The sequence below is a fragment of the Electrophorus electricus genome, chromosome 6 (genome assembly GCF_013358815.1).
Source record: "Electrophorus electricus isolate fEleEle1 chromosome 6, fEleEle1.pri, whole genome shotgun sequence".
Lineage (NCBI taxonomy): Eukaryota > Metazoa > Chordata > Actinopteri > Gymnotiformes > Gymnotidae > Electrophorus > Electrophorus electricus.
In genome coordinates, this window is record NC_049540.1 from 16,544,534 (window position 1) to 16,614,533 (window position 70,000).

General features: G+C 41.6%; 5 protein-coding genes across 9 annotated transcripts in view; 3 read left to right on the forward strand and 2 right to left on the reverse strand.

Moving 5' to 3' along the window:
* Window positions 1-2,633, forward strand: part of LOC113585763 (prenylcysteine oxidase-like) — a 9,974-nt gene extending 7,341 nt beyond the window's left edge. The window contains exon 6 of the mRNA XM_027023468.2: window positions 1-2,633. This exon is cut by the window's left edge and continues 101 nt beyond it. Within this exon, the coding sequence (XP_026879269.2) occupies window positions 1-561 (561 nt within the window). The 3' untranslated portion in view covers window positions 562-2,633.
* A 2,276-nt stretch (window positions 2,634-4,909) lies between these two features.
* On the forward strand, window positions 4,910-17,138 carry crebrf (creb3 regulatory factor). Of its 2 annotated transcripts, none has more exons than XM_035526798.1 (9): window positions 4,910-5,045; window positions 10,017-10,218; window positions 10,315-10,440; window positions 10,592-11,837; window positions 12,315-12,509; window positions 14,363-14,552; window positions 14,645-14,718; window positions 16,246-16,368; window positions 16,860-17,138. In XM_035526798.1, the coding sequence occupies exons 2-9, from the start codon at window positions 10,210-10,212 to the stop codon at window positions 17,060-17,062; spliced, it is 2,166 nt and encodes a 721-aa protein (XP_035382691.1). In that variant the 5' UTR covers window positions 4,910-5,045; window positions 10,017-10,209; the 3' UTR covers window positions 17,063-17,138. The 2 variants fall into 2 exon arrangements, with proteins under 2 accessions (XP_035382691.1, XP_026879257.2); XM_027023456.2 differs by having other exon boundaries at window positions 16,855-17,049.
* A 9,134-nt stretch (window positions 17,139-26,272) lies between these two features.
* Window positions 26,273-36,890, forward strand: bnip1b (BCL2 interacting protein 1b). 2 transcript variants are annotated; one of them, XR_004776167.1, is made up of 7 exons: window positions 26,280-26,371; window positions 26,602-26,694; window positions 26,897-26,988; window positions 27,097-27,201; window positions 31,983-32,101; window positions 33,741-35,152; window positions 36,770-36,890. XR_004776167.1 is itself a non-coding variant. In XM_027023470.2 (6 exons), the coding sequence occupies exons 1-6, from the start codon at window positions 26,288-26,290 to the stop codon at window positions 33,935-33,937; spliced, it is 690 nt and encodes a 229-aa protein (XP_026879271.2). In that variant the 5' UTR covers window positions 26,273-26,287; the 3' UTR covers window positions 33,938-36,214. The 2 variants fall into 2 exon arrangements, 1 of the variants encoding a protein (XP_026879271.2); XM_027023470.2 differs by lacking the exon at window positions 36,770-36,890 and having other exon boundaries at window positions 26,273-26,371; window positions 33,741-36,214.
* An 11-nt stretch (window positions 36,891-36,901) lies between these two features.
* On the reverse strand, window positions 36,902-40,512 carry stc2b (stanniocalcin 2b). Its single transcript, XM_035527099.1, has 4 exons — window positions 40,223-40,512; window positions 39,455-39,597; window positions 39,047-39,258; window positions 36,902-37,191 (listed from the first exon to the last, which is right to left on the reverse strand). The coding sequence occupies exons 1-4, from the start codon at window positions 40,365-40,367 to the stop codon at window positions 36,927-36,929; spliced, it is 765 nt and encodes a 254-aa protein (XP_035382992.1). The 5' UTR covers window positions 40,368-40,512; the 3' UTR covers window positions 36,902-36,926.
* An 11,115-nt stretch (window positions 40,513-51,627) lies between these two features.
* On the reverse strand, window positions 51,628-54,552 carry bod1 (biorientation of chromosomes in cell division 1). Of its 3 annotated transcripts, none has more exons than XM_035527102.1 (5): window positions 54,159-54,552; window positions 53,769-53,893; window positions 53,449-53,654; window positions 53,304-53,329; window positions 51,628-52,646 (listed from the first exon to the last, which is right to left on the reverse strand). In XM_035527102.1, exons 1-3 carry the CDS (start codon window positions 54,294-54,296, stop codon window positions 53,450-53,452), a joined length of 468 nt encoding a protein of 155 aa, XP_035382995.1. In that variant the 5' UTR covers window positions 54,297-54,552; the 3' UTR covers window positions 51,628-52,646; window positions 53,304-53,329; window position 53,449. The 3 variants fall into 3 exon arrangements, with proteins under 3 accessions (XP_035382995.1, XP_035382993.1, XP_035382994.1); XM_035527100.1 differs by having other exon boundaries at window positions 53,304-53,340; XM_035527101.1 differs by lacking the exon at window positions 53,304-53,329.
* Between the last annotated feature and the right edge of the window lie 15,448 nt (window positions 54,553-70,000).

Below are 70,000 nucleotides of genomic sequence, written 5' to 3' on the forward strand. Positions count from 1 at the left end.
AACTCGGGCATCTCCTTCCAAGGCTTTGAACCCCAGTTACCAGAGATAGCTGGCTCCTACCATCAGACTGTGGCCTCCATTATCCATGGCTACCTCAACTGTAGCTACTTCAGCTTCCCTGACCCCAAGCTCTTCCCCTTTGCAAGCATACTGACTACGGACACACTAGGACTGTTCTTTAACAGCGCCGCCAGCGTATGTCCTGTCAACATCAGTGCTGGTTTCCGCCGCAAGCAGCCACAGGAGGCCGGAGTCTACAAGGTCTTCTCGCCCAAGCCCCTGGAGAAGCATGAGCTGAAGACCCTGTTCAAGTCGTACTATTCAGTGCAAGTTACAGAGTGGCAGGCATACCCGCACTATGGGAGCGCTCAGGACCTGCCACCAGTGGTGATGCACGACAACCTCTACCACCTCAACGGCATCGAGTGGGCTGGAAGCGCCATGGAGATGAGCTCCGTGGCAGCCAAGAACATTGCACTGCTGGCTTACCACCGCTGGAACAGGCAGCTGGAGATGATCGACCAGAAGGACCTTATGCACAAGATCAAGACTGAGCTGTGACGCAGCCTGGTGCTACAAAGGGAGATGAACAGTTGGCAGCAACAGGCTGGAAACATCTGAGTGTTGAGCTACAGCGGTTTTATGTCTCTAACTGAGCTGAGACCACAGATTTCAACTGTTTGTATGTAGCTTTTCTTTCCCTAGTAATAAAACAAAATCAATTGACTTCAAGAAACAAGTTGCAAAATCAAAGGCAAAATTAATTCTCATGGATAAAGGAACAAACTTCAGAGTACCAGAGCTTTTGGCCACAATGAAGAAGAAGTAAGGAATAGTGTGGTCAGGTGCTCTACTGTAGAACCATTTCAGCAGGCAGAAACTGGGAGGTACCATGATCGCTTGACCTGAGAAGCTCATCGCCTCTGAAGTGTAAAATGCAAAGTTGGATGGCACTTGAGTGAACTATGCAGAATTTTTTACTTTTGGGACATGGACAGGTATGTCTGATACAAAATTCCAGCCATTCCAAGGGTAATGCCAATTTTCATTTCATAAGATGCTCAATAGTCTGTTTAAAAATACTGGTGTATTTGAGTCATTGCTACTATGAATAAAGGTCGATACACATATGTCAGATTTTCATTTTCTGTAGATAGTTGCAGGTATTCTTTAGATAATTGTATTAATGTTTCACCATTTAGGTGACAATTTGAATTCCATTACTGAGAAGATAACAGGACTAATACATTACTATTCACAATCATGCCACAGGCCAGTTACAGTGTGTATCTGTACAGTAATTATATGAATCCATGTTATATTTTGGTAAAATTAGTCATGAAATTCTGCTCACACTTTAATACTGACTTATTTTATGGAGTGGAGCCACTTAAACTATGTGTAGATATTATATAAAATTAGTAGTATGATTATGCATATTTAATCTGGATTATTTAAAATACGTTCGTCATTAACCGTTATTACTTTGTAGTAACCAAAATTCGTATTAAACAAAACCCTTTTCAGGTAGACTCGCTAAAACAAAACTCGTTATATATGATGTCACTAAACTGTTAGAACACCTGGAAGTTAATTCTATTATACCGAATTTTGTTCGCGAATTAGCCTCATATTTTAATTAAATATCAGGTACAAATCATGAGAAAATGTCTGAGCGGTCTTTAGCCACATCAATGATTATAGTCGCTTTGTTTTGTTGATTGGTTGTGGAGTTGTCCCGTTGTTAATTTCCAAAGGGCTTGCGTGAACGATAACTTTTTTCGAGCTCAGTGTAGCGTATAAGTTTACCATAAGGAAAACATAACTGACGCAAAGGATGTCGATTTGTGCAAAAGTCGAACCCTGATTTTCACCACTGATTGATTACTAGGACTCACACTCTAGCTACTTGTTAACTATACAGAGTTTAGATCTACTGTTATCGTTTTCTTTTAAGTAAAAATGTACTTTTTAAAAGCCTATTTTCCCCTGTGTTATTATCGTGACTGTAGTCCTTTTTCGCACACGCAGGGCTAAAATTACGTTGAACGGAACAGGTGTAATAATTTCGTTATGTAAAACAGCAGTGGGGATATAACAGGATTCTGGTCATTGATGGGGATATAACAGGAAATTGCTTCCCACAAACAATATTTGGTATATTACCTTATTCACAAATATATTTTCTTTAAATGTTACAATACAATACAAAATGTTAATACAAACTGTAGAAAGTGAGAATTATTAACAAACTCTACCTGTCCTACTTCGGATGAGCGATAGAGGGCGAAACTTGCAGATGTGGATATTTCTTCCCCCTCATCCTGTTTTCTCTGCCAAAGCCTGTGGAGAAATATAAAAGGCTTTTGTATTACACTGCTGTGAGAATCCAGTGTGATTCTCAAGAGGATAAAGTTGGAGACCTTTGTCACAAGTAAAATATTTTTAAGATGAACACATTGTGAGCTAGACACCCAAATCTCCTGGGAATGTCGAAAGCTGTCTTTGTACATATAAAGCTAGCATGTTTAGCTTTTTTCCCCTTTGGATGTAAATTGAAACCTGCTTGTAGTAGTTCTTAGTTTTATTCTGTATAGAGCTAAATTATGCATAAACGTTATCTTATGCTGTTGTATGCTGTCTTCCTTAATGAAATAATTCCGTAATATGCTGTTATGTGTTCCGTTATCTTACAGCACGTTCTTTAATTACTAATTTATGGAAAAATGTCATCATATGATTTTAATATATATATTTATTTTGTATTAAGTTGTTTTACTGCCCTATCATATGCTGACATACTTTCCATCCTGAGCTGGACAGACCTTTGGATTCACACACAAATATTCCACCAGCTTTCTTAGAGAACAGTCAGTGTTGCACGGGAGGACTCCAGGAAACAGCAGAAACAAACAGTGCCTCCATCCCCTCTGATTGTTTGTGGAATCTATTTACATAGCAACCCATTCATAACTATCAAGCCTATTCGGAACCTTCATATCTTCATGTCACAGTTGCGTTCCTCGTACCATATGAGTGGAGCTGCAAGCCACACACTTTAATGTAAGCTGGGAGGACTTGGTGAAGATTCATAAAATGTTAGTTCAGAACTTGGCTTGCACTATGCCTGGAGAAACAGTCTCTTGTTCTTTGAAGCAGGCCTGTCAGTTGGTTATGGATACAAATCTATTTGAAATATCTTTTAGAGAATAGGGTTTATAATTAGAAGTAGACTAAATGGGGTGTCGCACTTGATGTTTGACTAATGACTCTTAACTTCCAGTCTATTTTACATGACCACCAAGGGGAGGGAGCCTAAATGGACTTTTCTGATGAGCATTTGTATTTTTAATAATGCCATATTTAGACACAGAGGCATATTTGGGTGAGATTGAGATTAAGCTATGCGATATGCATAACATTTGGTAGAATAGACTATAAAGAGCCTTTCACGTTAAATATTCATTCTTTCTCTATCTTGTTTATACTTTCCCTCTTAATTTCAGCAAAGTTTTATAATGACAAAATGCACTTTCTCTTTCTGAGCAACCAAAAGCCCCTAAAGGGATGCATTATTTGTGCTGTGGTGGGTAATACGAATCACGTTGTGTAGCTGGCCTTTTCATCTGTGTGTTTGCGTGAAATGGGTTACCATGACAAAAGTGGATCATTCATTCTCTGGAATCCCAAAGAATGCAGCATCTGGCAGAAATGTGAGTAAGAGCCTTAAGGCTTATTGTGCCTTTGACATCATTGTTCTTGTTTATTTACAGCCAGTTGATGGCTATCCTGGCTCAGCTGGTCCCCTTGTCCAGACTGGCACTGAGCAACAGTGCCATATGGTACCTTTGGTACCGCTGGCCCTAGCCGGTGGCTTATCTGTATGCTAGGATCCAGTCCAAACCGCTTACACTAGAAACAGCGGTTGTAATTAGGAGGACCTACAAGGATATTGAAACGACAGCACAGCTTGTGGCCTGCATCTGTTCGATCGGTTCAGATTGTGTAATTCGACTCAGCAAAGTGCCACATGAAGGCAAAATGAGCTATCCTGCTTCCAACCCCAATACAGTTGGTTACACAGTTTGCGGCACAAACTATAGCGAGACAAAGGGTGGTTTAGGCTGCTTTTAAGTTGAAGTTTTGTTTCCTCCTTGGGAGTAATAGTCACTATTATTTAGTGAAGGACTTGGCATGCGGCCCAGGGCCATGGGCAGGTCCAAGCACTCGGTGCATTGCAGAGCACTGCTGACTGGTCAGAACCTTGCACACGGCCCTGAGCTGCCAGCGAGGGCCCTGCCCACTGGTGGAATCCTGAGTTTGTTCCATTTTCAGCACCACAGGCCTATGTCCAACATGCATTTGAAATAGGATGGCAATGAGAGACTTCTGTGTTTCTCATTATGAACAGGTCAGTTGGTTATAAGCTGGAACGGTTTTTTATGTGACAAAACTAGTTATATATTGCAGTTTATATATATGTCTAATTTTCTTGCACCAATCATTAAACAGGTATTTACAGTATTGGCAAAAAAATATGACTTTAAGTCATTTTTCAAGGGTAAGATAAAATAAATGATGTGCTATAATTTTATTTTCGTATTTAGGCTACGTTCTATTAATATTTCAAACTGTTAGTCGTGCACTACGGCAAATACAGTACATACAGAAGTCTGATCATTAAAGCTGATCATTAAAACACGTTTTATGTAGATACTTCAAGTCTTCAGCAAAACAAAATTATGATCATTGTTTGAAGTGCCATTTTCATTTCTGAATTTGACAAGGGCGTAAAGGGGTTTTATATTATCGAAATTGAGACGTCTTGTTTTGGGTCAGTTTGTCATTCGCAAACTGATTGGTCAACGGAAAGCCACGTGAGACGGGAGTCACGCGCTTTCCAGGAACCCGTCAGGAAGAAGATAAACAAAACAAACCAGAGAGGAAGACAGCGTGGATTATGAAGATATGACATTAAGTTCTCATAAAGACGACTAAAATCGAATCACGGAACCTTTTTTGACAACTGTAAGGGCAAATTGAAGGTGGGTCAATCGTTCATCCGTAGCTAAGCTGTAGGCATCGTCGAAGTACTTGTTTAAAATTAATAAAAACATTGTCTCCTCCAGTTAGCTTGAAAGCTAAGTTGTGGTACCCTGCTAGTTGCTGCTGCTCAGAGAGAGGGGAGGGACGGAGGCCATAGTTATCAAGCAGCACAGCAAAGCAAGTTTTAGTTCCGCATGAAACGCTGCTCTATTTTCAGAAGTAATTTTGTAAAACGTGCGATATTTGCATATATTGAGCTCTTGATATGTCAGTTTGCTGCTCTAAAAAATATTGTGAGGTTTCTTTGGAGGTAGTACTAGTAGCTAGCAAACAGAGGGTAACGCCAGTGCAAGCTAGCTGGCTCTCAGTGTCACTTATCAGCTGAATTGTTCTAGAAGGTGCTTGCTGTGTTGTCAAGATTAATATTGTCTGCGGACCAAACATTTTGTCGTTTTGTGAATACTACCAATCTGTGTTTTTCATTATATATATCCTTGAGTAAAGTTGTAAAATTCCCATATGGAGGAAGGAAAAGGATTGTAGTCGGTTTGCTTTAACCAACCTTCCTCTTAACTGTTTAAAAACGGTTCAAAGTGATTAACAGCACGATCTTTTAAAATGCCACCTCGACTAACCACACTGTGTCGTTATAATGTGTAAAAGTTGATTAAAATAAAGAAATTGTAACAAATGTTGTTTATAAATATATTGGGCATAGCATTAGAAAAGATTGATTATAGAATAATCGATTGCCTAGAGGTTAGTTTTTATTATGTACAAAAGAAGAAACGATTAATGAATTGAGGGTCACCTAAGCAGACTAGCCAGGGTACACGCCCCCTTGAGCAGAATGCCCAGTGTTATAGTGACACTAGAAAGTTGCCATTCTGCGCGTCTTATGGTGCTACAATAATAAATGTTTGAAACAGACTGAGCTGTTTAGGTGTTTGTTAGGGCATTATTTGCATTATTAACAGTTTGATCTGATTTTCGTGTTTTCGCTACTCGGCTAACCAGCTATCCTTGCTCAGCCGCACAAAACGACGTTTCCACCGCGTATCATGTAAATAACTAGGGGTTCGTTATTATTGTGTTCATAAAAACTTTGAGATAATAATAATGTGTATTTCACTTATTTACGTAACGTGGGGAGGCCTTCAGTATTGTTTGTTGCTTGCTCTCTCAACCGAACATGAAGGGGCGGGACATATAGGCGAGATTTTCCTGTGATTGACATTCCGTCAGCCCACTTAAATGTATGCGGAAGCGGGTTAAACTCTTACGTTTATCCAATGAAAACATTTGGAAGCGTGGGCGTTGGCGCAGTGTACCAGGGTTTGGGTGATGTTTGTTTTCGAAAGGGGCCATGTTGAGTTCAGTGTTGTGGAATGTTAGTAGGTCAGAGTCAAACATGAACCTTTCTCTTGACTAAAAGTAGCTGTAATTGCTATTGTAATAATCCTGTGGTTGTATTGTACCAATCGTGATATTTTATTTCATCGAGGGCCTTACATAGAAATAGATATGATAGCGTTTGTAGGCCAAACTAGCCCCATGTAAACATAGCGTGGGTGGTTACATACTGTAGGAGACACATTAGTGGAAAACCCAGCGTTCAGTTGCATACAATATCTATAGATTGTGATGTGTCCTTGCCTGATTGTATTTATACAAAATTATATTGGATGAAAGCTCTTATCTGTCCACTTTTGGCACATACACATAGCTCATATTATGAAGCATCAATGTAAAATGTATTTTCTACTGTTTTTGTTTTCTTTACATATTGACAGTACAAATTTTATGAATAGTATAGATTAATGGGAGAGCTGCATACAGTGCAAAGTTACTGTGTTGTGAGACACCTAAAATATGGATTATTATAAATCTTATTCTCTGTTTCTGTTGTCAGCAACATAACATCATATCTTGGATGAAAAAAATTAAAACATTCAGATTCAACAACCTGTTGTGACTACCAGTATCAGGCTTCTTGGAACAAGCTCCACACATTGGGTGCGTGTTGTGATGTAATGAGGCCTTGATTGAATCACTCACCCATCCATTATGAGAAGTGAATTCAAAGGTTCAAAAGAGATTATTTGTTTCAAATGTCTGGGGAGTTGCATAGTGGGGATAACGCTTCAGGCAAGTCGCTTTAGAAATGCACCACATGATTAAACAAGCCCCCCTGTCATGTCATGCCAGCCAGACAGGGACGCTCGTCCACCCTCCGGAACGCGAGCACGAAGGCTGTTGGCACCAGCCACAGAGAGGCATCTGCAGTGCTGCATCAGCGAGAAGAGACCTCTGACATTTGCAGAGTGGCCTCGGCACATGAAGGCTCCTGTGCTGCAGACTCATGAAAGGTTGCTCAAAATTAGCCCCAATCCCACTCTGTAATGCTCACACCCCAGCAGGTAGGAGGTTGTAACGGACCTCCCCAGCGATAAGACAGAACCTGGCTGCACTGATGCATGGAAATAGCCAAGCTGCTGTCTCGTTTGTTACTTCCTGTATTAGCCACAGCGTGCCTGCAACAGCAGCACTAGAAGCACGAAGGGCACCGGTTCTGGTCTCAGCACGCCCACGACCAAGATCCTGCTCATGCATAACAAAGTGTTGGCCTCCGTGCATTCAGTGCAGTTGCATGCCCGTGTGGATGAGTGGAGGGCTGTTTGAACCCAAGCATCTTCACCCCGTACACATCAGTGAGGGCTTGGGCCTTAGACCAATGCTATGCATTGGTAGTTTTTGACTAACTTGGATATTTACTTTTGTATTTGACTGAAGAATGTGGTTGATGGAGATCACTAATGTATCACTGAAACATTTGTAATTTAGTTGTGATCATATTGCTTTTGGTAAGCCATAAGATTTTCCTACTAATTTTGTTGAATTTTGTCATTTTTACATGCTAATGTCTAGGCCTGGTTGTTCACTATTAACTCTTGAGGGATGGGTTGGTGAGAATTGAATTTGTTTATCATGGTATTAGTGAAAGGGAAGGGAGGAGTGAAACAGTAGAAACACATTTTCTGACTGGAATTAAAAGACTTATTAGTATGATATACAATACAGCATGAAATACTATAGCTCACCACGTATAATTATTTTGCCACACATTTCATGCATTTATTCAGACTTGTTGGTCATTAGAAGTAAGTAAAGCAACTGCTACCCCGAAGAGAATATTGGTGTGATGTTTCCACCAAAACTGTACAAAATATGATATGACTTCCTATGCAGTATTGGAGCACTACCAAGGTCTAGAGTACTGCAGCACTCGTGATTTTTCCAGTGTACGGCTAAAGTTCTAACCATATGCCACCTGGAAGGAGTCACACGTGGATGAAACAACCTTCCCTCTTTGTTCATCAGGTTTTTTTCTTCCAGCCAGGGCATTCTTTGCAACACAGTCATTTCAAAAGCTGGTTTCAGGTTGCCTGTGAGCTGTGATCGGTTGCTGTAGGATCAGTTGAGGCCTTTGAATTCTCACCAGGAGGAACGTAGAATTCACCAGAATGCCTCATGCTGCAGTAGACAACCGAGTAAATATCTTACGTTTTGATTGGCTGTGGCCTTGGCCTCTGAAGAGGCTAACAGCCTTGTCAGAGAGCAGGGAGTTTTTCAGAGTTGGAATCAAGACAGTGATTTTCTATAAAATAATACAATAAGCATTATATTGTACTCGTCTCTTGAAGCTTAACCTGAAAAACCTGATACTCCATGTGAGCATATAGCAAACGTTAGCTGCATGTTTGCTACAGTTTTAGAAGTGAACAGGGCTAGTTGCGAGATATCTCTTTCACACATCTGAACATCACACCTTCCTGGTTGCAATGTCCAGACATAAGCCACCATGACAGGTGTGTTTGTTCACTGCAGGCCAAAATAGAGAGAGCCCTGTCTCTTCCTCATTCCTATTGTGATACTTGACAACTCTCCTGGTCAGAGCAGTGAAGCGGGACACTTGAGGGAAGGTGAATTCCTTTGTCCATGGCGACCGTCGCAGCAGGAATGCCCCGGCAGCATTAGCCCCGATTAGAGCTGTGCCATTGCTGTGTTACAGAAAGTTTAGCGCGCAAATATTCTTGGTCTGGCAGCTGTTTAGCTGCGCAAGACTGAGCATTAGCGAAGGGAGCAGAGCGCTATGGGGAAATGCTGTTTGTCCTGTCTGTTCCCCCCCACCTTCTTCTTCTGTCTCCCTGTTTTCATGCAAGCCCTGCCATGCGCGAGATATCTGACGGGCGACAAGACGTTCCGTCCGCCACGCTCTCCACGCCGGGCGGAAATGATGTCATGCGGCACCAGAGGAGCAGGGATGTTTTGCCCCACACTGCCGGTGCTCAGCTCGGCTCAGTTCCCTCTCCAACATATTTCTGCTGATTTGTTATGCAAACGGCGTCCAGTGGTTTGTGCCCCTTTGCTCGCAACTGTCTGGTAGGCAGAAGGGAAAGGGTGCCGCCCAGGGTGGGTTAAAAATAGCCCCGGTGCTCAACGCTCTCGCTCACCTCCCACCCGACTGATTACTCTGACTCCGGTGCTGCTGTCTCTCCTTCCACGAATCCGAGTCGCCTTTTACAGGCGACCTCCGTAACTTTTTTTTCAACCATGGCTAGACTGCCTCGCAACTCCTCTCACGTCAACCCCAGCTCCCTCCCCAACCCCACCATCTTCGCCGTTTGTTTGTGTCACCATGCGCCCTGGAATAGAGGTCCGTTAGTTGAAGCCACTCATGCCCGTTCTAATTTCAGCCCACAGCAGTTTGTGACAGTCGCTGTTTGTTTGTACGGTGATTTGCGTTTTGTGTGACATTTTTGTTTATGGAACATTTGTTTACGGAACCCTGCGGGGCTAAGTCACTGTTCGTGGAGAAGTGTGTCACGTTGACATTCATGCGGGTAATGTGCTTTGTTGTGGTTTTTCCAGCTAACCCCTCGTTCCTGTCTCTGAACTTCTCTCTGCAGAGAACGGTCACCAGAGGAGGACACTGCGGCCATACTTGACTGCACGACTGGGGCCTCCACATTGCAGAAAGACTCTTTTGTTTTATTGGGATAATCAATTTTTTTGCCAGAGATAGACAAACGAACAAGGCAACTGGGGCAGGAGAGGTGGCTGAGAAGTTTCCGCCACAGAACTGGAGATCTGTGCTTGGCAATGCCTCAGGTAAGGCCTGAAGTGTGCTGTAGAACATTTTTAACTTCTTCTTTCATTTTGAGCCTTCTTTTGATAATTCACTATGTGTTTTGATCTGGTATGTAGCCCAGCATCAGTGGAATGGATCCTCCCTTTGGGGATGCCTTTCAAAACTACACTTTTGCTGACCAGGCGCTGACCAGTACGGACCTGTTGGCCAACAGCTCTGACCCAGACTTCATGTACGAACTGGTAAGATACCTTCCCTGCCAATTTCTGTAGTGTGAAAACAAAATGACAAATTATTGCTATATTTTTATGCAGTGGCTTTGAATCAATTTGAACTTCTGTTACTTCCTGTACTCTACACATAGCTGGGTTGATATTGTATCTTTTTTTGCAGGACAGAGATATGACCTGTCGCCAGAGCCCTAGAGGAGACGTGTTCACAGTCGGGGACTGCAAAGAGTTTGACAGCATGGAACATCTTCCTGAGCTGCTAGATAACGATCCAGCCTACAGCTCCAACTTTGAACAGTGGGACACATATTGGGAGGACCTGACCAAATACACCCGCCTCACCAGCTGCGACATCTGGGGCACCAAGGAGGTGGACTTTCTCGGCCTGGACGACTTTTCCAGTCCTTATCAGGACGAGGAAGTGATAGGCCGGACGCCCACCTTGGCCCAGCTGAACAGTGAGGACTCTCAGCCTGTGTGCGACACACTGTACCATCCAGACCTGTTGGCAGGTCAGAAGCAGCCGGTGTTTCCCCCACCGTCCGCGGGCAAGAAGATGGGCAGGATGACCGCCTCCACCGCGTGCACCTCTTCTAGTCGCAATCCCCTGCCCGACTTCGCCGAAGGCTCCCAGAAGGCCACTTGGCCGGTGCCGTCGAGCACCGAGACCATGGCCAAGTCCCAGATGCAAGGGCCTAGCAAGTCTTCGTCCCCGCAACACGACAGCACCGATTATGTGCGCAAGGCCAAGGTTCGCCTTAGCATGTCACGCAAGCCTGTGGTGGAGAGCTGCGCCCCACAAGGGAACGCATTTGCCAGCTCTCCGCTCATCCATGAACACGAGCCAGCTGCCTCACTGGTCAGCAGTGGCCAGGCAGTCGCCATCAGCACGGCATCCTCGGTAACAGCCCTGATTAGCGAGAAGGGAGCAGAGATCCCAAAGCGAGAGTCCCCAGCTGGCCCTGTTCCAGAGGTTGGGCCCTCGAGGACCTTGTCCCAGAAACTGCATGTCCCCATTGCTGGCAGCACCGAGACCTTGCTTGCCGTGAGCGCCCTCGGAGCTGATGCTGCTGCAGTCGCTGCTGAAAAGAAGAAGGAGGAGGAGCACAACTACTCGCTGTTCCTGACCAGGGCCAGGCTAGCCGGCAAGGCCATCAACGACACGGAGGAGGAGGAGGAGGAGGAGGAGGAGGAGGAGGAGGAGGGGGACGGAGACGGAGACGGAGACGGGGACGAAGAGGAGGAAGAGGAGGAGGAGGCCGAAGGGGTGGAGCTGGACGACGAAGACCGTGATGAGGGGTTCGGCAGCGAGCACGAGCTCTCGGAGAATGAGGAGGAAGAGGAGGAAGAGGATGAGGATTATGAGGGAGACAAAGACGACGACATCAGTGATGCATTCTCCGAGCCAGGTGTGAAAACGTTGTTTTACGCAAATCGACTTCTGATTGTCTGTTCATAGCACCACCACCAAGATTGGATTCAGTACTTTCTGTGCTTTATTCATTAGATTTTCATTATAGATACCATTGTCCAGATGAGGCCCGGGAGATTAATTCCTTGCAGTTGTGTTTGTGGTTCATATGTCCTAGCTAACTCTGGCGGTTGTGTGCTAAGCCTTCTAGCCAGGGTGCCGTTGGGTTCAGCATTAGGTCATCTTTCTCCTGTTGGATGTCAGGTTGACCTGTCATGCGCTCTTATTGATGAAAAGCTCTGATAACCATGTCTGGAGCTTATTCTGTAAGGCTGCGCTGCTCCAAGAAGCTGGATTGTTCCACATTATGGCAGTTCTTCCTCTCCTCAGGCCTTCGGCTAACCCTCCCAACTCTGTTTCTTGGCACCGCCCATGCTTCGGCTCTTTCTGTAACTGAACGTTCTCGTTCATACAGGCTGTGAGGCAGACATGGTAGAGGACGTCAAAGGATTGACGGCTGGGATTTCCAGGAAAAGAGGGAAGCGTCGGTACTTCTGGGAATACAGCGAGCAGCTCACGCCTTCCAAGCAGGAGCGCATGCTCAAGCCTTCTGAGTGGGACAGAGACACACTCCCCAGCAACATGTACCAGAAGAACGGTCTGCATCATGGTGAGACCATCACAGCGCCACTCGCTGCGGAACGCTACGAACGTGTTTTTTTTTTGGTTTTCTTCTGTTTTCTCCTTGTCCATCCCTCCTCCCACTGCATAACCATGACGTAACATAAGTGATAACATGCTAATTAGTGTTAGTACATGTTAATCAATATTCCCTCTGTCTCTTTCAAATTCTTTAAGTTTCTAAGTTTTTTTAAGTTTATGTTAAATTTATGCCATTTGGACAAAAAAAGGCAATTGTGTAGTCTAGGAAGTTTAAATTGCAATGATGCCATGGACATTCATGGCCTTGTTGTCTGGGTTAGAAGGATGGCCTTGTTTCAGTCATTCAGAACGACGTTAGCCTATCGCAGGCATCTGTTGGGCAAGGTTGAAAAGATGAGGGGACTGGCTTCATGTGGTGTTGGCCCTCTCTCTTTGGTGTTTTGCTTATACTGGTGTGGAAAAGGATGATCGAGGCAGGTGGTTCTTCCACTATGGTTCTTATCATTTTAACATTACACAAACCAACAAAAGAATTTGATGGCAAGCTGACAAGTGCCCGAATTAAATAGTATTTACCTTTCCTAAAGTTTGAAAACATCTTCTGGTGAATTATGATGTAGGGTAAAAAGAATTGGTGTGCAATCGTGTTGTCTTCACATTGACCTGGTGAAGTCTGGGCATCGGGTTCAGATGCTGTGATGATCATTTGGGTAGCTAGTACTACGCAACTTGTAAAGCATAGTGGTCTTGCTGTCCTGTGCTTAAAAAAGAACAGAAAACCAGCTGACTGGAAGACACTAATAAAGGAAGCCTACAGGCAGTTGTGAATTCTGTCAATATTCTGTCAATATTGTGAATTCTGTCAATAAATATTCTGTTTAAAATATGTGACTATAAAGCACAACTTTTAAAAGTACCCTGTTACCCTCGACACTCTAACAATAAATATGTTGGCATGAGAAGGACATGGCTTATCAACGTGTCTTATCAGAGACACTTCTAATTCAGCCTTCGCACACATCTGTACATGACAGTCAAGACTGTGAAGTTGTAATGTGTGCCCACAGATTCCTCTCTCAGGAGAAATAGTGCCATCTCTGACATAACTTTATACAGACTTTACACACATCTTAATTTCTAAATATCTATGAGTGAGGAGTTCATGAAAGCCAGGTTCATGAAAGCTGTACAAAAATGTGATTTGCATAAATGTTTGTTGAATGCCCCAACGGCTGCTTCTGGGTTTCCGTTCTTGGTCTGTTTTTAGTCGATGGGTTTTCTTGCACAGGGCTATGTCAGTTATATTGTGTGGTAATTGATCATATGCTACAGATGGTGGATGGAGGAAAAACACCACACACACACACACACACACACACACACACACACATATATATATATATATATATATATATATATATATATATATATATATATATATATATATATATATATATATATATATATATTGTGCGTGGGGGGGTGGGGGGGGTAAAAATGTCTCTTCTACTATTGATGTTCAGTTGCTTAGGTGAATGTTAATGTTGTGCAGTGGCAAATACATTTTGCTTTTGAAATATTTTAAAGTTGAGCTCAAATTTGGCTGTTGTGGGTCCTGAAATTTCTGTTATATTGTGCTCATGATTAAGGGAAAGGTCCTCAAAAAATACCAAAAATGTAAAATTTATCTTTTCCTTTTAGAGTGAGGATGTGTCTGCTAGCGACTCTCTTTCTGTGTAACTTTAACTGATAAAAGATAGTTTACTGATGCTGACCTTTCGGCTGTTCTGTATGGCTAACCTCTCATGGTCCCGGGAGCGACCATAACCGTTAAGAGCTTCCGTTGGCCATCTCCTCCAGGAAAATACACACTGAAGAAGTCTCGGCGGACGGACGTGGAGGACCTCACCCCCAACCCGCGGAAGCTCCTTCAGATCGGGAATGAACTGCGGAAGCTGAACAAGGTGATCAGTGACCTGACGCCTGTCAGCGAGCTGCCCCTGACCGCCCGCCCCCGCTCCCGAAAGGAGAAGAACAAGCTGGCGTCCAGGTGAGGCCTTCCACCACCGGGCTGCTGTGCGTTTGAGGAGGGCAGGTTGGTCTGGGACAGGACTGGTCATGTGATCATGTGTGTTCCTCCAGGGCCTGCAGACTGAAGAAGAAAGCGCAGTACGAAGCCAACAAGGTCAAGCTCTGGGGTCTCGGCACCGAATACGGTACATGATCTTGGAGCTAGAGGGGTAGTGGCCAGCGCATAAGATTGTTTGTTTGTTTCAGTTCTGCGATGGAATTTGATGGGGAAGTTCTAGGCTAGACCCTTTGTTCTCAGGCTGTGTCATTTATTCCCCCCTGCCCTTTTTTTCTTGTTTGCCAATATAGTATAAGCATCTTTGAATACTTGAAAATCACTATAAAAATTCAGTGTATTTTTTTTGTTTTTATTGTTATTATTTTTTATTATTAATCATTTGACATCACGGTAATTGAAAATCGTCACGGTGATACGAACCTAGAAGCACCAAATCCTTTTTCGATGATGTCATTTTAGTTAATGTGTTAGCGGGTTTAACATATAATGGGTTTCGCCTGACTATCCTTAATACAATTTAAGATATCTACAAATGAGTTTTGACAAGTAAGAATTAGAATTTGACTATTAAAAATGACAATTAAGGAGATGTGCCTTTACGGTCCTGCTAGTAAGAATGACAATTTAAGATATCTACAATTACATTTTGACTAGTCAAAATCTCTTTTAAGTTATCTTCAATTACATCATCTGAATCGTCATTTGAAGTGTCACAAATCTGAAATGATAAAGATATCTCTAAGTTTCTAATGTTTAGTATAAATTACTTTTTCAGATATCTGAGAAATCGTATGCATCACAGACCATGTAACATATTTGAATTGATAAGTTAATCATTAACGTTTACAAAGGAACTACACAAAACTGTTAGTTCAATCAAAAGTTACAGTGTAAAGTTTATACTAAACCCTATAGTAGTTTAAAACTAACAAGATGTATTATTTGTTGCAACAGAGGGGCTGGGTTTTCATGCTAAAATAGGCTACATAAATCTGTTACACACATCTGACTGTAGATATCGTGAACGATTATTCTGACTAAACACATTTACTAGTCGGAATGATCATTTGAGATATTTGAAATACAAGAGCCGTCTAGTGAACAACGCCTTCAAGATATCCATAATTTCTTTGGAGATATCTTAAAAGGACTTTAGACTAATTCTAAATCAAACCTGGGATGTCTTTACTTCAGTTTTGGCTAGTCATAATTTACATGCAAGATGTCTACAATTTAATTTGCACTAGTGATAACTTATTTTCGGATATCTAAAAATACATTTAAGATAGCTTAAAACATGAAGAAATTTAAGATATCTAACTGGACTAATGACTAATCAGAAACGAAGTGGACATATCTATAATTTGCTTTACGATTAGTGATAATATCATTTTGGATATCTTAAATTTATATTGCATATAGTGAATTGAAGCTCCTGTACAAATCAACTGCAAACGTGACATCATTCGTTCTAGTCAAAATGGAATTGGAGATATCTTGAATTAGCATTATGTCTAGTCGTAAATGAATTACAGATATCTTTAATGCAAATCTGTTCAGATCAATAAACATTGAAACCGCTTGCCATATGTGTTTAGATGATGATGTCATTTTAGTTGATGTGTTTAGATGATGATGTCATTTTCCCATGCAGATCGACTGCTGTTTGTGATCAACACAATCAAGGAGGAAATTGTAAACAGAGTTCAAGATAACTCGGAAAATAATGGAACTAGCATGGCAGACAAGCTCGACAAGCTCATAGAGGAAACACTTGGTGAGACCTTTTTGCTGAGACTTTTGATTTGGAAAGTTTAATGAGCATTTTTTGTTTAGCAAGTTCAGGAATACTGTATGCAAAGGATTCACAAATATTTTGTTGTTGTTGCTGTTGTTGTTGTTGTTATTATTATTATTATTATTATTATTATTATTCCTCGTCTGTATGGAATCTCTCTTAAATTAACTGTAATGGTTAACATTACAATGCCTTCTTACCTTTTTTCCTGGCTAGCTCTGGCTGTTTTGTTTTTTTTTGTTTGTTTTTTTGCTTTTTTTGTGTATTCATGTAACATTTAAAATATTTAAAGTATTGATGATGTGCACAGGTTTCACAGGAGAGATGATGCACCTTTTATACCCTTGCTTGCCTGCGTAATAGCCAGTGAGACGAAATATCCTCACAGTGACACATTCCCTGCTTATGGTCCGGTGTATTAAGAGCTGCTGTTGTTTCTGCCCCCACCCCACCCCTCACATGCAGTGCAGTCACCGGTGGCCGGCCAGACGTCAGACTTTGTGAACCAGATCCTGGAGAACACTGGCAAAGGGGATCCCACGGGAGGCCTGGTGGGCCTGCGAGTGCCCACGTCCAAAGTGTAGAGGTGCCCGGCAGTGGCCCCTCCCCCCTGGGGGGTGGGGCTCCAGAGCCCGCCCACAGCCAGGCACACCACCCCTGTCCCACACTGTAATGGCCCGGCACTCTGCATGCCCATCTCACCCCGGAGGCGCCTCATCTTGCCTAATGTGAATACATGCATACGAGCGCCCACCAGCGCCCCCCCCCCCCCTTCCCCAAGTACGTATGTATATATTCACCTTAAGAAATGCCCCTCCCACCCAAGCCCCACCTCTACCGGCCTGTGGAAACTAAACTAGTAGTTAACCTCTGCACTCATTAGTGGGTTTCCATACCATGCGTGCATGTGGCTGGTGCAGACCTCCATCTACAGGCCGCCATTTTGCGAATTCAAAAGCCAATCTACGAGATACCTCCTGAATTGTTTTGGGGTTTTTTTTGGTTGTTTTTTGTTCTTCTTATTCTTATTCTTCTTCTTCTTTTTTTTTTTTTTTTTTTTTTTTTTTAAAGAGGTGGGGAAAAGCAACCAGTTCCTGCTGTAGCCATTTTCTTCTTGTGTTCAGCTAAGTCTGTCAAATGCCCTTTGCCAGATTCCGAAAGCAGATTTCCCTCCGGACTTACCCAGTAACGCATGTCATATTTTGCCTCTGCTTACTTCTCCGGTCATGTTAATCTTTGGAAATCACCAACACAAAAATAACACACCCCCCCCCCCCCCCACACACACACATACACAAACACACACACACACACACACACACTCACTCTCTCTCTCAAGCTCTGCTTTCATGTTCTAGTATTGTGGCATTTGCAGGATTAAGCAAGATCCACCTATAAAACGCCAACTGCGAAAAAGTCCATGTATATGTGGAAGCAGGTAAAATATGTATCTTTATGGGAAAACAACTCTAAGATCAATGCTAGGGGTTTAAATGTAGGACAGGGATGCAAGCATAACCGCTGAATGAGGAGTCTGAGCACGGATGTTCTGTTCCTTTGTCTTGGGGTTGTCTCAGGGCAGAGTGTGTGTGTGTGTGTGTGTGTGTGTGTGTGTGTGTGTGTGTGTGTGTGTGTGTGTGTGTGTGTGTGTGTGTGTGTGTGTGTGTGTGTGTAAGACAGAAAGAGAGACAGAGATGGTTGGTTCCAATTTGGTTCTCTAAACAAGAATAACCATTATTTCTGTATGGGTGACTTTTGCACACTTTAACTTTTGGTTCAAGTACCCTCATGTCGAGTCACCCCTGACGTTTTTATTTTCTATTTTTTCGTGACGTCGCACTGAAGGGGCTCAAAAGTTGATTCCCAGACTGGGTCTCGATCATATTTGTAAATAAAAGTAAGATTCATTGTGCCTTGTAGACATGGAGGCGTGGCTAACGAGTTTCGCTCGGAAAGCGTGCGGACCATTTTGGGAAAAGAGAGCAGCAGCGTGAGTGAGGCAGGGCAGAATTGTGGGCTTATGTGGTTCAGCTCGACAAAGATACTCTGAATGTATAGGAGCATGGTAAATAGAGATATATGCCACAGAGTCTGTGCTATGTATCATGAGATGGCTCTGACAGATACTTAAAAAAATCTTTCTTTTTTTCTTTTCTTTTTATAGTTTAGTTTGATTTTTCCTCTTTTGGTACTTTGGTGGGAATGGATATATGTGTGTGTGTGTGGGGGGGGGGTGCGTGTGAGGTGTGGGGGGGGGGTTAAGACAACTATTCATATATTAAATATGAAAACAATATTTGCACACTATATTCTGATTGTTTTGTTTTTGTACCAAAGACACATGCAACGTAAAATGGCAACTAGCCAGTTTAAGTAAGGTTTTTGCACAGCTAACCTGACACCGTATTGAATGTAGGAAAAGTGGTGGGGTCAGGGAATTTTCAGTGAACTGTGAAATTCGCTTGGGTCCAATTATCTACAGAAAGAAGCATTCATTCGCATCCTCTTCTAGCTCTCTCGTACTGTTCTTCAGTTCTCAAGTAGAAGTGTTGCTTTGGAAACGTTAGTAAGTAGTCAGTTCCAGGATTTCCCACCATTGTACTTTTGTCGATGTAATGCTTTAAGAAAGGAGTTCTAGAGTTGGAGATCCTTCTGTTTGCATTTATGTGACATCGCAGAACCAAAACATTTGCTATTATTACTTTTAGTATAAAGTTGTAGAGGAAAGCACGCGTACAAGAATTATACATTAAGTACTTTATCCTGCATATATAATATGTATAGTCATTAATTTATGCACCTGCATAGTTGTATATCCATTACTAAAAAGTCACCTTTTAAATTGATGTTAATCAGCATGATACATTTCTGTGTCTTTATATTCAGTAAGTATCCTGGAAATAAGAAAGGGGAAAAAAATGCTCTATTTTTGTAGTGATTGCCTTGTTTTCTGTTTGCTGTTGGATATATACATTCTAAAATGTTTTCGGAGAACATTTGCCCACAAGGGTGAACCGAGACCTCGAGTCGTCTCTGGCATAGACATTCGCCCCACATTAAACCTGAAGACAGTCCTCCGGTCTTCATCTAAAGGAGCACTGAGTTTGTAGGCAAGAATGTGTTTTTGAGAGAGAGAGAGAGAAAGAGAGCTTTGTCCTTTCACCGACAGCTAGCTGCTGCACTTTCCCAGTTGTTGAGTTTGAAAAGCTGCTGCAGTTCTTCATGCAGAATTGTTTGCCGTCTATAAAAAAGGCTTATCGACGAGTCACATTTATTCTTTCTTTTGTTTCTGAGGTTTATGGAGAAATTTGTAAAGCTCTTATTTTTGAATGAATCAAAGAAGGGAGAATATTTTTCCTCTAAACCCCAACTATATTTAAGCTTAAAAATTTTGTATACCATAGCTATTGTAATCTATTTCTTTCTTTTTATTTTGTCATAGCATAGTAGATTATCTATATACCGTCCATATTAGAGCCTATTGTAATTTCAGTGTTCTCTTTGTATATAGAAATGAGATTTATCTTCTTATCTTCTAAATGTTATATAATGTACATGTACTATATTACATGTAAGAAAACGAAAGCACTTTGTTTAGACAAAAAAAAAGGCATTTTCCCCCTTCCATTTGCTGCTAAACTGGCCTCGTTTGAATGCTGCAGCTAGTACTTGACTTTAATCGTGTTGAGCAGGGCAGGTTGACGATGAGGTCTGGAGAGGACGGACGAACTTTTGAGTCCCCTGTGTGACGACGGCCGCTGCCGTCAGAATCTTCATTTGCCTTCAGTGGACATTTCCTATGGAAAAGTACAAATTCTGTTTTGGGTTTTTTTTTTTCCTTCAGGTCGATGTACAGTGTTGACACATTCTCTCTGGATATTGCTGGAGATGAATAATATTTTGGGTTTTTTTGTTTGTTTTTTAAAGAGTAATTTGTACTTGTTCCTAACAGGGAAACTGAGGTGTTCAAGAAAGCATTGACTCCTTGTTAGTGGCTCAAAAGAAGAAAAAAAAAGAAAAAGAAAAAAAAAACTATATCACTGTACTGTAAGGCAAATCCATTTGCCATAGGGAATTAATCGGACTACGTTCTTTTTGCCTTTCCAGACGCCCATCCATTCTCAAAAGGTGGCATGGCTGTAAAGCTTTGTTGCCGTAGTAACGTATCCCGGCCTTCATTGTGCCATCTTCAACTAAAGCTTCTTAGTCTGGCATTGGCTCTAAGAAATTATGGCCAATCTGTTAAAACAAACAAAAAATAATAATTAAAAAAAGAAAAAGCAAAAGAAAACAACAAAAAAAAACCACTTGATGGCAAGTGACAATGTATGGGGTCTTAGGTGGACGCGCATGTTGTTTATCTGTCGGTGGCCTGCTGTATAGGGAGAATTGGTTTGTCATTGATTCTTGCGTTGACGTTTCAGGTTCTCACATTCAACGTTGCGGTTGTGAGCTTGGAGTTTTTAACCAGGAGACTCTGTGGCATTCAAACAGTTAAGGAAATAGTTCGATCTTTAAAGCCAGTAAAATGTTTTTTTCTTTCTACTGTTTTAAGTTGAAATGTATCTGAACTGTTGCATCATGTGAATTGATGTATAGTTCAGTTGAACATAAAGGAGTTGATTAAGTGGCCTCGGTTGCATATCGGAGTGATGTGACAAAAATATTAAATTACAGCAAATAAATTGGTTTTTCAGTTAGGGGGTAATTACTTCGGAAAACGTAATTTGAAGCTTATCTAAAGGTCTATTATATAAACAAAATTGATACTTTTGGTATATAGCACATTTAGTAAGCATGTATTCCTGAGTTTCCTTTGCTTCTTACTCCAACATTTATTGCTTTTTGTAAAAGGAAAAAATATTGCTTTCTCTTTTGGAACCAACCAACAAGTCTTTTTATTGGTTCATTTGATCATCGTTTTTCTTTTTCTTTTTTTTTTCTTTTTTTTGCATATTATCCTGGGTATCACGTATCATTGAACATTTATTAAAACAATAACTTATTACCAGATTGCATTCTTTAAAAGAGTAAGCTAGCTATTAAGTCCAAATTCTGCTTCTATTTGATGTCTGCACTATATTAAAAATGAATGTTGGAGTCAAAGCTGCTTAATCATGTTCTAATATTGTATAGAAAATCAGTAATCATTCCTTGCTGTATTTGACTTGTGTGCCCACTCCTTAAGATACAAGCTAAAATGTGATCCTTGTTTATTGAGAGAAAATAAGCGTTTGCCACTGTATTTGTGCAATGACTGGTAAATTCACCTAATATCGTTGCATCCCAATGGAAAGTTACTGAAATGTTTTCTTCCAAAATTTTCCAAAATGGCTACAGTACACATTCACGAAGAGACATAAGCATGTTGATGTGTTTCCTTTTCATTTGTATAATTTTGACATGCCTATTATTATTATTATTATTATTGTTGTTGTTATTATTATTATTATTATTATTATTATTAGATTGTAAATATGTGTGTTGTGTATGTAAGAAACATTGCTCTCAATGGTGCACTATGCTGGTCTTGCTCTTTGTAGTAAGATGGGTTGTTGGTTTAGTTTTAAGATTTCCCAATAAAGAGGCTTGTGCTTATTTTTTACCAAGACATTTTATCTGACTAAATGGCTAACATTGAGGCTAAGTCTAAATGTTGCTCTTTTGAGGTGGCCATAACTTGCTATTAAAGGGTGTTAACATGACTTTAGACCATTTGATAAGCATTTGATGAAAGGCGGCCTGTCTTACTGTTGCTAAATAATCAATTGGATGCTCACATTTTTGTTGTTGTTGTTTTTTCTCTGGTTTGATTTTTGTTATTTAATTTTTTTATCTGGAGCAATCATCTATGGTCCTGTGCTAAGCATTTGCCATTTCCTGTGATTTGTGTTAATCTGTAATATCTTTGAACGTTAACTCGAGTAGGTAGAAGAGTATCAGATCAGAACTGAAGATACTGAAGAGTATCAGATAGAACTGTCATCCTTAAACAACATTGCTTCAGAGTTTGGTAGAAGCATGAACTAACGCATTCCTCGAGCTTACTTTTTGCTTGTAAATGTCCTGTTAGGAAGGCTTTATGATATTTGAATATATGATATTTGAATATACTGATGAGGCACTAAAAGGAAGAATGAACATAAATGTGGCATGACTATAGTGCATGCTGACCCAACTTACTTGATACATGTTCACCATAGAGAATAATTAACCATCTGTTGAGCCTGTGGTAACATTTATTTGCATAAAATATACATATGGATTGATTAATTGATCTTACGTAATGAGCACAAGGGGGGGGGGGGGTGAGGGGGTCACACATTCTTTTATGTAGATAAAATTCCACAGTGCTCATGTTTGTACGATTGCAAATACTAGCTACAAGCCGAAAAAGACCCATGTTGCACTTGGTTTTTCAAAAAAATAAAAAATAAAAAAATATCCAACATTATTTTTGAAATGATGCCTGCAAAATCAGGTGCCTTATTCAAACAGATGAAAACCCAAACTTGATCTATTGACATTTTTTTATGGAAGTTAAAAATATATATATTAAGCCCATTATGCCAAGAACTAAAAACATAATCTTTTTTTGTTTTGGGGACTGTGTAGAGCAGTGAGCTTTTTGCAGATGAGAACTGTTGCTGCTTTTTTTTTCCATGTGGAGATGAATGTAGTCTTCCTTCAATGGAGTAAGTTCAAAATGTTAAAATAAGTTCATACACTTGTGGAACATTTTGGTTGAGAGACTATCCAAAGAGTGCTTAAGTCATGATGTAGACTCATTTGAGAAATGTTAATGTTGTCAATATACGCGTATGTTTTACTTCTTCAATTTCCTTTTTCGTATTCATGCTCAAATCAGTAGATTCGTACACAAGTTTGAATTTTCTGCCTCTGTACTATAGTCTTCACTTTTGACTTGCCAGAACATTTCCTGTAAGGTGTTTTTTTTGTTTTTTTTGTTTTTTTTTCCTTCCTTAACCTCACCAACAGTGATTTCTAGTAGAAATGCATTATTCCTTAATGATCAGATACAAGAGAAGGCCTTTGCTGAAATACATTTAGCAGACCCATAGTGGTGAATTAGGGACATCCACAGGAGTCCTTGAAAGAACCGGTAGATCAGTTTCTGCACAAACAATGTCAAACCTTGCAAGCATTGTGTCCCCTCACCAATATTCAAGATTACTGTGCCTGTTGATTCTTCTGGTTATGCTGTTCCTCAGATTGCTGGGTAATGACTTTTCTTGGAGCAGTGTCATTCATTCACCAACAAACAGATGGCCTTCAGTAGTTGTTCTCCAACGAACACAATCCCGAGTTTTCCGAAAAAAAAAATGACACAAACGACACAAAAGAAAGGTGCGCATTGTTTTGCCCTGGATCTATCCCAAGACGGGAAAAGGAGGAGTGCTGGATGCCTCCATGTGCCCCCGTGCTTCCGTGCGGGCCACCGACGGCCCAGCGGACCGCTCCACGTTGGGTCGGAGGGGCAGCACGCCTCCCCTCTCGCATCAGACGACCTCCGTTGGAGAAGTCCCAAGTCCTCTCTCGTTAGCTTGCTGCCGCAGTGGCTCCCTCCGTCTGAGGGGGTGGTGGAAGCTTTTTCATTTTTTGGTGAGTTCAAATCAAAACTTGGACGTTGGGTAGGAGTCCTGCCTCTCCACCCATGGTGCTGACATTTTGAATTACGTACTTGAACACCCTCAGTGGCATGAGAGCTGTGACTTAGCGTCTGTCGTCAGGCTCATGGACTTTCCTCTCCAACCCCCACCCCTCCCCCGCCCCCATCTTGTGAGGAACTGTGCTGGACGGTGGTTGCCGTGACATTGGCTAGCGCCACTGTGACACCCGTGCCAAGGCTTTGCCCTCGACGAAGGGCGACCATGTCAGACATGGACCGAACCCGTGGTCGGGTGGGTAAAGGGTGTGTAAATGTAGCGGTGATAGCTGTTTGTTTGTTTGTTTGTTTGTTTGCTTGTTTGTTTGTTTTTACTTTGAGGAGGACATGGAGAGCTAGTAGGGTCACCTGGACTGTTGGGCCCAGATCTCTCAGCTTTGCACTGATGTGCACTGGACACATGACTACCACACAACATGATGTTGCCGAAAAATGCTAACAGCCCCATGTACCTTTTTTCCTGAGCAACACACGCAAACACACACATATATATATACACACACAGACACACCATCACACTGCAATGATTTACATCTCCTTCCAAACTTTGCCAAATTTCCATTGAGAGAGAGCTAATAATTGACCTTCAACTTTGGGTGTGGTTTGCAAAAGTTGACAAAATCCGCAAAGGTTTTTGTTTGTTTTGAAAATCCATACAACTTTCAATTTTACGATGACTGAAAGAATTCTCACCCACTTGAAAAAGTTTTTACACAATTCATGACCTTGGTGTAATGCTTCTGATGTTGTATGGTATTCTACTAGATAATTTAGCATGGGATCTTTTAAGTAGCTAGTACTGTGTGTGTACTCCCCAGGTGTAAAATCTCTTTTTGTCACAGTAGGAAGGCTGTATTTCATTGCTAAGTGCTCTGTTATAGATCTCTTGGTGATATTCTTAAGCAAACTCCTGCAGTGTATCCTACTGAAACTAACAGTTACCTGATCCTATTAGCTATGTCTGTATTTGTAGTTCACATATATGCCTGTTCAAATACAATATCTTGGCAGTTGATCTATTTATGTTTCAATGTTGTGCTGGGTTTATACTTTTGACTTTCTTTTTTGTTTGTTTGTTTGTTTTGTTCTTATTAGAGGCACAGGTAGTTGGAAAACAGCTTGGTTAATTGAGCCTTGTTAATGTACAGATGTGAAGTAGGCTTAAAATCAGTTGTGATTGATTTTTGAATATGTGTCCATTTGTGCTATTGTGCCTCTCTTTCTCATTTTGTATTATCCTTAATTATGTCACTGCATTGTATCAGCCCGGAGTTGGTACCACAGTTTTGCTTGTAACCATGATAGTCTAATTCTATTATTGATTTTAATATCAGAAATAAACATTAGAAACAACAGCATTTGGTCTCTGTGGTCTTCTTAGAATGACTACCTTAATGTCAATGGTTGAGACTCAGATTTGTAAATGAGCATTAGAAAGAATGCAAACTTTCCAAAGGCTGAAAAAGTCCTGTACTTTCCATTTATTAAAAAACTAGTCAGACACATGACAAACTAATGCTCTCTTCCTCTTCACTTCTCTCTTCCTACTCTTTTCCCAGTGGCCCCTGTCTCTTCTTAATCTCTGTTCTGGGAACGCATGCAGCGCTGGCCTCAGTCTGGAAATTCATTGTCAGCATGACACAGCAGATTTTAACCTACAGACCAGTTTGGCCTGCTAATAAAACAAATCGATAGTTATGAAGTTGGGTCACCTTCATAGTGCTGTCTCAGAGGGACTATCATGTTGTCTTACACTGACTCTGTTTACCCCAAGCTGCTCACTGAATGTGCACCACTGCTTAAAATTCTGAAATGAATGTTTTCAATAGTTGTAAAGCCAATTTTGTTCACTGATACATATTTAAAATAACTCAAATATGATTCAAGAAGCCATGCAATGTCATACTTTTCCAGTAATTTGTAGAAAGCTGTAAAAAGAGAGAGAGAGAAGTTAGATGAGTCCAGAATGATGCACAGTGATTAAACCAATATGATTTATTAAGCAATTAATAGGGTGCAACGTGCCCCTTTCCAAAATGAGAAACTCACCGTGTTTACGTTTGTTTATGATGTTGAATTATTTATTACAATACGTGTAGTTTAAAAGAGTGAATTCTTAATGTAATACCGGTGTAATCCTGATACAGTAACAATTCATGCAACGGAAAATGCGTTTTCTTTTAACCGCTTGCTTTCCGTACCACAATAAAGATGGCGTCGTTTTCTGATGTCCGCGTCCGAATATGTGGGCAAGAAATTATCAAATATGATTTAGAAGTTAAAGCTCTCATTCAGGTAGGTCGTAGCGGCTCAGTTTACGTTGTTTTCCCTTTAGAATTAATAGTAGAGATTGTTAGCTGGCTAGATGTCTTTACTTCAGCGTTCTATCTAGCTAACTAACAAGAAAGCTATCGCTAACCCTAACCGTTAGCTAGCACCTAGGGTGGCTAGCACCTAACTAGCTAACTAGGCGTTGTGAAGAATTGCTGTTAAAGTATTCTCTCATGTTTTGTTTTTCACACTAGGATATACGAGAATGTTCTGGACCGCATAACATATTAATGGAACTGAATGCTGCTGTGAAGGAAAAAAATCATCAGTTAAGACAGCGAATTCAGGTGAGATTATGTTCAGGGGTTCGCTAACTAACTAAGGTCGCATTATTCAAGTGTAAAGTCCACAACTGAAGTTAGATTTGGTGTTGGCTATTGTATAATCTGGCTACAACACGGGTATTCACTGTGGAACTAGCTATCTGATCTGGTTCATGAACGTTTCCCCCTTCATAATAATGAGAGACTGGTCAAAAATGTTTTGTAGGAGATGGAGCAGATGGCTAAAGAACAAGACAAAGAGACTGACAAGAATGCCATTTTGAGAGAAACAGAAGGCCATCTCAAACAGATGTTAAGGTAAGTGAGAGCATGGGCCAACCTGTGTTCTTTTCATCCCGTACACTGAACTAAGCTTTCAACATCCAGGATAAGAAAACAACGTTATTCTCACACCTCTGTTAACAGTAACCAAACAGCATGGAGAAAATCCAACTTGGCCTGCAAGATGGCCATTGATAACCTGGAAAAAGATCAGCTACTGCATGGTGGCGACACACTGGTGAGGCAAAGGTAAATCATGGTTTCTGTGCTTCCTATGATGCATACTAATGGAAATAGATTACTTTTATTCATCATCCATTCCTTTTCTTTAAGCAGAGTCAACCAAGACTCTCTCTTATGGCTTCCTAAGAGATAGGGTAAAGTTATTAGAGTTCACATAAGGTACAGATACTGTAGACCAGGGGTGTGAAAACTTTGTAATATTTGGGTCCAAAGCCCTAAAGGACAAGACATAGAAATATATGTTGATGTGAATCCTGTTCAATAAATTAATAGTTTTCTATAATGCCTCTGTCATTTCTTTTGTGAAACATATTTTTGAATAAAGAAGCAGTGTTTCAGATCTAAAGGAGTAGATAATAAAGTGTTCAAATAGGTCACAGGTTGGGTGCCGAATAAAGATTGCTCCTTTCATTTTGAGAGCCATAAAGGTCTCAGCAGAGCTGGAGAGTAAAGGCTTCAGTTAATTGTAACAAACTCAGTGATTTGAAGGAGTGCTGAAACTATATGAAGGAAGCTTAATGATGTTAGGAATTTGTGAGCCAGTTATAAAAAATGAGACTCATGAATTAGGTAAGAGATTATATACAGTCAGTTGGTCGTCATTGCTCACCCAACATTGTCTCTCTCAGACTTTTAAGGCCATCAAAATGGTGTCACATTAAACTGAGACCAATCACAAGCTGTAGCAGAAGTTGCCAGGGTCTATAACCATGGTCCGAGCTGGAGAAGATTACTGCACCAGAAGAAGATTCCAGAACCATGGCATTAATGCTGGCAGTGGCATGAAGCTATTTGTTTATTTGCTTGTTTGTGTTTTGCTCTTCCTGGGAAGAGAAGGACTCGGCCAGAGCCTGAGTGTTCAGCAATGCCTGTTCAAGCACATCCCTCAAAGATAGTGGGCTGTTTGAAGTGTCTCTTTAATGAAGGTTGTGCTGTGATGCTGACGTGGAAGCGAATGAGCTTAGTGTTGAGTCACAGTGCAGATGTCATTTTGAGATTGCAGTATGTGGTGTAACTGGCAGCTGTCCTTTTAATTCAGCACCTGAGGCTGCATTGCCATATTTAGAAGGCTGCATTTGGTTTCTGACTGTGCTACGAGTGAAGAGGTGGAATTACTTTGATCACTGACAGTGTGGAAGGCACAGAGTGCACTTATCCTTTGGTTAAATATGCTTCATCTGTTCTGGAGATCCTTCAGAATCCGATTGTGACTCATTCTGCATGCTCAATCCTGCATGCTCAATGCTGAATGCTCAATCAGCACATGGAAGCATTTGCTGACTGGATTGGGAACTGTAATTTCCAAGTGCAGATGGTACCTCCCACAGAGACCACTGAAATGCATGAAATCTAGGCCAAGTTTGACAGCCTAGTTTAGCCTAGATAAATGGAGATTTTAAATTGTCCTTCTTTCCAAGTTGGTTCGTGAATGTATCATCTGGGATAGTAATGTTTCTCCAATATTTTTACATTAATGTGTTCTGTATGCAGCACTTTTATCAAAACAACTTTTCATATCCATTTATTTAGTATCACTGGATCAAGAGAGACAGAAGGAGAAAAGTACTGGTACACAGACATTTCTATGGACGTGAACCTGGAACAACAGCATACATGTTCTCAGCCTGTTCTGGTGGCCATTGCTAATACTCAATATGAGTCAGATAACAGTAGTTTCAGTTCCAAAAGTTAGTTTGTTGGTCTTTAATACCTTGGGGCAATTTGTTTTTTAACTAACCAAAGGTGGGAGGTGAGTTGTCATAAAAAGAACTGGCATTTATAGCAACAAGCACGGCATTATTATTAATAAGTATTCAGTAATAAGAATTATTTGTGGTAATTAGATTACAGCTCCTGATTCTTTCACAGGTTCATCCTGAGTCTCTGGTTCTCACAGCAGTCTCTCCTTTATAGTCCACAGAATAAAAATGGCTATTTAAAGCCAGCACAGTTGGAGCTTTTTAATATGTATAGCAACACTGAGGAATGATGATATGCCTTTCCTTCCTTTGCACAGAGTTTGTGTTGTTTGTATGGGCTTAATGCAATATAATCATACTATCCCACCTCCAACAATGGATCCTTGCAGTACTCTTAATTCAGTTAATCTTTTTACGTTTTTGAAATGCATTTGCGTCCTGCAGCATCTTAGGGGGGAAACTGAGTGCAGACTGCATCATGATGGCAAAAAAACAAGGCTCAGAAGCTACTTAAAAGTGGCTAAATTGAGACTCTCCATGTCTTCGTCTCTAGATAAGGGTGTGAGTCCTCGACTGGCTGCACGTATTTCTAGCCTGTAGTCTGTGCCAACTCTTTAAGCAGAAAACTCCACGTGAGTTATAGCTTGGCGCTGTTGGAAGAGCGTGCGATTTATATGCACATTCTCCACTGACATCCAAGCTTAAGCTGCAAATCTGCAGTCTAACCGAATTCCAATGAAAAAAGATACCAAGCTGCCTCTGAGGGGAGTAAGCAGTTCTTCCAAAGTGAACACTATTTTGTTTGTTGAACATATTAGAGTTTCCATATATAGAGAGCGACTTCAGCTGTGGACCTGAACACTATATATATAAGCTTAGGCAGTGTCACTTCACCTGTGCAAGGTCATGTTTGGGACAGTGTGGTAGCATATTACTGTATGCCAGGTTTTGGTATGTTGGAAAAAGATTAGAATTTATTCATCTTATACTCCAGAATGGATACACATGTTTCTTTTCATTTGTTTGCAAAATGCCATCAGGATCAGTTTCTTCATGAACTGACTTTTAGTACTATAAACATGCCTTGATTTCATTATTTATCATTTGTTAACTTACTCTGAAGAGTGAATCAAAACTTTCCTCTTTGCTAAATGGCAAGGAAAGAATTTTGGGCCATGGTCCTAGTAGGGCAGAGTGAACTCTCTACCACTATTGGTCTAAACAGGATTTGTCTTTTTCTGTATACATATTACATAATTGTGGTTTTTGTTTTAGGTTTATGCCTTACTTCAGTGTGGAGAGTAACCCAATGGTGGGAGGCAATATGGACACCAAACTTTCAACAAATGTTTTGCCTATATGAGAACTTTTTATGTACAGTGGTGTGAAAAAGTGTTTGCCCCCTTCCTGATATCTTGCACTTTTTTTTTTTTTTTTTGCATGTTTGTCACACAAATGTTTCAGAGCAAGCAAATTTAAATATTAGACAAAGAACACAAGTAAACACAATGCAGTTTTTAAATGAAAGTTATTATTAAGGGGGGTAAAAAATCCAAATCTACATGGCCCTGTGTGAAAGTGATTGCCCCCTAAACCTAATAACTGGTTGGGCCACCCTTAGCAGCAACAACTGCAATCAAGCATTTGCGATAACTGGCAATGAGTCTTTTACAGCACTGTGGAGGAATTTTGGCCCACTCATCTTTGCAGAATTGTTGTAGCTTGGCCACACTGGACGGTTTTTGAGCATGTACCGCCTTTTTAAGATCACGCCACAACATCTCAATCGGATTCAGGTCAGGACTTTGACTAGGCCTCTCAAATCTTCATTTTGTTTTTCTTAAGCCATTCAGAGGTGGACTTGCTGGTGTGTTTTGGATCATCGTCCTGCTGCAGAACCCAAGTGCACTTCAGCTTGAGGTCACGAACAGATGGCCAGACATTCTCCTTTGGGATTTTTTGTTAGACAGCAGAATTCATGGTTGCATTTGCCACAGCAAGTCTTCCAGGTCCTGAAGCAGCAAAACAGCCCCAGACCATCACACTACCACCACCATATTTTACTGTTGGTATGATGTTCGTTTTCTAAAATGCTGTGTTACTTTAACGCCAGATGTAATGGGACATACACCATCCAAAAAGTTCAACTTTTGTCTTGTCAGTCCACATTATTTTCCCAAATGTCTTGGGGCTCATCAAGATGTTTTCTGGCAAAACTGAGACAAGCCTTTGTTTTTTGCTCAGCAGTGGTTTTCGTCTTGGAACTCTGCCATGCCGGCCATTTTTGCCCAGTCTCTTTCTTATGGTGGAGTCATGAACACCAACCTTAATTGAGGCGTGCAGTTCTTTGAATGTTGTTGGGTCTTTTGTGACCTCTTGGATGAGTTGTCGCTGCGAACCTCCTGGGAAGGTTCGCCACTGTTCCATATTTTCACCATTTGTGGATAATGACTCTCACTGTGGTTTGCTGGAGTCCCAAAGCTTTATAAATGGCTTTATAACCTTTTCCAGACTGATTGATCTCAATTACTTTGTATCTAATTTGTTCCTGAATTTCTTTGGATCACAGCATGCCATCATTTGAGGATCTTTTGGTCTACTTCACTTTGTCAGGCAGGTCCTATTTAAGTGATACCTTGATTGAGAACAGGTGTGGCAGTAATTAGGCCTGGGTGTAGCTAGAGAAATTGAACTCATCTTTCCAAAGATGTGATAGTTAATAGTTATAACACAGTTAATTTATGTTTTAATGGAGGCCATGTAGGTTTGGATTTTTTTTCCCCCCTTAATAATAAAAACCTTCATTTAAAAACTGCATTTTGTGTTATCTTTGTCTAATATTTAAATTTGTTTGATGATCTGAAACATTTAAGTGTAACAAACATGCAAAAAAAATAAGATATCCGGAAAGTGGCAAACACTTTTTCACACCACTGTATTTATTACATAGAGTGTCTGTAATGATTATGACCTATGCTGTGTCCTGTTTCTTCCATAATGTTTTTTTGCTGTATGTGTGCACTGAAGAATAAAAAAAAAGCTTGCTCAAACTACAGTAATAGACACAAGGTCTGAATTTGACTGTAGGAAGGCCACCAAGGAGAGTCTGGTGCAGACGTCCAGTGACATCACCGAGAACCTGATGGGCATTAGTCGCATGATGGCCCAGCAGGTAAAGCAGAGCGAGGAGACCATCGGCACTCTGGGTAAGCACCCAGATGCCTGAGTGTACGGGGCCAACTGTTTGAGGTCCCTTATAAATCCTCCAGAAAGCCACCTCATCTTATGGTTGGTACCTAGGGGCACAACAGTTCACAGATGTCATGGTTTGGTTCACACCGCAGTTCAGACGTCATGGTTTGATGTAAGTTTGGAAAAAAAAGAACAAATCCCCAAAATGCAGAAGGTTGGGTTTCTTTTCATTTATTTTGAGCAGACAGTAGTGCAAGTTACAGGTTGTTCACATAGTGTTGTTATAGTTGTCCCATGGTAGTTACAGCAGTAAAATGTAAACAGTGAACACACAGGTTAGCACAGGTCATGTTTATATTTAGGGCTGACAGAAAAAAATAAATAAAAAGGCAATAGGTCACAGACAAGCTAAAAACTGAAAAGCTATAAATTGAAAACCATCTCTTATGTAATTAAAGTGCAAAATCAATATAATGGAAAAAATTCCATTTGTTCCATGTAGGCTACATTTCAACATTCAGTTTCTTTTTGCCTACCTCTGTACCATGACTGAAATTGTGAGTATACAGTCACGTAAAAGTAAAATGTAAAAGATGGGTACATCTGGATGATACCGTTGAATTTGTCTTTGCATGTGTGTGCATTTCTGCACACATTCCCTTATAACGCTGCCCTCACCCAGGCCTCAGGGAACCCAAAATCTTCACACATACAGCTAATTTGAAAGTAGCAGATGGATCTTTGAGCTCTTGTGTGTCATTTGCATTTGCCAGAGTTTGGTTGACTCAGTCAGATGCCACTGAGCTTTAGCTGAGCTCAGCATGGCATGTTGCTAACGGCTTACAGTTCAGTGTCTGGGTGGAACTTGCGCATGTGAAATATGGTTCCGTATTACGTTCATCAGTCTGCTGTGTGTGCTCCGTACAACTGCATGCACCAAACCATAACGTCTGTACCCTGATGGTTCATGACAACTACGTGTACCGTTACACCCCTAGTGGTTCCGTTTCAGGTCACCTGTGCTAGGATCCATTTGCTCAAGAGACACTGAACAATCCAGCAAGAAGACATGTAAAGGACTGTTACTGATATTTTGAGTTTACAAATTAGATTTTTTAATATTTGTGTTAGTCAAGTGCCACCAACACCACTTGACACAAATTCATACTATAGTAAACTGAATGCATATAGAACAGATAATGGTCTTATTAACTGTCATGTCAGGGCTTTATTGGAAAAGATAATGATACATTTAGCTGACACTTTTATCCAAAGCGATTTACAATTATAATTGAGTACAGTTTGAGTAATTGAGGGTTAAGGGCCTTGCTCAGGGGTCTAAAAATAGCAACTTGGCAGCAGCAGGGCTTGAACTAGCAACCTTCTGATTACTAGTCAAGTACCTTAACCACTGAGCTACCACTGCTGCACTGCTGGTTAAATGGTACTGCTTTACAGAACAAGGGAAATTTGTGTGTGGGTTGTAATTGATTGCAAAGTTCCCTTACTTTGTCCTAGAATGTCATAAGTGTGGCACAAGGGAACTGATAATCTAAGGAAATCAGTGGCCATTTTGAATGTCATGCAGCCATTCCGTTCTAGAGCGGAAACCGCTTCATTAAACGCGGCACGTCTTATTCGCTCCACTTACAGCTACGTCATCACGGACGGTGCTGGAAACAAACGAGGAGTTCAAGTCCATGACGACGACCATCCACCTGGGGCGGAAGCTCATCCTGAAATACAATCGGCGCGAGCTGACCGACAAGCTGCTGATCTTCCTGGCGCTCGCTCTGTTTTTCGCCACTGTCCTCTACATCCTGAAGAAGAGGCTCTTCCCTTTCATTTAGAGGCATGAGGAGGCAAGCCGGCCATCGCCTGCTGTACTGAGATCGTCCATAAACCAGCCGCGCCATTCTGGAGATCAGTGTGACTGACTTCAGCATGACATCAAATAATATGTGGCCTTTTTTTCTTCTCCCCCTTCCCTCCAATCCTAACCCAGAGCTTTTGTACATCTGGGACGTGTGCTGGTGGCACAGTTAACGTGTGCATTGAGACAGCGCCGGCTGCAGCCTCATACTGGCACTGGCAGCAGGAGCTCAGTTCGGCGCTTGACATTTCCAACATTCCTGCGCCTCACTGACAGCTGGCTGCCTGCTTGTGTCCAGCAGGCAGTGCGGTGTACATTATTTGCAGTGCTCTAACCATGTGAAGTGCTCACTTGGACAGTGTGATATTTCCGAGAACGTTGACAATGAGCGTTGGAGCCAAAAACCTGTTGCGCAGTATTTGACGTGTGGAAAAAGCTGTTAGGACATTTGTAATGCAGTGACAGCTAATCACATGACCCAGTGTTAATAATTATACATTAGTCATGCTACGTGATTGTTGTTGGGGAACCTGTGGGGGTCTTCATCACAGGTTAGCCATGGGGGAGGGGCTTTGGACAGAGGTCTCGATTCCTGATGACCCCGAGAGCTTCGTGTTTATGTGCCTTTGAGCTCCAGTACATAAGTACCTCCTCTTGCTATACTCGAATAAGCAGGCCACTGGTCTGTACTGAAAAAGATAATGTTATTCTAAATATAACAAGACTTTGGCGTTATAAATCCGTTGTGAGCTACGAGCCTATGTTGTGTGTTTGTGCCTATATTTCTGTTTTAGATAGGGAGTGACAGGGGAAAACACGTGTCTACATTATTAAGGAAAGAACAGTTTGACAGTATTACATTCCAAATTCCCGTGCCAAAGCCTGTGTTGATAGCGTCTCTGTGTACTTTCAGATTGCACCACTAGATGGTGGTGCAGCGCTTCTTTTCCGTTTAATCCACGCGTTTCCTTGACCCAATAGAGGACATCTTACTCTTAGTCACAATAGGCCTTTTTTGTTCTTCCCCTTCCAGGACCTGAGAAACGAATCTGAGATTTGTACTACTGAACTGAAGCTGGTAGTGGCCTGCTCATGTTGTGACTCTGATCACTGATTTGAAAGTCAAATCATTTCCAGAGACTTTGTGACCCCTGTGAAACACTTGTTTGCTGGATTCTTCTGTGTCATAAAGGTAAAGATTGTGTTGTCTTATGTTAAATCTTAGACTTCACTGTGACAGTGTATGCAGGCAGGGATGAGAGCCCGGACACCAGGATATGCCTTTTGTAACTCCTGCTCTTTAAAAAGGCAGGTTGTTTTCCAGATAATCTGGTGCCGTTATTTTGAACTCCTGAGTGACTAAACAACAGTTAGATCTTTAAAAATTATTTTTGAAAACTAATGCTAGTTGGCACCAGCTGAAGTGTGCTGTGAAATGTAGTAGTGGAATTGAGGATATAGGGACATTAATACTGTACATCAAATGAACTGTTTATGACTCAAGCAAGGCGTATGATGGGTCAAGCAGTGATTTTTCAAAAGGAAAAAATGTTTAAAAAGACAAAAGAGTCCTCCACAGAATTTATTGTGTGAAAAAAAAAATGCATACAATGGATAACCATTAAAAATGATATCTGAAATGCAACAAGTATAAATAAAATTTGTATTAAAAATCTAATGTCAGCACAACTTTGAATTGCGCTATAGCACACCCTTATAAATGACAGTACTGAAAACCAAAAAATAAGTCATGCATAACTTGTGAAAAATTGAAATAAATTACAAAGGATACGCAATTTAAGAATAAGACGACAGACCTCTGTACATTGAACAAATCAGCCTTGGTAAATGTAGGGAGAAACACCAACATGCTCTTCAGTACACTATACAAAGTGTTAATATAGGTGTATGTCATATGGATGAGGTAGGTTCCAGGTAATACCAAACTATAAAATGTTTTCTGGTCCAAAATCTGTTTTTATTTTAAAATGCAACTGTCGTCACTCATTATTGATAAATATAGCATATTGTTTACTGGGTGGAATCCCCCTTCAGTTTCTTCAAAAAGGAACAAAAGCACAATTTAAAAAAAAAACAAAAAACAAAACAAACAACAATTTAAAAAGACTTAACCCTGATGAAGTTTTTCATTGAACAAGTTTGTGACTGGTATTACAAGCAGACCTTTCAGCCATGCTGGGTTGGGTGACGCTCCTTACAGCTGCCTCTTCTATTTCTTAAAGCACAACACGCATGTCTTCATACATGATTGCATAATAAAATGTCCTAACAGAGTTTCTGAGACACCACCCCCCCCCCCCCAAAATCACAGGCCAGTATATGAGGGCTTTTGACTCAGTGTAAACAAGGCAAGTAGCACTACAGAATAAGGGATTAGTTCCTGCATCTTAACTCGTTAAGACCTCATACCTCCAGTCCCAGTTTATACAAAATCGATTTAAAAAGAGTACCCACTTTGCTTTTTCAAAATCCCAGATTGCACCTTTAAACTGATATACTAAGAAACACCATTTGTTGTACACAATATGGACAGTTTTGTAGCCTATTGAGGTACCGGATGCTGTGCTGGTTGTACATAATTTATTCATACGAGATTTAGGGGGTGTGTTCTTGCTGCAAGTACACCATACCTTTCACAATGAGCAGTTGGAAGGTTGTGATAGTTGGGCTGCAGTCATGCCAATATATTAGGATGCCGAGTTTATAAGAATACAAACTCTGCTTGTAGGTGAATACTCTCAAAGGAAGGACAGAATCCTGATGTACCATCCAACTCCCTTTCTTGCAGAAAGAGTTAGAAAACAGACCGGCAGCTTTGGAATCGCCGGGGACCTCGCCTCACGGCTTTTGCAGACACAAGTACCACCACCATCCCACAAACATGTGCGTTTACTTTCCGGGCGTATATGCTGTTGAACTCCTGAGCTGACCACCCCCCCGCCCCCTCACCTCCTCCGAGTCGCGTTCCAGGACTGCCTTAGCTCAGCAGCCTCTGGGAGAGCCCATGCAGCAGGGGCCAGGGACTCTGCACCACCCCCTGGCAGCGTGGTGGCGAGGGTGGTGGATGCGGCCTGCCCCAGCGAACAGAGGCTCAGGCTGGAGCACAGGGCACCCCAGTTCTGCTCACACTGGCCACGGATCCGGCGGACAATGGCAGCACGCACCTCCTCCCCGCAGCCAAGCAGGATGTTGACCAGCTCCACATGTGGCCTGAGAGTAGGGATGAGCAATATGGCAAAAATATTTAAAAAAAAAAAAAAGCATAATGGAGCAACATCCAATTAAATTGTGTTTAAAGAAGCATGCAGTTGGACAGCGTTTCTGAGTACTGAAAAACCCATAAAATGATTAGGGGAAGGAAAAAAAAACAAAAACAAAAAAACACTTAAGAATTTAGGATCGATATAACAGTATAGTCATATGTTGCCCACCCAAACCTTTGGGGTATACCACAAAGCAGAAATTCAGTTGGCAAGCTAATGGGTTTAACTTTGGGCTCAACAATACAGCAATGGCAGATCAGTATTTAACCAGCTCAATCCCCATGGCAACTTGCTCTGAGCTAAACTACTTCAGGGTAGGTTCATTTGTGTTTTAGTTTAAGTGATCTGGAACAATTTGTTTCTAAACCTATTGTAAAGAAATGAGGCGATTTTGACTAAAGACAACATTCAGTTATGACAAACAGTCAAGCCACAAGTTAGATATAGTGTGTATTCTTGCTAAATTTACATCATATGCATAAAAGGCACAGCATTTTTTAAACTCATCACAAGGTAGATTTATAATCCACATTGCATAATATGGCCTCCTTTGTGTTTTTTCTTCCTAAAGCCAAAGTACAATGACCCAGTACTAGTGTATTTATTTAAATGTAGTCTGATGTTTTCCCATCAGTAACCCCCACCCGGTCCTGGACATGTCTTAAGACTTACAGTCTTAAGAAACAGGAGATTTGAGCAGGCTGTAATAGTGTGCTCCAAGGGTGTGGGTGAACTTGTGGACGCCATCGTGCACAGCATGGTGCGTCTTTATTGACCTGTAAGCTAAGGCTGAGGAACTGCTCAAGCATATATCTTGTGTTTGACTCCAAAATTGTGCTTGTTCCCATTTAAGTCAGAGTTCACTTAGCCAATTCCTATCTGCCTTTGTGATGTTATCTAAGCCTGACTGGGAATGTTTGGTTTATCGAATCCAACTTCCCCCCCCCCCCCCCCCCCCCCTCAAGGAAGCCTGGCCATGTTACTTTGTGGATCAGCCCTCTAGCGGCAGGACAGCGGTATTGAGGATCAGATTGTCGATAGGAATGGACTTGACTGTAGTACAAGACTGCTGTGACTTATGAAGCATTTACATATCTGGATTTTGATGGTAAGAATTTGCAGATCACTTGTTCAACAGGATTCACAAGGGTTCTTCAGTTTTTTTCCCCCCTCTACTGTAGCATTTTAATGTTTTGTCAAAACCTATTGCCGATGCCCAGCCATGATCTCATCCCCATTTCGTCCTTAAGTAATTTTCGAGAGGGTTTCTCATTGCTTTTGGTGTGCAACGTTAAATAAATGAGTCAAAACATGATCAATGGAATAGTGGTTTCCGTAGCACTGCATCATCTGTCATACTCCAGTTCTGTGGCCAAGCAATGCACAACTTATTGGTTTCTGTGCTTTAATTGAAGGAGCAATCAGTATTTTTACCACCATAATCAGCAAAAATATTTATGAAACTGAGTTATTTGTAAGTTTTTCAATATAGTGCTGCTCATACGAGATGAAGAATCCATTTGCTTTGTAGTCCTCAAATTAACAAGTTTATGCTCCATAGTGTTGGTTCCTCACGCAGAGGCAGACGTGTGTAAAAATAGATTTACTACAGAATCTCTGAAACATCCAGGTCACTAGGTGTCAGTATAATGGCTTTCACGATTTGAAAAATCATTGGGGGGGTGAAGAAAAACCCCCCCACTTATTGCTCCTTTAGGTTTTGAATCAAAGAAAAACTTATTTAACCATTTGCCTTACAATAATACAGTCCATAAGAAAACCCACTCAGGCCAACTGCTTACCCTTTGGGGAACAGATCCTGGAAGTGGATCATCTCTACCATAACGTTGATGTTCTCCCTGACCGCTGAGCAGAGGTTGTGTTTGATGTAGCAGTCGCGCTGCAGCTGAAAGACCATATCCTTGACGGCCAGACACTTGCGGCTGACGCAGCTGAACTTGTGGCGCAGGCCGTGGGCCATACACTTCAGCGCGTCTTTAATGAAGGACTTCCCCTGCGGTGTTACACAAGGCATTAATAAACAGAATGAATGCTGGAATCGACGGTTATCCCCAATGAGCATTCTAAAAAAATCACAACTGTGGACCTGCTATCTCCAACTAGTGGCGAAGGACGAAAACGTGATAGACACACTTTATAAATATGGGTTGCTTCACATTGGTCATTATGGTTTAGCGCGTCCGCCTTACCTGAGAATCAAATTTGCCGGCATTATGTAAGAATGTCATGCAGATCTCGTGCAGCCCTCGAATCTCGCACGAGTTATTGTTGAAACATTCGAACATACCGCAGCCCACATCACCAGCGTTCACGAGGCAGTGCTGAATCTCCGCTGAAATGATAAAAGGAGGCGACATTGGCGCCTAGAAGGATTTCTGTCGAAATTTAAATTTGGTTCAGGAAAAAAAAAAAAAGCGTGTCCGTACTTGGTACAGCTTGTTTGTAAAATAATCTGTTTTGTAAGGCAAGCTTGGCGCGTAAAAGTTGCGCTTTAGTTTTTAATTTTTCCCTAAAAAAAGTACATCGATCAAGAGGTTTTGTAGTGCAAAAGGTCAGAAAAAGTAGATCGTTTACGGAACAAATTTTAAAAGGATAATAGTCTTATTCTAAGTAGGCAGCAAGAGAGACATTTAGGCTACAAACGACGAGCCTACCGTCAAACCGAAAATAGTAACCTGTGCGCACATGAATCGCCCAGAAAAGAAGAACATGCACAATTTCAAGATCCGTTAATTGTTTGAAAGAGTTTTGTAGCTCACGCACAGATTAGCTGTTTAAAGTTTGGTCTGACTTCCATCAAAATGAAAGCAGATGAGCATGCAAACAAGTATAGAGAGCCAAAGACCGCTTTGATGGACCCATTTAGTGTATTGTACCCATCACGTTAAACGTCGGGCGTGACTTTCAACTACGCAAAACAGTCAAAAACACATGTATGTTTAGAATGCACAATTTACCTGTATTCTGTAGCGATAGGCGTCTTTTATAGACGTTAAGTAGTCTCTCCTGTGACGTCTCATGAACATCACCTGAATCCGTTGCGTCTACTTGCTGCTGTATAGTCAGCAAAAGAAACACTCGTATGGCAATTTTCACATACATGTCTTGCGATAAAACTCTATCAAACAATATTGTTTAAATTGGAAAGTGTGTGCACTAATGCGCCTTCAGATTCCTGTAGCATAACCGAAGGAGGTAAATGCGGTGAACCGTCTACCGCATTGGGCAGAGGCGTTGTGAGACTCTGAAGAGAATGGATGCTGCCTATATTTCCTAAAACTCGTGTCAGTTTTGATTAAGGAGGTAAGTAGGTGCTGTCATTCGTTGCCGTTGACCAATCACAGACACAGAGAATCACGTCCAAGTTTAAAGGACGTGCGTCCATTGAAAGTTGATAGCGCCTCTCCGCATGCGCTACGCAAACGGGAGCGAACTTCATCGTCTCAGGACATTACGTCCCTGACATATGTTTCAGGCAAAATAAATAAATAAATAATAAAAATTAAAAATTTAAAATGCTAAGAAAGTGCGAAGTTTTTTGGCAAGACACCGAACAGTTCGTCCCATCGCGTACTGGATAGCATATGTTGGTGGTCATGTGATACTATCGCAGACTCTGACTATCAGGTAGCCCAGGAAAAATGCCCGTATCTCATGGTTAAAGAGTACATATGGCAAGTCTATTAGGCAGAACCGATGGGATTATCGCGTTCATATTCAATTAGACAGAGAGCTTTGGGGAGCTCAGAATGAACATGACCGGCTCTCTGACGTTAAGCAGGTGCAAGGGCAGGCAAAATCACTGTACTTTTATTCTGGATTATATCTGGACAAAGCTCAGTTTGGAAAATACATTAATAAAGCAACAAACGATGTAGGTAATAATGTTTTCTTACACCTTACACAGAATGTCTGTCACTGGAAGTGTACTAGCAGAAATACAGTATAGTAGTCAAATTTATTTGTAATCTGGTTTGTCTAGATTTAACCTGATTTATAAAGGATTGCGCGAATAGGGCCATTTACCAGATACACCCTTCAGTTAAATCACAGTGAAATACTTAAGGCTACATAACAACCCAAGGAAACAAGTGGGCTGGTGAATACCAGTTTGTAGTTTGAATTAAAATCATCTTCTTTGACATCTGAATTTAATGGGACTCACCACGCTGCTTTGCTTGACAAATATAACAGATTATCTGTTTACTGAGTTCTATTTATTCAGCCTGCTCAAGTAGAGAAGGAACATGAGGTGTGAGGTAGTCGAATACTTTCATGAGGGCCCAAGGCCAAACCAAACATATCCCCTGGTTTCCTTATATTAGCCCTGTCAGTGGCCTACATCCATATTATGTTAGGGCAACAGCACTGGAAATGGAATTGAGACTTGCTATTCCTAGAGGGCATAGCAAACTTACTGTTGGCCTAGTTTGGCACTAGGATGTATACTTTGCTATGTTGTAGTACGAATAGTCATACAAATGATTTATTTATCAATGGCTCTTTTAAATGACACAGTCAACCATGCGTCATTGATCTTGGTTGGTTGAAAAGGCTTTTACCTTCCATGTGTTTGTGCCTCTCCAGTTCTTTGCCTTATGTATGCCTACAGGTTGGATTAATCCATTGGAAAACAGTTTCTCTTTTTCTAATTCGCATTCTGGCATGAACCTCACTGGCTTGAAAATCAATGACTCCCATCTTTCCTGGGCCCACAAGGAGAATGTCACTTGCTCATCAGACTGCAGTTCCAATTACACAGAGAGCCCAACCTTACAGTGGCTGGAGCTCATCCCTTGAGAGGATCTGGATTTAAAGGAGATGTTCAGTAAAGTGCTGCCAATGAGCTACCATCGTATTGTACCTTATTAAACTGCGCTATTGTTCTTGGCCCTGGTGCTACACCTCCTCTCTCCCAAGTAGGAAGAAGGACCCTGAGGCTTCATCTGCTTTGGCAGGGTTTTTCTTTGGGGGGGGGGAATGGATGGATGGACAACCTTGCATAGACAGTGTTCTGGTCCTTCACCAGTTAGATCCTCCATGACATGTTATGCAGGTTTATCATGGTTTACATTGATGATATTTTCATCTAGCTAACCTGGAGGAGCAAGTTCATCATATGAGGGCTGCCTTCACAGAGTTGTTGGAACACCTAGGTCAAGGCTAAGTGTCCTTTCTGTATCACATCTGTCACCTTTCTTGATTGCTTTATCACCAGGGGCCAGTTGCACCAGCAAGGTCAGTGCCTGTTCATGAGCTACATCAGGCTTATTTTTCTGGGACTCTCTTAACAATTTTTTCTAATGATAAAAATGGTTGTCTAGCTGGGAGAAAGTATAAAGTCAGATTCTATGCCATTTCACTGTTAGTGAAATTATGCTTACATTTTTTTTCATAGTTGGTAGGCTAGTGGGAAATAGTGGATTAGCTTGTCGACATTAAGTTTTGCTTAGTAGCAATTGTCAGTGTTACACTTTTCACATGTACACGCACTGCTGTAAGTAGTTGTGTCTAAGCGTAACTTTACTTGGTTCACCAGTAGTAAACAACTCTCTGAAGAATGGTCTTCGCTACGAACACTTTAGCAATTATTACTGCCTTACTTAAGCCCTGTTGGTGCCCCAGGTGGTGTATGCATGGAGGACTGCAAGGTGCAGGCAGTGCAGAAATAGCCTCTTCCCCATACTGTGGAGGACTTGCAGTGCTGGGAGATCCTAGCCATCAAGCTAGCTCTGGAGAACTAGAGGCTCTAGCTTGAGGGATCCCTTCACCCTTTCATCAGACGAGCCCAATACCTAATTCATTGCCAAGCCAGGTGGGCACTATTTCTCGTCTGTCTTCAGGAATAACATCTGACCAAGATAGCCAGTTTACATCACAGGTCTGGAGGACATTCATGGAACATTTGGATGTTAACGTCAGTCTCACGTCAGGTCATCTCCCCAGTTCCAGTGACCAGGTGGAGTGTTTGAACCAGGAACTCAGCCATTATTTCCACTGTTACGTGCACATTATTTCCACTTTTTACGTGCACTTGTCTTCTAAATTAATAGCATTCCAGTGGAACCTCAGTTACCATACACCCTGTTTCCCTCAATCTCAGGTAGGGAGGCTGTTCTGGGAGTTTACAAGTGGTGTGAGGAGAAAAAGAGCCATCTGGAGAAGTCCCAAGCCAGCTTCCACCTCAGGGTTGGGACATCAACCTCCATCAGGCCCCTAGGAAGCTCAGGCAGAATGTTAAATGCATCAACCAGGTAGCCTGTGGACTGCAACTCCATTCTCAGATTTGGATCTCTTTTTTCACACCTCTCCTCAGGCCAATAGTACCAGGCCTCCTAGAGGATGCCGAACTTGTATCGTGGGTCCACCCCAACTGCATCTCTAGAGCTCTGCCTCTCCTGACCTTTGGCACCTGCTCCTTATGTACACTTCATTAGTGCATTTTATTTAAAGGGGATGTTCACTCAAAATCATATTTGATACCTTTTGGATGTGTCTTGGACACTTTGTAGAAATATCAAACAGTTTTTGTATCAATATATGCAGTTTCAAGAATTGTTTTTTGTCACCACCATATTGTGCAAAAATACATTATAAACAGATACATTTATCCCTCTATGTGTTATTTGATTTGTCAATGTTAATTTTATCAAAACATATTTTTAAAGAAAATAAGACAAAATTAAGATGTATTTTTCATTGTAATGGTCAACAAATATTCCTACTGTGACTGAGTTTATTCTCTTCCAAATGGTTCATAGTTTTATGAGGCCGCGCAAACTGCTTCCATCTTTTGATTGGTTTAAAAACAGGAAATTGCATGAGTAGATCTTGAGGTTACTGCTTTAAATGCTGTTGCTGATTAGCTTGTTCAGTGATCAGCAATATGAGGTGTATCAGTGTTTGAATTCTTTTGTTGAGAGTTCATTTTTCCTCTTTTCACTTAAGAGACAGATTTTCATGCCACTTATGGCTATAAGTAATATGATCCCTGAATATGAAGTTAATATGGCATGGCTTCACCATATTCACAGTGACCAATATCAGAATCTATCTTACCCTCATACTTTTCAACAAACATATTTCTATGAATGTTGTTAGTTTAGCAATTTAGTGATAGCTATTTGGCACAAACACGTGTGGGAAGCATTCCCCACATAGCAGATGAATACATTTATTCACTGAAGTGCAGGGGTAGAAAAAAACAGTAGAGATGGGGCAGCAATTTTATTTGAATTTTATTTGAATTAGTTATAAGAAATTATTTACATAATTGAAGTAAATACTTTCTGAAGTGCCTAAAAACCATCCAATAAATACTAAGAAGGGGTCAAATGTGAAACAAGGTGAAATCCCCCTTTAAGGTCTTTGTATATGTGTTTGTTGCAAAGCCTTACACCTCCCCATGTGTTTGTGCCTCACCATTTCTGTGCCTGGTTGTTGTTTGTTCTGCTGCCTTGTCTTTATCACTTAGAACTTTCTGCTTTAGCATTTTACAGTGTCTCTGAGTCAATACACCACCTAACTGGTAATAGTCCTTTGCTGGGTGTCTTTACCCTGGTTTACCATTTATTGCATGTCCACTGCTAAGGATTTTTTTCTACAAAGCAATTATTTCAACTAAAAATGACCTTACCTGAAAGAGAATGAGAACAACATGCCATACATTTAAAATATCAAGTAAACATAAGATTTCAAGTCAACAATATCAACCATTTAAGGGAATTAGAACATGACAGTTGTTGCATGACAGAAACACCTTACAATCTAATAACCTTTAGGAATTTAATTTCCAGTTATAGAAAGGAAGCTCACTTGCACTAAGCAGCAAACTTGTATAAATTTTGAACCAGACTATTCTTTTGTGGTAGATGTGTTAACATAGGTTGTATCTATCATAAGGCTTATAAGAAGGATGAGCTGTTTCTCAAGAATGAATCAAGTAGAAAACATTAGTCATCCATGGCTCTGCACACAAGTGGATGGATAAAGACAAACTGGCCTCATTAATAACACAGGGACTGTGTAGTCTCCCCCTTGTGTTTAGGTAAGATAATATTAATGTGTTTACAAGTTTTGGCTCTAGATGTGAAGGGCTGTAACTACTGCAGGGGATGATAGGGGGGGGGGGGGGAATCAAGTTTTTAAAGTCAACTTTTGCACTGACATTTTTCACTAAAGGCAAAAAATTACTCAAGCCCTCTAATATTGCATTATTAGAAAATGCAAACATTGCAAAAGCGCAAACACAGGTGGTTTGCAAAGTAGTTTATCTTTAATGCACTTTTTTTTCTTTTTCCTGTGGCATTTTAGCATGGACAATGTATACAGAGTTTTGGTCTCTATCTACTCCCTTCTTTGAGCGAATGCTCTGTGGTATGGTATGCGTTTAGGTTATTCAGAATATGTAAATGTTTACTATATTCACCCCACGGTTTGCTCATGTGTTTATAATTTGGGCACATGCTGTTCTAACTGATGCATTGAAAGGAACATAACAACGTGTCTGAACAAGGCTGCCAGCAATGCTGATGGAGGAAATTATATCCAAATGACATACATACACACACACACACACACACACACACACACACACACACACACACACACACACACACACACATATATATATATATATATATATATATATATATATATATGTGTGTGTGTGTGTGTGTGTGTGTGTGTGTGTGTGTGTGTGTGTGTGTGTGTCAGTCAACAGACAAACCCTTGTCTGGAGAAAATAATATAAACATATTTCATTAGTAAAATAAAAAAACATCACCATATTCATATAGGCTGCTTTACATATTCTTGGTTACTATAGTAGGCATTTCTATCTGAGGGTAGGACTGCTGATTAGTATGACTGTAGGGACTTGTTGCTTTGCACTTGCCTACATGCTCCCTCTGCTGATATTTTGAAGGGCTAAGTAATGTATGTCTATTAGTAAAATGACAGGAAACCTGACCAGTGAAATTGATCATTTATGCTGCCTTAGCAAGCTAACTGTGAATGATTACTACAGTTGAGACAGACATCGTGGCGTACCTAATTGAAAAGAATTTTTCAGTACTAGCCTTTAGTGAAAATCTCACAGTAATTCAGTGAGACCAGTCAATTTCATCTATATATCTTAAATAGAAAGGAAAAATGTATGTACATAGTTCCTGTAAAACAAACTAAGAGTATGCATGGCTAACAACTAAACTATACCATACATGTTAATAGTCGTAAGTTTAGCATACATGTCAATAACAGTGACTTTAGCATACATGTTAATAGTAGTTGCATTTGAGGGCTGTTCAGCTATATTTTGGAATTCAAACATTAAATTTAAGGTCACACATATATATATATATATATATATATATATACACATAAATAAAATTGTGCAATTTGTTAGTTCTCCTTATATTATTTGTTATTATTTTCTTCCATGTTTGCAATTACCTTGAATCTCTCCTAGCCATTTACCTGTCACCAGCTCAGTCATGAACAGTGACTAGAAATCCAAACACACACTCGTGTCAACAGTCTCTCCAAATTAAAATGATTTTTAAAAAAAGGTGGTGCTGACACTTGGAATTCCGGGCTGGTGGCATCGGTGCACTTGCACGGAGCCGGTGGCAAATACTGATGCCACAGCGTGAGTGTTAACGGTCGCAAGCGAGCGACGACAGCTTGGGCCCCCTGCATCAGGCCCCATCTAACAGGCCGGGTAAAAGCTGCCAAGAGAAGCAGTGAGATCCCCAAGACACTGGTACATTAAGGTAAATGGAGGGAGGGGCTAAACGAAAGAAAAAAGGAAAGACAGAGTGCAAATTCGGGTTTAGTTCTATGTATGCACAACTAGGACTGAAGACACATAAAAAACCCAATTTTTTGCATGAACAGCACACCCCTCTCTCTATTATTATTATTATTATTATTATTATTATTTTTATTTATTTATTTATTTATTTTTATTTATTTTTGGTCATAATAACCCAATCAGCCCAACAGCATGAATAACATGAGTGGCATCTGTGCTACATTTGGGATTTGTCCACTGCCTTGGTTGTTTATTATTTCAGTAAGGTTTTATGAAGCAGCTTGCTACAATAAAAGCATGATATTGTTAATAGTGGTTCTTTCCACCCATATTTCTGGTGAATATATGTGCATTTACAAGTAGATACTGAATAAGTGCATTTACACATACAATAAAGAATAATGGCAAGGTTGTATGATCTAGTATTCAAAGGATTTGATCATTGACCAGTGAACAGAACAGAAAATAAATAGAGAAAGATACTATATATATAACTATATATACTATATATAAATATATATATAACTATAAGCTCTGGGTATATATATATATATATATATATATATATATATATATATATATATATATATATATATATATATATAGTGTATACATAAATTAGAAATAAACATAAAAGATAAGTATACAATCTGTGCCAAGTAAAAGTATGTGCATGTGCATATATGCATATATTTACTCTAGAAAGTTAAGTCATGTAAAACCAATAAATAAAGGACATAGAACATTTAAGTACCCATTTTACAATGTGTTACAAGATCCCTGTAGATTACCACTGCCTGAACGGAAATCTCAGTCCACCAGTGACTACTGAAAAAAGAATTTACATGACTTGGTAAATAGAGTTTAGGATTAGATGGTGAAACATTTGTGCAAAGTTAAAAGTAATAGGAGCGTCTAACAGAAGCTAAGGGACTGTGCTCAGCTAAAACTACCGTAGTACATTTATTGAACATCGCAGGCATGTGGTTATGTTTGTGGTTATTTTCATAACATTCTTCAAAGTGCTTCCGCTCATATGTGTACTAATGGGGATGGGGTGTCGGTGGAGGTGGGGGCGTGGCTATTTCCCACCTCATGGAGAATGTGCCCTCATTGCGGTTGGGCCCAGGGGGCCTAACATGAGTGGCATTTCTACTCTGGGGGAACACAGCTGAGGTACTTACAGTAAACCACTGCTTTAGTGAGAGGCCCTCAACCTCCAGGTCACTTTCTTCCAACTTGTGTACAGGCGTGTGCGTGTGTGTGTGTGTGTGTGTGTGTGTGTGTGTGTGTGTGTGTGTGTGTGTGTGTGTGTGTGGGTGTTGGGAAGGATGTGGGTCACCTCTTAACTTTGTGACAGCAGCTTCGGCCCAATGCCAGAGAGCTCATGTGCCTGGCCAGTCGCCAAGGAGAACTTATAGATTACTACCCCCCCCTCTCCCATCAGCCAGGTGGTGTTTCAAACAGGAGGTGTCACTTGGGGAAGTGTTTATTCTGAGGCAGCCCTCCAAACCCCCACCACCTATCTCTGTGCCCCTGCCCACCCACTACACACACACACACACACACACACCACATTCACCTCCACACAAACCCCAAAGGATTTACACATTATGGCGTAAACCTTATCTGACCTCGCTGTTGATCACCGAGCAACCTGCCCCACAGACACTTTCTCACAAATAGGTCTGCTTGTGAATTCTTGCCCCGTCCCATGTTAAGAGCCATGCAGCTGAGGAAAACCTATAGCGCTGGGGTCGGAGAGGGCTTTGGAGAGCATCGCTGTGCTGTGGCTGCACCGTTATGTGAACAGGAGTTTTGGAGAGGAGTACAAATGGTCTTGGAATTCCTTGAACATCAGACATACGACTGCATATCCACTTGTTGGTAAAATTGAAATAAATTAGATGTTCCCGTTGATAAAGAATGGTGCTGCATCGTCCTGCTCTACATTCCTGAGGAGTCTCACATTCTCTTGCTTGAAAAGGACCATACGCATTCCCTCTGTTTATCCAACTGGCCTAAAAAATGAGCTGAGCATGGTAATAGTAATAGGCAAGGTCCAGGCTTTGATTCTGCTCTGCTACAGATTGAAAAATTCATCAGAATTTCAAACACGACTAGATATGTTATTAGCGGAGCTAACATGGGAAGGACATATTTTCTGCTATGATCACAATATTCGCAGGACCCAGCTGTCACGTAAGACCAGCACTGTCACGGAACGTAAACTTAACACACGGAGATCAGTGGAGCATGTCACAGTGGTGTGTGCAAGCTTTGTGGTTTGAGGGGAGGTTTACTGGAACACAACTTGCAAAGCTTTGAACTAGTAGAATAGCAGGGATCATACACAGTGCCATGTTAGCGACATGTTCATTAGTGCTATGGTGAACGTGTGTCTAAGCACTGTGCCAAAAAACAGGCAGATAAGTCAGTGTAATTAGGGAAATGCTGACATCCGCACTGGAATCTCCTGACCTGACCTTACTGTCCCGCTTGCTTGAGGGATCTACTGAATCGACACGAGTTTGATTTAAAGATGTTGTGTTGAATCAAATGAATGTTGGTCCTTAACTTTGTAACATGAATTTGGTTGATTTCAGTTTTGATTTCAATTATATATATATATATATATATATATATATATATATAAAGGCATTACGGGACTGAAGTTTAGCAACATTCAGAAGACTTGTTATCATTTTAGCCAACTTATCTCATCATGTCTCCATCATTTTACAGAGGTTTTCATACACCTGTACTTATTTTATTGTAGCTGTCTTCCAAAAGTATCTTTCCCAAAGGTTGAGGGTCTTCAAAAGAACCCATGTTCATAGCGAAGAGACTCCAGTGAAAAAACTCAGTCATTTTAATAATGTGAATACTGGATGATACCACAAAAATGTTTGGAAAGTAAAAACAGTTAACTGAAGATGTCTGCAGTGTATTGGGACTCATTACCAGCCACCAAACGTCTCTCCAAACAATTAGAGCTAAATAAGCAATCTCCATGGTTAGCAGTTGACAGCCCTGCTTGACACAAAGGCACCTCTATTCCCAGGATTATCTGAACTGGAAACTACATCGCATGGCTGGTGGAACAATGCACTTGTGCTTTCACACATCTGGCCTGCCTGCGGCCGATCTCAGCTAGCCACTAGATGTAATGAATCTCCTCCACCATCAGGTGCAGAAGTGTATGTGTGTGTGTGTGTGTGTGTGTGTGTGTGCGGGGGGGGGGGGGGGGCAATTAAACTCAACAGATGCAGCAGGGCTTTGCAGAGCAATAGGGATTTAACTGTTGCAGCCTGGACTCTGGCCTGTGCAGGACCAACTCGAGAGTGGGCGGCAGCTGGGCAGCTGAGTTTCTGTTGGGGTGGGGGCGGATAATTCAATAATTACTCTGGTGATTTATAAATGTCCAGAAGACAAATGCAAGGTCAGCTGAGACTTCCCTTAACTCTCACTCCCTCCAACCCCAACCAAACAAAGCCCTGAACATACAATTTCACACTACATTAACAAAGCTCTCCAAGGGCATTGGGATTTAATTGCTGCATGTTGCAGGCCAAATGTGCTGCGTAACTCCTCTCCTCACACAATGCAGGTTTTCTTCTGGGAAATCACTTCGACACTTTGCGAGCTTAATGTCTGATGGAGTAGAAATCTGAGTCCTAAATTCTTCTGCAGACGATAGCTTCATGTAACCCTTAGAATAACACAGTGCCATTATGCTATTATCTGGACAAAACTATTAGCTGTGTAAACTAGCCACACTTCATCATGTCAGCTGTTTCATGTTTATCTAGTTTAACTTGGCATTACTCAGTAGTTGAGGTACTAGGGTGAAAGTGCTGGCTGGCTGGTTGATTAAATCATGCCATCTTGTGGTATCCTTTTCAAAATTTCCCCCAATCTACTTCTCCTCTTGCTTAGAACATAGAAACTAGCTAAACCGTCTTTATTTAGAGACTAGTCAATGCTTTTTACGAATTCAGGGGTGTACAAAATTCCTAGTTAACCTTCCAGGTGGAGTGGAATACAAAGGTGGGGCGGAAGGGGTTCACTACAGAGGTGAACATTCTTCACCCTGACAGTATTTTAGTGACCACAGGAAGCTCCCTTTCTCCTGTACAGTCTGCATTGTGCCTCCCAGACCATGGCTGGGTCACATTTCACCAGAGGGGGGTGGGGAGTGGGGAAGACAACGTATCTTTAATTGGCATGAGTGTACTCTAGTTTCAGGGCATTGGCCACATAGCCAAAACCAGAGCTGGAAACCTGAGATAAGATCTGGCTGCAGACCTAGATTATTTGCTATTTCATGTTTTGCTATTGAAAACAGTGGAAACGATCAAGGCCCCGAGGCCGGAGACTTACATGACCAGGTGGAGGAAGCCTCTGCCATACTACTGGAGTACTCAATGGAACATTGTGTACATTAGATGAAATGTGAACCATTTATTTGACACATGCAACAAAATAAGCCGATTTGAAGAAACTGCCTATAAATAAGTAAGTTGTAGCTATATCAATACACAACAATGAATTTGGTTTATTTTATTCAGGAATTTGTAAGTTATGTTGGAAAAAAAAAAAATCAAAAGTGGCCTTTTTCTGGAAATAGCCACAATAGGTAAAAAGTTAAAAGAGACTCATTCTGAGACAATTAAAAAAAATTACTGCAACAGGTGTATGGCCTAGGTCACATGACCACCAAGACTAACAGACAAGTGTCTACCTCCACCATTTCAACCCATTGAACATTCTCAAAAGAGCAGTGCTGAAAGACATGAATAAGCAACCCCCCCCCCCAAAAAAAAGAAAATCCACTGCTACTCCAAATGATTGCAGCTTAGTGCAGAACAACTTCCTGCAGTATCGGGAGCCTTCATTCCCACACGGACTCAATCACCCAACACCATGTCTGCATCGGAAAGGAACGTAACGAATTTTTGTAGGCATTCGCTTCACTTAATGTCCAGTTGGAATTGCAAAAATGCCAGTGACTTCTCTCTTCCTTAGTATGTCATCACAAATGGGGAAACTCAAGAAACAGCAAGCTGTGCTCCTGTCATTATGTTGAATGTTTCCCACAACAAAATCCATTACACTTGTAATACAATTTCAGAAGTAATACAGGGATGTAGGCATTTTCCCCACTATGTAATGTTTATTTGTAGACACCCCTTACAATTTTGCGAGGAAGGAAGCATTTCCATTAAAAAATTTTTTTAAACCTCTTTGCAAAAATGGTTTATTTACATGAGATGACTTCATTTAAGTTATTCCTTCACCCGTGTCAGTGTGGATGAATGGTTTCATAGTGACACAGATGGTGCATAGGCTGAAGAACTGCATGTCTGTCTTTTTTTTGTTTTGTTTTTTAAAAAAACATGCTTGCACACCCTAGGACTCTCAAGGCAAAACCACTGAGCTGGTTCCCCAGAAATGCCTGGCAGTTCGTTTGGTTGCAGCTCCTCGGCAGAAGCCCATGCCATTCCACTGATGCTCTGTCCGTCAAAGTCCATGTGAAGCAGCAACAGTGTCCTATGGCACCTAGACTGTATAAGGCAAAATTTCTAGTGTGAAAATATCCAACACTGAAATATACCATATCTATATCTACACACACATACATACACACTATCTATCTATAGGTAGAGTGTATATATACACATACATACATATACACATACATACATTTATATCTGTACACACTATATATCTATATATACACAATCTATATCTATACATACACATACTCTCCCTCTCTATATATACATATACACTCTCCCTCTCTATATATACACGCACACACTATCTATATATCTATATCTATATATATATATATATATATATATATATACATACACACATATATACATATATATATATATATATACATACATACATATATATATATACATACATACATATACATACATACATACATCTCTATCTATATATAGGTAGAGTGTATATATACACATACATACATATACACATATACATATATTTATATCTGTACACTATATATCTATATATACACAATCTATATCTATACATACACATACTCTCCCTCTCTATATATACATATATACACTCACGCACACACATTATGTCTATCTATATATCTATATATATTACATATACACAAATAAATAAATAAATAAATAAATAATCGAAGTATTCATTGTGTTCATACTTTTAAATATTACCTAAATATTTGGCAGCCCTTTGAATCCTGTAAAAAGACTTAAAACAACAACAACAACAAAAAACAATGGCTTTGAGTACATTAGTTTAGTCAACAGGCAAGCACCACCCAGTCAGTTATTTGTGAACAGGCCATTGAAATATAACCTTATTGTGTTTTTGGTGTGGTGTTGCTGCTTGCTGCATCTTGCTGCTCTGCCTCTGGGTTTGAATTTGAAACTGCTTCCTCTTTCTTCTCTGAGGATAGGAACTCGTGGATGGCTTTCTCAATGTGGGGCCTGAAGATGTGGTTCAGTTTAGGGTCTACCACCTGCGTTATAATTCGATCCACCCCAGACTCCAACATCCCAGACCTACGTGATAAACAGAAAACATCGCAAATAAATAAATAACTAAAAAATCTCATATCTGAGCATGTAGTCTGCGGAATTTCTATTTTTTCAGTCTGAAACACGAATGTCACTTACTGAACGACGCTTTGCCGCAATCCATTACGCACTTGGTTCTTGTTGATTGAGGGGTTCCATTCTTGCGTGCTGAGATGACTCGCAACGAAGTTGTCGACCTTCTGTCGCAAGTTCTGGTACGCCGGCTAGAGTGGGGTACACGGGTCAATTTACTGGGTAAACAAGCGGCCACATCGGAGAGAAATTGAAAATCTGTCAGTACAGTTAGATGAAAATGTCTACCTCAGCAATAAACTAGAACGACAAACAAAGGCAACTGCAAATATGACAACTTGCAACATGCCAGCTAGCAAAGAGAAATGCTGAATTGCCTCAAACAAATATAACACTTTGAAACATGTTAACGAGCTAGCTACACTTAGCTAGCTTTGCTAACAAGTTAAAGTTTACCTTAGTGTCCACGTCTGCCAGGCAGTCTCTTCTGAATTCATCAAACAGGCCTCGGTTCTTCAGGTGTTCTACTATCAGGGCTATGAGCTGGGGGTCTCCCGGGGGAAGGTTTGCAGCGCCAGCCGTGTTCTCTGCCATCGTTAAGATAGCTCGATAGCTAACTGCAATAAATAGCTAGCTAACTTTATTTTTGGCTAGCTAAGTTAAGTAGCCAACTGTTTACTTTGCCTTGGTTTTAGAAGCTCATTCCCTTGGAAAGAAAGATAATTTACGCTAGAAATGTAGGTACGCTATGTATCGCCATACGATGACTTCGCCACAGAAAATAGAATAAAAAGAACTGCCATCACCAAAAAACGATACTTAACAGGCCTTCTTATAACGCTTCCTCGTCTTTTTCTTTGTTATAGTTTTAGTTTACAAAGAGATTTACCGCCACCTACCGTACGAAATGGATTGACTGTTTTTAGTTTTCTATTTTAAGTTAGGTATACATTCTTTTTTAAGGACAATATGATACAGTTTATTTAATTTTGTTATACATTTATTCTTTTTGTTATGATTTTGTTTATAGTTGTTTTCAACCAGTTACATTAAGAGATATTAAAATAAATACTATGCCAAAAGTGTTTTATTCCCATTTAATAACTATTCATATATGCAGAATCGCTATGATCAGAAGTCGATGTATTTTTAAACATCACAAATAATCACATATTTAGGAGATTTGAACAATAGCCACAAATGGTGAAGAACAAAAATGTGCACTCAACCAAATACAATTTCCAGTCCGAGTCCAGGTTCACAGACATTCCTCTCAAATGTGAGGTGTGCTCCAAAGAAAATGTTGAAAGGTTCAAAAGATCATAAACTACAAACATCTTTAAAAACACTAAAAAAAAGTGTCTGTCCAAGTATGTGCATGTGGGGGTGTCCAATATATACCCATATAGTCATTTTATTTGCCATATATCAATTCCTGTAGGTAGCCACAATTTGCCAATTTAAAGATTCCAAGCTCCGATTCAGAACTAGGTACTACATCCTATGTACTTATTTGTAATGGTAGTACATACTATTATCAAGTTCTCATTACTACTTCCAGATGAGTTTGGGATGTTATGGATGCTTCACCTGAATGCCCCACAGCCTTTGAACTTCATCTTCATGTCAAAAACGGTCTAATTTATGCACTGAGATAAATGACCTTAAAGTGCAGACATTGTATCTGTGTGTATACCTCCACATAGATTACAGCTTTGGTACTTGAACCCAGTCCATGACATCTGGAGGAAAAATTGCAGTTTAAAAAGTGAAAAGGCTAACAATGGCCAGATACTGGGCAACTAATGGGCTGCAAATGGCCCAGAAGAGGAAACTTGACTGAATCATCTAAAGATTTACCCAAACTGTTTGGAATTTCATACGCACCATAGATCATGGACACTGTGTGTGTGCATACCTGAGAAAACTTGACAATCAATATATTGTCATCTATGTTACAATTCAAATTCACTGAGAGTAATGCCCTGTACTCCCTCTTGTTTTTAGAGTTTTACAGACATCCACACTGTGCTTCCCCACAATTGCTTGCAACTGCATTATAGTTGAAATCGTTATGCATCAGGTGACCTTCAATCAGTTCCATGTTGCTGTGTGCTGTTGCAGTGAATTTGCTGTCAAAGTTCCATGACACATCTAAAGGTGCAGGTGGACACAATGCACATCTTTATATTATTACATTTCTTAAAACTGGTTGTGCATGCAGTAATGTCTCTGTCTGAATTGCATTGCCTGGGTGCTTTCTTTAATCACGAAAGTAAACCACGTTCGCTTCAGTTTGCTGGAGCGGGGGTGGGTGGGGGTGTTGCTAAGCAACAAGGGAGCGGCACCATGGTGACACTGGAGGAGGAAGTGTTACAAGACAATTCTTTCCCCCACCTCAATCTTCATCAGGACGGCCTTGGGCATGTATGTCTCACTTAGGTTGAAGTCACTTGATGCTGACAAGCAATTATACTGAAAAAAATATTCTTTAAAAAACACTGATCTGTCCTACATTTGCTAAAAATGTCCCATAGGATTACGGTATTCTGACATAGCATAGTATTCTCCACCATTTAGGCAGTTTCGCAGCAACTACTGCATAAACATTCATATTCACTGCTTGGCGAATGTAATGAACAATTTGCTCCATGAACGTGAGCCTATAGGCATAGAATAGCTGCATGAGTCTGTCTCTGAAGCCGTTTTGTGGTCTTGCATACTAATAGTGGCACACAAAAAGAGATCCTCGGTAAAACGGTCATATGAGGAGTTTGAGCGGAAAGGAATCTTGACCACTAGATGGCGACAGAACATCAGTCTCTGCCTGCAGTTTCTCTGTACGGAATGTGAATTCATTCCCTAGCATTGATTAGCTCTTTTCCACCATGTGCTGCAGCATATTCGACTTTCATCTTGTCTGTGAGAAAGAAAAAAAAAAAAACATTATTCGTCATCATGATTAAATATCTTAGTTATACAAAACCAACCATTTACACAGGGATGCACAATACATGTTTAGCACTAGGGCCGTTCAAAATTATGCTGATTTTGAAAAATCATTACCTTTTTATGGAAGAGTGGGGTATAGATATACTGCTCCTCATTAAGGAATAGTATGTCTCATGGCTTTCTGTTCAGTTAGGAGGGACTTCAGTCTTGGGGATGCTAAAGGAACTGGGCCGTGTCCGGACTGTTTCTCCAAAGCTGTTTGGGCTTTTTCCTGTTGCATAACAGGGCATGCAGAATGACCTGCGGCCTGATTGGTGGCTCTCAGCCTTCAATTATTAACATTATATAATACACATAGTAGAGTAAAAATATATGGATTAAGTCATACCTGATCCCAGTCTCTAGAGCTTGGTGTTTGGGTTTACTAAAGGACATGGGATTTATTGTTATTTTCTTTTTTTGCATAATCCAAATCTAAATGACTACACATACAGATTCAGTGAGGTGTAGTATCATTGGCTGTGATACAATATATCTTCCGGATAAAGACTTAAAGATATACTTAAGTACACACACACACACACACACACACACACACACACACACACACATACACACACACACAGTGTGTGTGTGTGTGTGTGTGTGTGTGTGTGTGTGTGTGTGTGTGTGCACCTTTATTTCATTAAGCCATTACAAGCCATTACCTTTTGCGTATACCTTCATATCTGGTAGCTGATCTTGATTGAAGTCTTTATTGATCATCTAGACTGGGTGTATGCCTCTCTAAATGGTTACGCGATTAGACTTAGAAAACAGGCAAATGTAATCTGTTGCCAGTACTTTTTCAGTCCATGCAAAGCCATGAAGTCACTTTATAGGCTTTCTCTCCCAATATCCCCCAAGATTGAACAAACAGTGGTAAAAGCTCATCAAACGCAACACTCTCTGCAAATGAATCCTGTTGGCCATGAAAAAAAAAACCAAACAACCTAATTTGCAGCTCAGAGTGAACAGGCACACAAGTCCTTTCTGTTGCCTAGGCAACTTCATCCGCTGTCTCCCCAGCAGTAAGACATGGGTGTTGACGGACTTTATTTCGCCTTGAACGTCACTTCTCGTCTACAGAGATAATTGCTGTTGGAAACATTCACTTGCTTTTGAAAGTGTAATAGTCTGGCACTCAAAGAATTAAATAAACCACTGTGGCTATATCAAAAAGCAGTCAGTGGGGTGATTTGTATTTGTCACATGGATATTACATGCATAAGTCTGCAGAGTGAATCCCACAGCAATCTCTGCTCTCTTTAGCAAAGCTTCATTTTGTGATCATACATGTGGGTTGTTTCTAGGAGTTTAGCCACTTACATTTTAGTGGATTTGCCTGCATGCATCTTTTATGATGGAGAATCGTAACTCCGCAACTCCCCATTACCTCTTGCTGTTCATGTCATCTTAATTAATGCTTGCGTGGATCATTTCTGGGTGCCGTTTAGCAGTCGTTCAACATCCTTGCCAGCTTCTTGTGAGAAAAAGAAGTAATCATTAGATTAAACTGACAGTGCTGCCATCCTGTAATCTTTGTGGGAAGATGATCATATCAGATTAACATGTCTGCTCAACTGAACAAGATCTCCACATTAGTTGATGATTTATTTACATGTCTAGTGATAGAGGGAGCACATGATCGTAGCCACACATATCATTTGGTTTGTCTTGAGCTTTGCTGAAGTGACCCTGTCAAATGCTTCATATTGGACAGGCTAAAAATCAATCAGTGTGACACCAAGGTCACATTTCCCTGCCTGGGCCATACGCTAAGAATGATTTCCTCTATTGTAGGTGCAATTTAATCCAGCACTAAGATTTAATCTGTGTCAGAAGACCTGATTTACTCCCAGCATATCCTTGTCTCTGGAACAGCAGCTGGGAATGGGGGATGCCGTTATCTCAAACAGCCAATAGTGAGTGTATACACCCACATGTCCACCCACTGAGTAAACGTGTCCGCCCCTTATCCAATAGCACAATGACAACCTAGAAAAGTCCCATTAGAGGAGCATAGATGTGAGCCTGCCCTCCATCAACATCCCTTCACCTTAAGGGCTTCCCAAGTGGGCTAGGCTGACACAGTGTGTTTCTAGAGACATTTTTTTAGCTCTGCAAAACAGATGCACACACACACACACACACACACACACACACACACACACACACACACACACACACACACACACACACACACAGACTAGTGAGGTTGGTTGAATGATCTAGAGCCTGCCAGCCCTGACCTCCTGATGTTTGGGGGTGGCGTTACGCAATGTCCGGCTGTCTGCCCGTCCAAGCAGAGTTTCAAGGATGCGATGCTTCATCGGGCTGGATGGTGGTAGGCGTTTGACCAATGGCAGGCACCAGGAAAGATGGATGGGCCTCTCGCAGCTCTAAGACTGCAGACTATTAATAATTCCTTCTGCTGGCAGCGACAGCAATCACTCTGTTTGGAATGGATCGGATCGGCCATCTGCGTGGTCGGCATGGTTACCTGAAAAGAACAGCGACGGGCAACACTCCCGTGGTGTGCGTGCCTATGTGTGTGTACATGTATATGAGTGAGAAGTGTGTGTTTGTGTGTGTGTGTGAGGGTGTGGCAGCTTTCCAGGCAGTTTAGAGCTCTAGAATGCCTTTGTGTAAGTACATGACATCAGATATGGCTGTTGCTTGATCATTTGGTGTTTGGTTTGCGTCTTTTTTTGTTTTTTGGTCCTTTTGGGGGTTTGTTTGTTTGTTTGTTTGTGAAGGAGTTGGATCTTTCACTGGCAGCGCTTAGCAAGTGACTAAACATATATGTCAGTTTCTGTGAGTGCATATAATGGCTCCACTGTGTCACAGGCAAATCATCGCAACAAAGAGTGTCATTTTCTGCATGCAGGTTCAGTAGGCCCGTATGGAAAGATCTGTTGTAAGCTTCTTTGACCCTGCAAATTCCCAGGCCCACATGCTCTCCTACGAAATGCTGCCCAGTACGGACTTCCATTGACTGCAGTTATGAGCCGATGGGAAGCGGAAAACGCTGTGTGGGTCAGGTCACAATATCACTGTTCATCTAACGCCTCATCTACGTGGCTTAGATGCACAGAGAATGTAGAGGACGCAAAGTAAATTGGCTGTGGGAAGACGTTGTTCTGGGAGGGAGGCAGAAACCAGTCTGGGATAGATAAGTAAAGAAGGCATTCATGTGACGTTGCTGAAGGAAAATGTAGATTAAGAAGCTTGTCGACACCAAACACAGCGATAGGTAAGCCCAGTTTCATATTTATAATCACACTGGTAGACAATGAATGGGTGTGGAACTGTACGAAGCCTTCAGAGATGTCAGGACCACGGGGAAGATCCCTGGGCAGAGTGTTCTCGATTTTCAAAAACATTCCGTCACGTGCCCTAGCTGTGACCTTGTGGATGACAGCCATTTTGAATGTTATGGATGCAGTTTGTTATGGAAATGGTTATTTATTATATCAATTTTAACTATGACTCCAGTGTTAAGAAGGTAATTATAATGACAGAAAGGAATCCTTTATGGCTCTTTGGGCTTGTATCCAAAGTTAGGGAATCATTTTCAAAAATGTTGAGAACTAATGTACCGGCTACCCTTCACCAGAAATAGCTCCAGTTCAAACACTTGCAACCCTGGGTTGAAAATTAATTAGCACCGCTTCAGTGCTAATTGCTACTCATAATCTTATATTATTTGTTGGCTAAGATATCATGACAGCTACAGTGCAAGAGCTAAAGAAGCAAAATTTGGACACCAAACATGTCTTGACTGACTACATTCGAGGTGAATGGAAAATGTGTATAAGTCAGATTTATTTTCCGTTTACAGCTACTTTTCAGGTGGCTTTGTGAGAGGCAGGAATTACTAAATGTTTTAAGGATTAACGACCCATCTGAACGTAAAAAGGCGGCACAAGCTACTGTATAACTTCATGATATTAGGTGTTATAACTCGTCTTCCCAACCAGGGATACAGGGAATAGTATAACACAAGCAATTCTGACTGGGAAGAATTTGCAATTGGTGCAGTGTTTGGGTGGTGGGGGCGGGGGGGTGGTGGTCTCCTGAGACTCATTCCCCACCTACTCTCCCCTAGAGAGGCAGATAAGGCGTGTCTCTCAGCCCTGTCCACTTGCACAATCACACCGGGGTCTCCGTGCGGTTTCTGATGGAGCTGACTCGAGACGTATTGCTGCGCTGCAGGCTTGGGGATAAAGTGAGATACTGTCAACCCCCTCATGGATTCGTTTTAAGTCCATGGCCTGATGTAGGGTGTGGGGTGTGACGTCCCTCTGGGATTGTGTGAGAGTGTGGGACGAAGTTAGGCCCCACAGGCATATTAAAAATCAGCTGGGTTGGGGGGGGGGGGGGGGGTTTCTACACTTGGTCTACACGTCTCTATACCCATTCTTTGGTAATATACCAATGGCACCCCACAATATAGTCTGGATCTGGTGTTCCCTGGTGTTTTCTTGCTCAGTATCAATGTGTGTTGATGCGATGGTAGTTCAGTCCAGGCCACAAGCACCTGCCAGGCCATTCTTGGGTAGTAGGCTGATGCATGGATGGATGGATGGTTGGATGAAAGCTCGGGTGGATGTAGTGTTACTTGGAGTGAAGACCCTGAAGGTTCCCTTCTGGCTGGTGGGTTATGCTAATAATAGGCTGACATATCATGGTCAGCTTGATCAAATTCAGCACGCTTTTCTCCATGATGCACAAAGAAAGCAGAATTATGTGGGGACTGCCCTTGAATGTCATGACACTGAAAATAAGATTAAGGGTGATTAGGGCCTCAGTCTTATATTAGTCATCATAACACAAACAAAAGATGGTGTCTGGGTGGGTTAACAAAGATTAGTCTAGAAACATCATAAGAGCAAGAGTCCTGATTCTGAATCAGTTTGGCTCATTAGCGGTCTTAGTTCAGTATTAGTGCAAGACCATGTGCCCTTGCTGTATATCTGCAGTGCAGGCCCCCACTGAGGCAATGCTAGAATGCCCTTGACAGAGGCCATGGGCAAAGCCATTAGAGGGCGCTAATTCCCTCTCATCTCAGCTCGCAGTCTTTAGAAGAGTCACCAGCTGATCTGAGATCAGAGTCTCCTGTCTAAATGAGAGCTGAACTGACCATAGATCTGCCATTCGCAGTCAGTACAGATTCTGGTCTTTTGTACTTATGTATAATGTTTGAACATAGACAGAAAAGTGCAGTATTAGGACAGGGCTTGTTCAAATGGCCCCCAGTGAAGCAGAATTGTGCCTCACTGTGTCTGTTTTGAAGGTGATGGAAGTTTGAATTCAGGTCAAAGTCTGCAGCTGATAAGTCTGTTTGATCCGAGGACTAACGCTGAAACAGAGTTCGTTTGATCCGGTTCAGTACATGGCTGACATCCCGGGGGTGCTTCCCGATTCAGACACAGATGAGGCGCGTAATATTTAGGAGAGGAGAACTTGGGGAAGCTCTCTCATGCTCTGTGTGACTTCGGTCACTCCTCTGCCCCTCCCTTTCCACCATTCTCCCTGGTTTCTCTCCCTTATCTCACACTCCCTTTCCACCATCCTCCCTGATTTCTCTCCCTTATCTCACACTCCCTTTCCACCATCCTCCCTGATTTCTCTCCCTTATCTCACACTCCCTTTCCACCATCCTCCCTGATTTCTCTCCCTTATCTCACACTCCCTTTCCACCATCCTCCCTGATTTCTCTCCCTTATCTCACACTCCCTTTCCACCATCCTCCCTGATTTCTCTCCCTTATCTCGCACTCCCTTTCCACCATCCTCCCTGATTTCTCTCCCTTATCTCGCATTCCCTTTCCACCATCCTCCCTTATTTCTCTCCCTTATCTCGCACTCCCTTTCCACTATTCTCCCTGATTTCTCTCCCTTATCTCACACTCCCTTTCCACTATTCTCCCTGATTTCTCTCCCTTATCTCACACTCCCTTTCCACCATTCTCCCTGATTTCTCTCCCTTATCTCACACTCCCTTTCCACCATTCTCCCTGATTTCTCTCCCTTATCTCACACTCTCCCTGTCTCCCTTGCCGTGCCTGCTCTCTCTTTCTCATCTTCCCTCCTCTTCTCTCTTTCCCTCCCTGCATGTCCCTGTGTGGGGGACAAGGAAGTCTTGCTGTGCTTTGGGCCGTTCTAGAAATAGCCCCACCCAGGGTGTCAGAAAGCCCGCCCATCATGGCTGCACCACGCACGATTACTCTGTGTGCCTGCCGGCCTTTCAAATGGGAGCACGTCGGTTGTCGGCTCTGTCCCACAAAGGAGCGCGTGCACCGTCACGGTTGCCACACGACTGTTGGCGATGACAGTGCGTAACGCGTAACGAGGAGCGTAGGCTCGTCCACAAGAACCTGAAACACTGAGCTCCATGTGTGGATGGGGGTGGCAGACTCTCCCTGCAAAGTATGTGTGCATGTGGGAAAGAGATAGATAGATAGATAGATAGATAGATAGATAGATAGATAGATAGATAGATAGATAGATAGATAGATAGATAGATAGATAGATAGATAGATAGATAGATAGATAGATAGATAGATAGATAGATAGATAGATAGAGCAAGTGGGAGAGAGAGTGTATGTGGGAGTGGAGGTTTCTGCAGAGGACTGCCTCATGCATCTTTAAAGACAGGCTACAGGCTCAACTTTCTCATGCCACATGACAGAGTGTGGGGGGTGGAAGAGAGAGAGAGGGAGAGAGAGAGTGGGATGGATGAGAGAGGGAAGAAGTAGGTGTAAAATGAAAACCCATCAAAGAATCCTCCTCTTTTTCTTCCCATCTTTCTCTTTCTCTCTTTCTCTCTCTCTCTCTCTCTCTCTCTCTCTCTCTCTCTCTCTCTCTCTCTCTCTCTCTCTCTGTGTCTCTTCCTGAAGGTCTTGCCCCACTCCTTCATCTCCTCCTTCATGTTTTGCGTTCACTCTGCCAGTATCATCAGGCTAATGATTTTCTCTCATTAGACGTCAGAGCATCTGTCTCTCCTTCTGTTCACCTCCTCTCCTCTCCTCTCCTTCCTACTCCTCTCTGCCACCTCCACCACAGAAGAGAGAACTGCTACATCAAACTTTGTGAGAGGAGAGGAGTGGAGTGGGAGGTACAGTGAGAATGGGGGGGGGGATGGGGGGGATGGGTTTAGAGTGCTTTGAAGGCCACACAGAGGTTCTGGCTTTGAAAAGCTATGAGAGCGCTTAATGAGAGAACAACGGCTAAGAGAGAGAGGGAGAGGCTTTTTGAATGCACAAAGGCATCACATGACTACAGCAGCCAATAATATGCTTTCATTAGCATACCAGTCTGAAATATTGTTGGTTTCTGCCTGGTCCTCACACCTCCGGCAAAACATGTGCTTCCTGAGTCACACTAGTGATGGACCAATAATTGGTCAGGAAGAGGAGGACTTATTTGATACATGAGTATCCAGGGCAGCTAGCATGATGTCACAAAAAAGATGGACATTAACTACAGCTCTGGGAAGTGGACTGACTGCAACTGACACGTTGTACATCACTGGATTAAGCAGTAGACACCAGTTTTTTGAGCACCAGTCAAACGCATTACTAAACTAAATGCCCTTTTCAATAGAATATCCCCACTGACACTCTAACTGAGCAGGAGACAAAGCCCTTAGCACTGGCTCTTGCTACACAGATTGACATGATCTCAAATGTGAATCATGAAATTATTGTATTCTGTAACCTTGAGCCGGGAATGTAGAAAAAATAATTCATTAAAAAACAAGCTCTCACTTTAATAATCTTCCCTAGAACAATTAAAGCTTGTTTTGAGATGAGAAATGGCAAACTATAACCCTCAAAAGGTTCTTTGTGTCTTCCTCAATTCCATATTGATTTCATATTCTTTCAGCATTTGCCCAGCCATGTCTGGGCCTGACCACAACCCTGAAGCATACCTAACATCTCTCTCTCTCTCTCTCTCTCTCTCTCTCTCTCTCTCTCTCTCTCTCTCTCTCTCTCTCTCTCTCTCTCTCTCATTATATTGTTAGAGTGTGTGTGTGTGTGTTTGTGTGTGTGGGTGTGTGTGTATGCGTGTGTGTACATGTGCATGCACACTCGCTTATGTGTGTGTGTCTGTGTTCATGCATGTGTGTGTGAAGCATGAGTCAGAGCTGGAGGGGGAATCGATAGAGGCTGTAAGTGATTGGCCTAATGGGGGCTGTCTGCTAATGGGTATCAGACAGTAACTGAGGATGGAGGGAAGGAGAGAGAGAGAGAGAGAGAGAGAGAGAGAGAGAGAGAGAGAGAGAGAGAGAGAGAGAGGGAGAGAGAGAGAGAGATCACTCTAAACTGATTTCTCTCTCTTTCTGTCTCTGGGTGTACGGTAACAGTAATGCAATTGAGCTGGGACAGCAGAGGCCAGAAACATAGAAGGGTGAGTGGACAATGTGTGTGTGTGTGTGTGTGTGTGTGTGTGTGTGTGTGTGTGTGTGTGTGTGTGTGTGTGTGTGTGTGTGTGCATGTGGGTGTGTGCGCGTGTGATGCAATGTGAAAGAGAAGAGAGTCTATTTGAGCCTTGGGTGGGTAGAAGGAGGCAGTGTGTGTACTTTGGGTGTGTCAGCCAGAATGTGGGAATAAGAGTGAAGCTTGGTGCGAGTGTGTGCATGTGCATGCGTGCTTGCATGCATGCATGCATGCATGCATGCATGTGTGTGTGTGTGTGTGTGTGTGTGAAAATAAATTGTACTGCTGTGGGTTCATCCCTCAAAGGAAATGTAAGAATCAGTGGTTTATGAACTTTTTTGTCTATTTGTCACACACAGGAGATACATTATGGAATGGTAATGTGTGTGTGTGAGAGTGTATATGTATGCATGTGTGTGTGTGTGTGTGTGTATATGCATGTGTGTGTGCATGTATGCATGTGTGTGTGTGTGTGTGTGTGTGTGTATTCATGTGTGTGTGCATGTATGCATGTGTGTGTGTGTGTGTGTGTGTGTGTGTGTGTGTGTGTGTGTGTGTGTGTGTGTGTGTGTGTATTCATGTGTGTGTGTATGCGTGGGTGAGTGTGTGTGTTGTGTGTGTGTGTGCGCGTTAGTGTGTGTCAATATGTGAGGATGGTGATGAATAATTTGAAGGGCAGTGCAGTTTGTGGATTGGAGGCATGACATAGCAATACAGCTGAGAGGTTATAGGTCATAGCATGTCTCCTGCCTTTCCAGGTCAGGTGGGATCAGAATCATACATCTGGCTGTTTGTGAGAGCGTACACATTTACGCGCTCCCCTCCCACAACACACACACCGATTTCCCCTGCTTAAGCCTTCTTACACAGATACACACTAACATGCTCTAGCTCTTATACTGGCCCAGTTGGCTGGTAGTGGAGGTGAACATGCTGGTTTGCTGCCGTTTGCCTGGGCCTGCCATCTCACTCGCTCCTTCAGTATGGCTGTGTTACAGTAATGCAAAACTAATTAAGATTTAAATTCCAGCCCAGACTATTAGCCCTCACTACTCCTCATGGGGGCGTGTGTGTTTGCACACGTGTGCGTGTGTGTGTGTCTGTGTGCGTGTGTGCGCATGTACACGTGCGTGGATGCCAGATCAGCCCGTATTGGAAGATGGGTGTTGTCATACTGAGAGCAGCTCAGTATGTTGAGAGACGGAGTTCCTGACTGCGTGTGTGTGTGTGTATGTGGGGGGGGGGGGGGGGGTTTCCTGGAAGTCTGTTGTTTTAGCTTTGCTTGGGACACCCTGCTATGCTGACAGATTAGGAAAGTATTTCAGAACATTCCTATTCTGTTCTATTGCCTTCTAAATGGACAGCAGTAGAATTTCAGACATCCTTAAAGTACGTGCAACACAGTGGGTCGGCCTTGCGTTCAGACTGAAGCTTTGCACTGAAGTGCTGCATGTGCTTCTCTGTTGAGCAAAACCATGACCTAGTCACATTATTATCACATGCACTTTCTCTTTGTCTGTTTCTCCTTCTCGCTCTAGCTCTAACTCTCTCTCTCACTCTCTTAGTGGTTTTCTCTCTCTCTCTCTCTCTCTCTCTCTCTCTCTCTCTCTCTCTCTCTCTCTCTCTGTCTGTCCTAATCGTTATCACCAAGTGGCTGAGAGCCTTCACATATTATCTTTAAAGCAACATGGTTCTTCTTTTTCTCTCAGGCCTTTTCTGTTCTGCTTCTCTCTCTCTTGCCCCTCCCTCTATCTCTTATACACACACACACACACACACACACACACACACACACACACACACACACACACACACACACCTGTCTGACTCCAATGACTCGCTCCTTACCCAAGCATGCATGTGAGTCCAACTGCTGCAGCATTGTCCATTACCTCATGCATGTGGACAATGTGAATAATGCAGAAACACAGGCCTGTAGCCCCATGGGCATGTTCACACACACACGCACACACACACACACACACACACACACACACACACACACACACACACACACACACACACACACACACACACACACACACACACACATATTCAACAGGACAGGGAGCATTCCACAACCAAGTCATGCTTTTTTCTTTTATGGTGGGTTTCATAACTATTGTCATTTGGGGCTGATGTAAGCGCCCTGTGTGTGTGTGTGTGTGTATCACCCATGACCACAGACTGAATGTTAATCAGACCCTCTTCCTTCTCTAAAACCCTACTGCTTACATAGGACTATGTAGTCCACTGATGGGATACGCGAGTATGGCCCTGGTTTTTAAAGCACATCGTCTCTTGCCAACCACGTGGCCAGCCCTGAGCTGATGCTGGACTGACCCCTTCAGGCAGGTTCCATCAAGACCCCCCATAGAGGAGGGGGATTGCACTCCACACCACTTCACCAAGCTCGCAGACCTGGGTGAAAAATCTTTGGGTCCAGACCCACGTGCTCAACTTTGTTTTGCTTATCAGTCTCTCTGTGGCCCAGCCGTCACTGATCATGTGCCCTCCATTCCGTTACCCATGAGCCAGTTGCCCTCCACCCCATTACCCATGAGCCAGGTTCCCTCCACCCTAAACAGGCCTTAAACAGCTCGTCACTGCTTGGCTTTTTTATATGAGCAGCAATGACAGGGGGCCAAGCACTTGACTTACATTTTTTTGCTCTTTCTCTGCCTTTCACTTCTCCTCACCCACTCCCATAATTCTCACGGGTAACTACCACATCCAAGACTTATTTAAATAGCTGATGGTGCAGGTTAATGTGAGGATGCTCTCTTTCTGTAATTACTCATGGGAGCAGTTGTGGGTCAGGCCTGGCGCTGTCGATTTAGCCCATTTAGAAATGGAGCATGCAGACTGCATTGTCTCTGTTCTTTACGTTTGGAGCGTTTAACAGTAGAGGTGGGTATGGTTGCAGACGCCATGTGTTTTTTGGAACCCATCATGCACATGACTGTGATGGAATGTGGGTAAGGGGGATTCATCAGCACATTAGCAATGTGAGACAGGATAGGAGGGAGGGAGGATCCAGTAAAAAAAAAAAAAACGCATCAATTTACAATAAGGCTGTCAGTGTAAACGCATCAATTTACAATAAGGCTGTCAGTGTAAACGCATCAATTTACAATAAGGCTGTCTAATGCTGACCAATCGCATGAAGGTTCTGCCCACTGTTACACTGCTCGCCTCTTGCCATGGATGTGACAGAGGACCTTAATCGGCTGCATGACTGGGCTGTCTGTCGCAGGCAATCAGATCTCACAAGGAGGGCCACACATATTGCCAGCCCCTCCCCTGCTGACACACATTCTCTTTCACACACTCACACCCTGCACAGACTCCCACACATGTTCTCCCTCCCCCATTATCCCATGCTAGTCCTAGCCAATCACTGGCAGTGGTGGGGATGGGTGGGTATTCCCAATACTCCACACTTGTAGTCCTTGTTAAAGTAAACCTGTTTCCCTGTGTGTATGTGTGGGTGTGTGTGTGTTTGTAAGTGTGTGTGTGTGTGTGTGTGTGTGTGTGTGTGTGTGTGTGTGACTGAATGTGAGCTCACACACCCATGGGCTGGTACGTGCACGCTCAGTCCTGATAACAATACTTTTGTGGAAATGAAGCAATGCAGGTTATGTTAGACGTTTTTCTCACCGAGTTCCATGGGATTTCACCAGTGTTGCAAAAAGTCCCTAAATACTCACCTACCCTTGAAATTGAGATCCTTTAATACAAAATGAATCAACAATGAATTGAACCTATCAGAACGCATGTAGTGTGTCCTAAACATATTAGGACTCATGTTTATGCCTTCCCTATAAATGACTTTCTGTACCAACAACTGCGAGCCACATGTTTTAAGAAAAAGAGGAAGAAAATGAAGATGTAAACACTTTTTCATGCCCATTGTACAGTGCAACAAACGCTGCAGAAGATGCAACGATTCAGTGCTCTTTGCCGACTAAAAAGGAAAAGGCCCTGATCTAGTCCAGCTCATGGCTGCCAACATCATTTATCCTGCCTCATACACAAAGCTACTGTGGGTATGTGTGCAAAAAAGCGAGACTAAATGGATTTCATGTAGTTCGTTCTTTCAAAATATAATATAAGCGAATTAAGCAAGTTCTAGTCAGTGGCTTACAGTGAATATAGAACTTCATGAAAGCCATACTTAGTAAAAGAAGTCATGAAGGTAGGCTATAAGGTGTAGCAGATAGAAGTCATGGGGTGCACACACACACACACACACACACACACACACACACACACACACACACACACACACACACACACACACACACACAGCTACTACTAGGTGTGACTCTTCGACTTCTCATTCCACAACAGCATGTGAGGGCAATGGCACTTATCAGGTCACGCTCTTATATATGTACACACACAGACACACACTGCTCATGTGACTGAAGCAAGTTTGCATGATAATGTACACACACACCCACACACACACACACACACAAACACACATGTTCTTTGACCCACTTACAGCTTACACAAAGCCAATTATAGTCTAATACTTATACTCATATTTACTAGAATGTAGGCTTTTCAGTTATAATAAATTAAAAGGACAAGTAGGTATGAGCATGAAAGGGCATACAGTTATTTAAAATATACCACAGAATCCAAGAGACTCAGATGTTTTCAACCTTATATTAACTCTTTAATCCTATTAATATTCTCAAAACATATCACAAAGAAACTGTTTTAATAAAGTTAGCCTTGTCTCTGTACATACGATATGTCTGATGACCTTTGCACTCTAGGTGTGCATGTTTAGTCCAAGATCATGTTAGTATATTATTTTATTTGAAGCTCTCCTTTTTCCTATACACC

Excerpts from the sequence above, each read along its gene's own strand:
- crebrf (XM_035526798.1), top strand. Across the intron at positions 10,441-10,591 it reads CAGACTTCATGTACGAACTG|GACAGAGATATGACCTGTCG; the intron begins GTAAGATACCTT and ends CTTTTTTTGCAG. Across the intron at positions 14,553-14,644 it reads AAGAACAAGCTGGCGTCCAG|GGCCTGCAGACTGAAGAAGA; the intron begins GTGAGGCCTTCC and ends GTGTTCCTCCAG.
- bnip1b (XM_027023470.2), top strand. The coding sequence starts at position 26,288 with ATGGCGTCGTTTTCTGATGTCCGCGTCCGAATATGTGGGCAAGAAATT. Across the intron at positions 26,372-26,601 it reads AAGTTAAAGCTCTCATTCAG|GATATACGAGAATGTTCTGG; the intron begins GTAGGTCGTAGC and ends TTTTCACACTAG. Across the intron at positions 26,695-26,896 it reads AGTTAAGACAGCGAATTCAG|GAGATGGAGCAGATGGCTAA; the intron begins GTGAGATTATGT and ends AATGTTTTGTAG.
- stc2b (XM_035527099.1), bottom strand. The coding sequence starts at position 40,367 with ATGTATGTGAAAATTGCCATACGAGTGTTTCTTTTGCTGACTATACAG. Across the intron at positions 39,259-39,454 it reads CCGGCAAATTTGATTCTCAG|GGGAAGTCCTTCATTAAAGA; the intron begins GTAAGGCGGACG and ends GTAACACCGCAG. Across the intron at positions 37,192-39,046 it reads CAGGATCTGTTCCCCAAAGG|GCCACATGTGGAGCTGGTCA; the intron begins GTAAGCAGTTGG and ends CCCTACTCTCAG.
- bod1 (XM_035527101.1), bottom strand. The coding sequence starts at position 54,296 with ATGGCAGAGAACACGGCTGGCGCTGCAAACCTTCCCCCGGGAGACCCC. Across the intron at positions 53,894-54,158 it reads TGGCAGACGTGGACACTAAG|CCGGCGTACCAGAACTTGCG; the intron begins GTAAACTTTAAC and ends ACCCCACTCTAG. Across the intron at positions 53,655-53,768 it reads TTGCGGCAAAGCGTCGTTCA|GTCTGGGATGTTGGAGTCTG; the intron begins GTAAGTGACATT and ends TTTATCACGTAG.